At 38.2% G+C, this 72,089-nt stretch overlaps 2 protein-coding genes across 3 annotated transcripts; one reads left to right on the plus strand and one right to left on the minus strand.

The window, feature by feature from the left end:
- Positions 1 to 2,719: 2,719 nt before the first annotated feature.
- On the minus strand, positions 2,720 to 42,498 carry LOC104210246 (uncharacterized). 2 transcript variants are annotated; one of them, XM_070174402.1, is made up of 27 exons: positions 42,321 to 42,498; positions 41,938 to 42,180; positions 40,828 to 40,887; positions 40,650 to 40,742; positions 39,848 to 40,076; positions 38,640 to 38,746; positions 36,361 to 36,423; positions 34,226 to 34,326; positions 33,483 to 33,577; positions 31,947 to 31,967; positions 31,777 to 31,872; positions 31,548 to 31,668; positions 31,267 to 31,446; positions 30,973 to 31,169; positions 28,819 to 29,090; positions 17,354 to 17,455; positions 15,768 to 15,944; positions 15,466 to 15,654; positions 10,533 to 10,774; positions 10,288 to 10,434; positions 8,655 to 8,868; positions 8,092 to 8,220; positions 7,867 to 8,010; positions 5,712 to 5,783; positions 5,457 to 5,636; positions 5,172 to 5,231; positions 2,720 to 3,424 (listed from the first exon to the last, which is right to left on the minus strand). In XM_070174402.1, the coding sequence occupies exons 1-27, from the start codon at positions 42,324 to 42,326 to the stop codon at positions 3,350 to 3,352; spliced, it is 3,615 nt and encodes a 1,204-aa protein (XP_070030503.1). In that variant the 5' UTR covers positions 42,327 to 42,498; the 3' UTR covers positions 2,720 to 3,349. The 2 variants fall into 2 exon arrangements, with proteins under 2 accessions (XP_070030503.1, XP_070030504.1); XM_070174403.1 differs by lacking the exon at positions 42,321 to 42,498 and having other exon boundaries at positions 41,938 to 42,186.
- A 1,477-nt stretch (positions 42,499 to 43,975) lies between these two features.
- LOC138868700 (uncharacterized) lies at positions 43,976 to 47,999 on the plus strand. Its single transcript, XM_070146267.1, has 9 exons — positions 43,976 to 44,893; positions 45,023 to 45,160; positions 45,333 to 45,384; positions 45,839 to 45,926; positions 45,979 to 46,015; positions 46,138 to 46,293; positions 46,531 to 46,814; positions 47,010 to 47,581; positions 47,860 to 47,999. The coding sequence occupies exons 1-9, from the start codon at positions 43,976 to 43,978 to the stop codon at positions 47,997 to 47,999; spliced, it is 2,385 nt and encodes a 794-aa protein (XP_070002368.1).
- The last annotated feature ends 24,090 nt before the right edge of the window (positions 48,000 to 72,089 follow it).

The following is a 72,089-nucleotide window of genomic DNA, read 5'->3' on the forward strand; positions in this document are numbered from 1 at the left end:
GATCGTGCATTTTGAATTTCTTCGGTATGGGCTTTGGAGAGGCATCTGGGACAGAAATGGTTTTTGTACGAACTTCTTTGAATCAACACCTTTCAGAATCGGGGGTGCGCCCGGGATCTGGTCGACCCTCGAGTTGTAAGTCTCTACCTTTTTGTCGTTGGCTTCTATCATCTTTTCGCCCGACTCAATGCTCTTTGTGAGGTCTTCAAGCATCTTCATGATAGCGGGGTCGGCTGCTGACCCGTTGTTCCTCGACCTTTCGGGTACCTGTTCGGTTCGAGGGGCCGTTTTCGGGGCCGCTGTACTTGGGGTTTTTTGGTGGCTTTGCAGTTGAGCAATTGCCAATTGTTGTGCCTGCAACATCTCAAAATAACGTGAAGGATAACCTCTTGTTCTTCTCGAGCTGGGGTTTCTGAGCTTCTTGTTGGTCTCCTTGGCGTACGCTCCTATTAGTGTGGGAGCTTATATCGACGTGTTGGGCATCGTGTGAGACCACATCTGCGGGGATTGACTCTGGTGCGCCCTCAGGGTTTAGTGGTGGCGCACCAATACCTGAAACAGCTACACCATTCTCTCCATGGTCCTCAAGACCGTTGTTTTCATATGCATTCACTGAATTAGACATTTTGACCTGAAATTAAAGATTCTTGGACAAGAAAAAGCGTGAAAGATAACTTGCGTTATGTAGTAAACCAGCAAGAAAATGATCACTATTATTTTTAGCCCCACGGTGGGCGCCAAACTGTTTACCTTGAAAATGATAATTACAATTAAATTTGATTTTGTGATTCTAAAAATATGTGATCTGTTTTTATGCTAGTTGTTAGGCAATAGATGCTAAATGTGAGACTAGAAAATAAGATAAGAACTTGAAAATAATATGTTTAAGCAAATCGAGTGACTGAGAATCGGAGCCTCGAGCCTGACTATACGGGGCCTCGAGGTCGAGCTTGATGCTGAATTATGAATGGCCGATGAAGGGCTAACAATATTAAGAGCTTTGATGAAGGCTCTTTATGGTTAATAAAGAGCAATGGATTAAGAACAATAGATAGTGCACAATGAATATAAGCAATAAATGTAAGTAATGAAACTAAGAGAATATGTTTAAGTTAGAGACAGAGAATGTTCTTGTTTTGAATGTTGTGAGTAGTATGTTCTCTCTACAAAATGACAATGGTCCATTTATATATATGGGGGAATCTCAACATAGTACAAGTATATTTATTACAAGGATATATGGCTGGTACAGCCATTTAATACCACGGTACGGGCTTGAACTAGCCTAATAGACTTGATCAACTTTAATCATGTGCCTTGGGAATCTCCCACTCGTTCATCGTAACCATCAATTTACTCTGCCCCGAGGTCGAGCATATAGGATCCTCGAGTTCGAACCTCGAACCGGACTCGAGCCTTTTGAAAATGGGTCGTGGGATATCATAATAATCCTAAAATCAGGCCCTCCGATTTTAACCGTATACAAAGTATCCATTTTTAAGTGGATAATATGAATCTTATCCTTATTTGACCCATTTTTAAAAAGTTAATTATCCAACCCATTTTTTAGTGGATAATATAGATGAATATTTTTTTTAATCCACTTTGCTGCCACTAGGTAATACAAAGAACTTGTACTTAATTACCTTACAAGTACGCTCATTGCGTAAATAATATAAATTATTCTTTAATGCAAAGCACCCAAAACTCGAAAAGCAAGGACAAGATGTAGGAAGATGGGAGTAAGAAATTGGTTGGCTGGGAACTCTTCCATTTTATCTAACTGACGTGACGTCACCACAATGTATCTAGTGGTAGTACGATACTGAACTCAAACGCTACGATCAAATCCAATCATCTCGTTCTTTTCCAACAGTTACATTTAAAGCTGTCAGTTCCATGATATTTTGGAAATAGAGCTCCCCAAATACGGAGAAGTTTTATTTTGTGTCTCATACAACTTACGCTAGTTATATGAGGCTCCTTTTTATCTCACAAATTTGTGGACTCCACTCTTATATTTCTGGGCACACAGAAATTTGCATCCGCAAAACTGTGAGACAAAAAAGTTGTCTCATACGACTAGTGTCAGTTGTATGAGACACAAAATAAAATTTTCCCCAAATATGTAAGCTATTGAATGCTTCCTACTAAAGTTTGCGTTTATATTATACTAATAATGTCAGGGCGTCATGCTAGGCACTGCACAATTTGAAGATATCAAAACAACTGGGAAGGGCGCCTTGATGTAACTGGTTACTGCCATATGATCAGGAGATTATGAATTCGAGCCGTGAAAATAATATCTTGAAAAAATGTAGCATAAAATTGCATACAATAAATGTGTTTCTTTTCCTTCCTTAGCCGTATACGAGTTAGCATTATGTTATATTTCTACAAGTGATGATTGCTATGTACGAACTTAAAGATCAAATATAATATGTTTCTTTTCCTTCCTTGTGAACCAATTTTTGCTTCAAAAACTTCTCAGTTTATCAACTTGTTTTCACAAACCAAAAGGCTACTCTTTCAACTTATTTTAATAAAGAGAACACTGCCTTAAATGTTGTAACTCATTTTTAACAATCCCTATTACAGCTCACTTCTGAAAGATAACATTAGATGTGCTATGAATTGAAAGAAATTAGGAGAAATATCACAATACATGTTTGCCTGTCAATGGAATCAAAATTTGTAAATACATGTTTGCCTGTCAATGTAGTCAAAATTTGTAATTTGCCAATCAACTCACATAACAGGATCAAATCACATCATAGAATCTGCAAGTCCCGAGCAAAATAACTCCTAAATATCAGCTAAGTATACATGATATGAACTTTCATATCGAGGCTACAGAAATCAAGAACCAGCACCATATACAAGAATGAACTACAAACCATGCTTCCAATCTCCATAACAAGACACCATACACAACCGGGAAAAAATTCAAGATACTTACACTCAAAAAGAGTACTACTACTGTCCCAGAACAGTTCTTGCTAGATGCAAAAGTGGCTCTTAAGCACGAACAAAATACAATGCCAAATATCTTAAGGAATGTGGCACAAACCTAGAATCAGCAGAAGCTGTAGTAATTACCTCCAAATGACTTCCCCTACCAAGCATAAGTTATATCCATTGGACCATCTGCTACGGCAACGTAAGGATCTGATAAATGCATGCAGCATATGTTCCAGAACTCATGCTCCATGGAATTCAGATGATTATAGTGGAACCCATCGAGCAGTGCATAGTGATAGGAAACTTTACACGCCAAAGTTGCTCCAACAATTAGTGAAGAACAAAAATTTACTAACTGGATTTTATGGTAATATATAGCTCTGTGCCTTCAAGATTGACTGACATAGAGTACTGGGACAAGGCCAGCCATTTTCCCATCTCTGCCAGGACGTTTTTTCTTGACCTGAAACAAGTGCGCACCATATGTCACCAAATAATCATCGGATATAACACTTTCTACAAAGTTCCTTCTTCCCTAGAAGGCAAAGAGAACATAGTAAAAGGAATTCTAGGGAAAGAGTGCAGAGTCAACTTTCACAGTAAACCCAGTAAAAACATGGTTGAACTAAGTAATCAGATAATCTTTACCAAAGGAATCTTTCCAAGAACATGCTTATTACACATTCAAGCTGCCATCAGAGTCTCCTTGAATTTACTCGGTGAAATGCTTAAGAAAGAACAAACAACTATGGTTCAGGGGTACCAGTTGGTCAGTGAAATTCTCCACAAAACTTTTTTTTTTAAAATTTATTACTCCCTCCTTCCTACTTGTTTTCATTGATTGACTAGAAAAGGAGGTTAAGAAAGAGATAGACTTTTGACACAAACGAAATATGCATAGATTAGCAAAAGTACTCTTGTACGAAAGAATTTGTTTTTAAGTCCAGTAGTGCTTACAACAAGTCATATCAATGGCATGGTGGAAATGTAAAAATAACCGAGCTTTAAATATAGAAAAGTGCCTAGGGATAGACAAAAAAGGATAGGGTTCCAAACAAATTGAAATGGAGCAAATAATAGAAAATAGTGGGAGGGGAAGAAGGATTACATGATTGGATTCAAACCTTCCACCTGTTAAATTATCTTTCGATTGATAATAGAGGAAGACTGCAAAGGATATGGAGCCTATCTTGTAGTTTAAATTTATAGACCTGATACTATTTGGCAAAATCACCTTAACTTTAACCACTCCCTTTAGTTATCAGACATGTAAAATATAAACATAAGCTCTAAGAGATCAAAGTATTACATATCTTTTTTTTGTTAAAAAGTATCATAGTTTTAGATATCTAGCACAGCATTCTCAACAAATGACGACATAATCAATATGTGAGAGACAAATAATACAACTTCAGTGATCAGGAGAAGATTAATGCAGTGACTTAGTTATCACATTACCAGTTATAAAGCAACAGTTATATACCTTCATACATCTTAGGATTTAAGTATTTAACATACATTGCCAAAAAAGAAAAGAGTATGGGAGATTGGAAATAAAGAAAGACAAAGTGGAAATAACTACCCATTTTATAAAGTGACAATTACACTTCTTACTTCTCTTAAATAAATAAAAAATACTTCTCTTGCTTTTGGGGTATCACACGAAGTAAAATGGGACAGGTGTTACACCAGCCTTGTTCTTCCTTAACCAGTATTACAGATACTCCACACAAAGGTTCTTTGGTTAGAAAGAATAGAGTGATTGGCATTCGGAAAGGGACGATCCGGATCAGTGTCACGCTTGAAGGAAGATATCTGGTCTAAAGTATCTTCCCCATTTAAAGAAATTGGAAAGTGTGCATATGAATAAATACTACTCCCTCGGTTCCAATTTATGTAAACCTGTTTGACTGGGCACGGAGTTTAAGAAAAAGTGAAGACTTTTGAAATTTGTGGTTCTAAACAAGTCAAAAAGGGGCCCAGAGTATTTTTGTGGTTATAAACGCTTCTCATTAAGGATAGAATTGTAAGTTTAAGCTAAATTGTTACCAAATTTAGAAAGGGGTAATTCTTTTTGGAACGGACTAAAAAAGAAATAGGTTCACATAAACTGGAACAGAGGGAGTAAGATACAAGTAAGCTGAGTCAGATTAGATGCATGATTAGCAATGAAGAGTGGCTCCACAAAACATTCCACGGGAATTACTTACATAGAACCAGCCATCTACTTCATACTCAATTTCCACTTCTTCCCCCGCTATCAAATTCAGCTGCAGATTAGAAAATCGAAAACTTAATTAACCTTTGCAACTCCAGTAAGCCACTAAGAACTAAGATACATTTAGGTAGAATTTGGACATAATTCAAAATGTCAAAACCAGAGTGCAACGTGTTAAATGGGACAATTTTGTAGCAAGCAAGAACATTATATATGGTATCTTCATCCCCGCCACACATACTACTACAAGGGATTACTGGATCATTAACCAGCCTACCTCATCATCTCCACCAGCAGTGAAGTCGTAAAGTGCTGTACCAGACTGTGGGTTGCCTGAAGAGACTCGCTCTTCTTCATGGGATCCAAAACTGTGAGAACCAGAGCTAGCCAAGGGATTCTCAAACGACTCGTATCTTTCTCTAGTAGGTGATGAATATGGTGGAGGCTCTTCTCTTATCTGCAAATTCCTTCAATAAAAGACTTGCATCTCACATGACAAAAGATATGAAATTGACTGGCTAGGAGGCCTTACCGGGGATCCCAGACCATCGTATGAGGAGCCACTGTAGGAATTATTCTTATATCGGCTCCCACCAGATTTCCCCTGTCATAGGCAACAATGACCCATTTTACATACTAATACAGGCAGAAAAGAAAGGAACCCAAAATGAAATACAACGATTGAACCGCTGCTCAGCACTAGAAGCAATGCAATTCGAGTATCACGGAATTTTTCTTTCTTTTTTAAGGTATCAAGGAGAAAATATGGCTTGTAACACGGAAGACTATTTCATTAAAAAACATTTTAAGATAGTTTCAACCTCATAGTAGAGTGCATTCCTAGTTATATGTGTTACTTGAGACTACACTCAGATATAAACAAGGGTATTGAAACAATTAATAGAACTTCCATTCTGATCCAGATTTTTCACCACTAACTAGAGTGTATTATCTCATTTCATAACACAGTTTAAGCAAGTTCGCTAATCATGTATACTCGAACGTGTTGACCAGGTCCCCTGATCCTCACAGACTTGTTGTCATTGTAATAAGAGACAAAACATCAGGATTCAGCAATTGCATTTAGTTTGGTAACTAAGACTGAACCAATCTCACTACACAAGTTTACCAGGTTTACCAATATGGTATAGATCAGTTTTTTCCTATGAGGAAGAAGATTGATACACTTGATCAAAAGCAGAATATGGCAATTTAGTTATTTACGTTCTCAAGAAAATTTTAAGGAAGCTGAGCTGCTCTCAGTACAGTGGTTAAGCAAGTGTTCAAACAGTGGTAATAAAGAGATTCGAAGTTCAAGCAACAGAAATGATAGCTAAAAGTAGGTGCAAATTGTACACGAGGAATGAAAGGATGCAGTGACTTCAATTATCGCATGGCATGATGAAACACAAAATTATCCATTATCTTCACCTAATACCACCCTTTTAGAACATTGTTTGGCTGGAAAGAGTAGATCTGTCCCCCCTGATATAAAGCAAAGTCAGTCTTAAATACTAAAATAGCATGCTTTGCAATGTAAACAATCAGGGTTGGTTGGATTTCTAAATGCAGTCTTTTGGAACTAAATAGACTAAAAACTCAAATTTTCTGATCTTTTCCCTCAATTAAAAATGTTTATTATCACCAGAGAATGGGTTCCCAAATGATGTAAACAGTGACAAGTTTGGATATGTCATTCTTAAACCTAGAGGTATTCAAAACTTCCTGCAGCGTTACATAATATCTGGTTCTATTTGTTAAGTCTCCAATCCTAAGTTAAAACATTCTTGCCTTTTAACTCTGATATATCCTCTCTTCCACTTGAAGATTACTTTACAAACAAAATAAGAAAGTGAATCCAGACATATCGCATCCATCACTTGATGCTTTCCTCATTTTAAATCATGAGAGAGAGACCAAAGTTCTGCAGTCTCAGGAAGGTAACTTTCTATAGTGATCCAAAAGCAGGTTGAACATAAGCAACTTTGGTGCTTCTACATAAAACATTTTAGCTACATTTATACAAACAATTTGCACACCTCTGTCATAATTACTGGTTAGCACACAACATTCTATCTATATTTCTTAATAGATGACAATATAAAAGCAGTTGAAAAAGAAATAGAAAAATAGAAGTACAGCAGGATGTCAATAAACGTCAAACTTTTCCAAAATATACCAGTGAGCTCCCATTTTCTTAGGAAGATTTCACCATTTGGCAAGTGAAGCTTAATAGAACATAAGCCAATTGATAAATACTTTATCTTTTGTGTGTTGGGGAAGCGGGATTTTTGGGGGTGGAATAAGGGAATGAATATGACAGGAACTGTGAACATACATATGCTACAAACATGAATGGCAAATCGGTGAGAGCAACATAATCCTGGACAAATACAGATACCTCTATCTATGAGGTTTTGGTTTATGCATAATCATGAAAGCGGTTGTCCGTTGGGTTGTATACCATTACATAACAGAGGTCAAGTACATCATTAAACAATATGGTTCTTCATCAAATGTCAAATTTCCAGGCAAATGTTTCTTCATTTGGGATAAGCTAAATGAGAAAAAAATTAATTGGATATAGTCGTCCACATCAGCAGCTATAATATGAAGCTCCTTCAAGCATACCATAATTATTCTCAATGCATTAAATTTAAAGCAGATTTTAAATGCTAACTACCTACCTTGGATTGTGAAGTCCCATAAGTAGATGGCTTAGAACTGAATAACGATGGATAGTTCATTCCACCAAAGTGCGATGATATGGATGTCTCAACTGACCCTACTGAGTCTGGGGAGGAAGATCCCGATGATCGTCCATCGTCTTCCTGCAGCCGCCAGTTGTATATATTTAATCATTTGCACCATGTTGGAGTAAAAGAAAGCAGCATAGATTCAAAAATTACTACCTCCATCTCCGAAGATTCTAGGAGAGTCTTTGCCCACATATCATCATAACTCATGGAGGGTCTAGAAATAATGTTCTCCTCCTCAACATCAGGAGCATCAGTACCAGCACCAGCAAGAAACTCATTAACCTAGGGATGAAAGAACTCCATAACAAGCATGAAAAAATTGGTACAGCAGCGGTTAATCTATTTAACGGTACATAATGCTACACTATGTTTCTGCACTAAAGAGATAGATAGTGTTACATCAAACAAATTCAGATACAATTCAATACAAACTTGAGACACATACAGAGAACACATTTTCGAAAATAATGTAAATGAAACCGAGACAGTAAAAAGCATTTTCGCTATCCAACATGTTCTCCTGGCTATCCAACGTGTTATATCAGCTCTATGTCCACAGCAACCTTTTATAAGTTGTCCAGGGTACATATGACATAGAATAAAGAAGTTGCATGCAATTTTCTTTTGTTTTATTCACTACGATATACAATTTGACCACCAGAACAGAAAGGTGACGGTGTCAGTTTTCAGGTTTGATACATCACTCAAATACTTACCCTGTTAATTGCAGGTGCATTATTTAAGCTATCATCACCCAGATTTGCAGCCCAGAAGTTCACAAGGTCATCATCAATTGTTTCAGGCTCAGCAGCTTGTGCTTTGGTAGTTTCATACATAAGATCGGAGATACCCGTGGCTACAGCGGGATCGCTGAGTCCAGTTGACGCACTTATATTATGCCGAGTGCGGTAGACATCGATTAGCTTTGCGCTGTTCAATAAATATAACTTTATTCAATACACTACATTATAGAAAACTTAAAAGAGTCTAAGCACACTAACCATCATATTAGCATGTATAAGATGAAAAATACTGGTGAAGATCTGGACAAAGACAACGCAACACCAAAAAATGGGAATAATTGGGTGAAATGCTAGCAAAGCTGGGTTTAAAACCTATTGGGGATCATGATTAAATATCTAGTCTTTTATTACTAAGCCTTCAGTTTCCATGTTACTTTTACTAACTGCTCTAGCCAAGAGTCAGTTGGTATGATGTCAATTTCCCCATTAAGTTAAAAAATCAGAAGTATGTGTAGGGTAGTTTCAGAAAGCCCACTGAAATTAGATGACTATGAACAGTTTCAGAAAGCCCACTGAAATTAGATGACTATGAATTATCAAGTGGTTTTAAGGACTCATGTCTTGCCATTGTGAAGTCATATCCCCAAAGATTTGCAATTTCTAAGAGAAGCTTTACTTTTCCTTGCAAGAATGCTAAGGCTCCAACATTGTTGTCAGGAACAGAAGGCAACTATGGTAGTAAGGTTGCTCCTAAGTTGTATAATGATATATTTCTTTTAGATTATCTTCCCCCACAATGATCTGCTCTTTAACAAGGTAAAATTGGGAATCCCAGGATGTGAATCAGGCTCTAGAGGCCACAAGGTTACCATGGGGGAAAGAGTACCAAGCTTCTGTGGTCACACGTCCCATGCACGCATTACAACCTCGATGTTAGTTCATTACACGCCATGCATTTTCTTAAATCTAATTACTGGTATTTGACTACAACCTATATAATATGTGTTTTCTAGAATTTAGAATTTGGTTCCTTTACTTAATACATGTAAATATTCTATCATGCAAGATATTTAAATACATTTCTGACATTTGAGTTTTAATCAATTTTGATATATCCACAGCTTCTATAATTACATCTATTTTAAATTTTATTTCATTTTTACGCCCCGTGTCATGGAACTAATGTCCCATCCCATGAGAGATAAAATGTGCAGACCTTCGTCTCCACTTCCTAAAACACTGTTAGCAAGTGAATTGATGTTGTCTGAACAGAAGATCAAGATGAACTGTATATTTTTTTGTTTCACATTTGGTGTAAAGAAGCTCTCGTAGAAGATGTAGAGTCCATAGTGGACATCATTGGGGCCTTGTAACTACCACAAGACTAGGTTTTTGTTTCTTTGGGGGGTCTTTGTAACTTTCTGTAATCTCTTTAACACAATCTTTGTGATAAGGGTTAACTTTATCTTATATATAAAATATGTTACCTTCTCAACAAAAAAAGTGAATTGATGTTGTCGCTCTCTCACTTCTACGTGAAACTAACGAAAATTCATTTCTTGTATGCTCAAACAACAATGCCAAGGGGAACTTAAGAATAACGTACCTCGTTGGCCCTAAAGGAAGATACTTTGATCTTGGAACATAACAAAACAGAGAAACGAGATCCAAGAGCCTCTCATGAGTTTCATACAATTTCTTTAGCTCCTCGTCAGTCCATTCTTTTTTTGCATTATCATGGTTACGCATCTCTCTACATATTCAAGCAGAGTGTTAACAAGGGACTACGTGTCACACCTTACAAATGGTTAATTAGTGCTCAGATGAGCCAGAAAATAGTCTTACACTTACTTTATCAATTCATCCTGCGCAGAATACATTTCATCAAGGACCTTCAACATAGGGCTGATTAAAGATCCAAGGCCAGTGCCACTGGCTCCCTGGTCCTCTCCATTGCTTATATGCATGTCTGAGAATTGAGACTGTACACCACCCTGGGCTAAGGCATGTAAAAATTCATAGATCTGTAACCTATAAGGCTCACCAGATCGAATTGCAATAGTTGTAAGAGCCTGGGCAGCAATTATGCGAACCTGAAATTTAAAAGTAGTAAGAAGGAAACCACGGAACACTTAATAATATACATTTTTTAAATATAAAACACTCAATGATGTATATTGACAATAACAAGAAGCATTTTAGTTGGATTACAACTAGAACTTCCCTATACTCATATATTCGTACCATACGTTAGCAAGAAATAAAAGATGAGTAAACGCCTCCACCTACTGCAGGAGAAAGGACTGCCCCAAGAGGTATTTACGGACGCATATACGGGTTTAGAGCACCTTCAAGAGGGAAGACTACACTTTTTCAGGGAGACAAGACCTGAACCGGACCGGACCGGGCCCGCGGTCCTAACGGGCCTAACGGGCCTGTCCTGATGGGCCGGTCTTAACGGTTCTTTAAAGCCCGTGGCGGGCCGGTTCTTCCTAGAAAGCACACGAGCCCGGGACCGGCTGGCAGGCCTGGGCCGGGCCTAACGGCTAGTTTTTATCCAACGGTCAAAATTTAAAAAGTAGCCGTTTGGGCTGCAATTTTGACCGTTTGGATGTTTAGAAAATAGTCATTTGGCCCCCAAACTTTATTTTAACCCCAAACTTTATATAATTACACTTTTTCCCAATTCTCAACTATAAATACCCCCTCATTCTTTCATTTTTACTCACCAATTCATCAATCTCTCTCAATCTCTCTACTATAATTGCTTATTTTATTGTTGAAATTTCGTGAAAAATTGTGAAGTTGGTGAATTGAAGTATTCAAGTCTTCAACGATTTTCAATTTTCAAGAAGTTGTTCGGCAATTCGGTAAACGCGTTCCAACTCTTAAGTTTTAATATTATAGTTTTGTTAGTTTTATTTAGTATAATTATAATTAATATGGCATTTTCTTTGAAAAATATTTTTGGTGGTAAGGGTAAAGCTAAAATTGGTGAAAGTAGTGGCCAACCTACTACCCTTCCCCCGGCTCCCCGACCCAGACCTGGTAGACGTCCTGCTGCTCTTATTATTCTTGATAGTGATAACCCCTGTTTTCAATTTTCCGATAGTCAATTTTGTCATAATGTTGCACCAGGTCAAAATTTAGATGATGAAACTATGAATGCTCTTAATCCTAATGAAACTATCTTTGAAAATGATGAGGAAAATGAGGATGAAGATGAAACCCAACCGGATTTAGATGATACACCTACTAGTCCTGTTAATAACCCAACTGATGTACCGTCTGACCCACCTGTAGAAACCCCTAGTTTTAATAGACAACCTTCTAAATGCCTAGAAACATCATTAGTTTGGAATTTTTTTACTTTAAGTAAGAGAACAAAATAAGGCTAAGTGTAAAACAAGTGGGAAATTACTGGCGCATAAATATACTGGAGACCGTAGCGGCACGGGTAGTTTGACTAGGCACATAAAAACACACCCTAGAGATAAAGCTAGATATTTACAAATGAAAGCGCAGCTAGAGGGAACACATGTAGATTCTGATGTTAACCCTAGTACAGGTTCAAATCTAGTTCAACCAGGAATTAACACTTGTGACCGGAGGTATTTTATATTACGATCCAAATAGAGATCGTGAAGAATTAGCAAAGATGGTTACCGTTATGTGCTTACCCTATTCTTTTCCCTCTAATCCTAATTGGGTGCATTATATTAGAAGAGTTTTTAATCCTACTTATAAAGGTTGGCCTCGCGCAACAGTTAAGAACGATATTTATAAATATAAACATGAATATGAACAATATTTGCGGTATTTATTTACTCATATAAGTAATCGGATTTCTATTACTACTGATATTGGTAGAAGTGGTAATGATTGTGATTATCTAATTGTTACAAGTCATTGGATAGATGAGGAGTAGACAATGCAAAAACGCATTATTGCGTATAGAATAATTAATTCATGTCACACAGGTAAGTTTATAGCTAACACTGTTGCAGATATTTGTAGATATTTTTGCTTTAGAGATAAAATAAAGTCAATTTCTATGGATAATGCTTCTAGTAACACTAGTGCTATAGGCATACTTACAACAACACTAAATCCCGCATTTAGAAATATATTCCATGTTAGATGTATTTGTCATATTTATCATTTAATTGTCGGTGATGGTATGCGAATTTTAAATTTAGAAATTGAAAAGGTTAGAATGGCTCTTAATTGGCTTTTTTATTCAAACCGTAGAAGTAGACTAAGAGAATATTTTAAAAAATGTGATGAATATGGCCTTAGAGAAAGAAAGGTTCCTAAACCTTGCCCGACTAGATGGAAATTATATGTACGAAAGTTTAGTAGTTGCATATGAATATAGAAACCCAATTAATGCAACGTTTAATGCTCGGGTAGGTGGTGAGGATGATGATGAAATGCTTACTACTCAAGATTGGACGAATGTTAAAAGCACTTAAATCTTGGACGGAGTTCAGGGGTTCTCAAGGTGATAATTATGATGAAACTTCACATCTAAATGAGCTTCAAGTTTATTTGTAGCAGGGACTTGAAAAGGAAAATCCAGACGGCACTTTTGATCTTTTGGAATGGTGGAAGGCAAGGGAAAAACATTTTCCGGTTCTTGCAAGGATGGCTCGGGATATTTTATCTATTCAAGCTTCAACTGTTACATCAGAGAGCGCTTTCAGTCAAGCAAGACTTCAAATAGGTGATCATAGAGCGTCAATGAGGGAGAGCTTGGAAAAATATGTACTGTTCAAAGATTGGATCCGCTCGGAAAGAAGAAACTTTGGAATTGCGGAATCACAACCGGCGATAGATGAAGCTTATGAAGAAATGATAGCGGAACTTGCGGAGGATGCTGCTTCGCCCGGAAGTGGTGATGAACAAGCTTCTTTTCCACCACCACCAACGCAACCGCCTCCGAACCTTGAAGGATTTATAAAATTTGTTAGAGATACAATGTAGATTATGGTGTAACTTGTACTTTGGCATATCTTCTTTTAGTTTTTTTCCCTTTTAATGGTGGTATTAGTACCTTGTTGTGCTCATTCCATTGGGGGAGGAAGACTAAGAAAGATATGCCATTTTTGGTAATAAAAATTATAATACATGCCCTTGAATATCTTTTTGCAATATTTTTTTGTCTTTAACTTGCAATTATTTATAAGCTATAATATATATACATAACATACAATATATACTACAAGAAAATATATAAGGGAATATATATACATAACATACAATATATACTACAAGAAAATATATAAGGTAATATATATACATAACATACTATATATAGTATACTATACTAGTATACTATATATATATATATATATATATATATATATATATATATACTATACTAGTATACTATATATACTACAAAACAAGATTTTTCAAAATTCAAAATGAGGGCCCCACCCCCAATGACCACCAACGGCCATATTGCACAAATAACCGGGTTTTTTTTTAATTTACAAAACTAACCTTCTCTAACACTATAAATACCCCCTCCCTCTTCTTCATTTCAATACTCAATACTCATTTCTCAATCTAAATTTCTCTCAATCTCTCAATCTCCAATTTTCAAGACTTCAAGTCTCAATCTTAATTTTCAAGTTACATCATGCCTCGTTCGGAAAGAGTGCGCTTATTTGTTTCGCACTACTATGAAGTGCTTGAAGAAAATGAAGAAGGCCAAATATTAAAATGCAAGAACTGTGGAAGAGTCTTAAATTTTCGTTCAGGGTGTACCACAGGCATTTTAAGGAGGCATATAACGTATTGTGTTGATGGTATTTATCCGCAAATTCGTCTTTAAGATATTTCAACAATTTGTGTTATTTTAAAATTATTAGACGTATTTATGCTTCATGTTGTACTTTCTTATTAATTTATTATGCATGGCAATTTAGTTTTACTATTGTTTTGTTATTTTACTTTTTCGTCAAGCACTTTAATAATTAGATTTCTACATATATATTACATATATATTTTTTATATAGCCATGATATGGTTTACAAGAAATTGCCTTAAACAAAAAAAATTAAAAAAAAAAAACCCCGGAAATAAAAAAGCCCGTTAGGCCCGCTAAGCCCACGAGCCCGACCCGTTTAGCCCAGGACCATATGGGCTTAGGCCCGTCACGGGCTGGTTCCACCCGTTGAGCCCACGAAGCCCGGGACCGTGAGGCCCGGGACCGCCAGAGCCCAGGCCCGTTAAACCCTGCCCGTTTGGCCCATTTAGGCCCGGGCCCGGGCCAGAATACAGCACTATTTTAGGATGGATTTGCTCCAGAACACTGCCAAAAGTGTAAAACAGAAAGGCAGCGTATATTTTCATCGTCGGCAACAGACACACACTCCAGCTACTTGCCATTTGTAATATCATAAATAAAGTAAATCTTAATTTTTGCGAGAGCAGTCTGTTTGATCTGGTTATTATTTAGAAACTCAACAAATTCGTCATTGATCATGATTTGTTCAATTTTTTCTTTTTTCTAGCAACTATTTTCCATGTACTCTCTAAATCCATAATTTTATAGTTTACAAAATAAATCATCAATGTTAGACAAGAAGCGATCGACTCAACCCTTGTAAAAAAAATTGGGAAGGGAGAAATATAGGTTCTCGTACCTTTCATGTTCACAACTAGTAAGCAATTATAACCAATAACCAAATGCATAAATCATGTATGAAATAAATCAAAGCTTGCCAAAAAATTTGTTCGCAAAAGGAACGATTAAAGAGCTTAAAACTTCTACCTCCCAGCTACCATTAAAAGCACACCGTTGAAGTCGAGTCAGAGCACCAGAGAGAGTAGGATTACGAGAACTGGCAGCAGCAACCATTTTATCTGCATCTAACATCATCAATGCTGTGCCTGGAGGGGTAGCTGACTCCCAAGCATACTCAGAGGCAGCATAATTTGCATTTTCTCCAAGGAACCAGACCTTCAAAAGTATGTCATAACCCATTCATAAAAATAAAAGAAGCCATCACAGATACTTGGTAGTTATCTGGTAGCTCAGTTATCAATAAATTAATTTGTAGATGAGATTCTTACTGCTGCTTGGACCATTCTCTGCAATGCCAGGGCTGATTTTGGATCGGAGGCAGATACGCTATCAACTGAGGTAAGTCCAGACAGTGAGCCAGGTTGTGGAGGAGGCAAATCCAGAACTATAGTGACTGCTTCCAATGCAGTGTGTTTTCCATCAGGACCAGCTCCAACTAGACAAGTCTATATATTATATCACTATAGATTAGCATGCATGTCTACTACACGAATGGAAAAACTTAAAATGACAAAGGAAACATAGGGAAATGTATGAAATGGAATTTTACAAGGTAAGGCAAAAATGAGAGGTCAAAATTTCACAGAGCACTATATCTTAGATCTAACAAGAAAATCAAGTTAATGTAGCAAGACAGAAAACAGGATGTGAATTAGCAAACAATGTCAAAGCTCCAACGAAGTTGCTCAACATTCAACTAAGTGGAAGAAAAATTCTGCAAATCATACTGCACTGGCCGATGAAAGTAGCGTCCCTGAGAGTACCTACAGATAGATCAATTAGAATGTCCCACTGTAGTTGAGAGAACGGACTGACATTATAACCTACAACCATTACACAACCATGAGGGACATGTATTTTCTGACACCCTTCTGCACATTTAACCTTGTCTTAGGATTACACGTGGATTGAAAAGAAAAAAGCGATTTTTGATTTAAAACACTGAATCTAACACCCCCCGGCACACCAAGATTTAGACATCTGGAGCATGGACTTAATGACATGAGGACTGAACACTAAGCAAATCAAGAATAGGAAACCTCTGTTTGGCTCTAATACCATGTTAAGAAAAAAATGGACCTGGTGCTTAACTCAATCCCGAAAGCTAGTTCACGAGGTGAGGACTGCCAAAAACCATTTAAGGAGACAACAGCCTATTCCCTAATAAATTAATAAGATGCACTAAAAAATGTATCCATGTGAGATGAATAGACTGTTCGCAATCGCACTATTCTTCATTTAAGAATTATTTGTTAAAGAAAGAAATCTGGGAGGACCCAAGATCGTAATCCACCCTCACTATCTACTTGATCAAGCATATGATGGTGGAAAGAAAAAAGGAAATGAGAGTAGAAAGAACATCAGGTTATGAAGTGCAGCCAGATGATAAAATACTTAATCACACTATGCGTATAAGTATTTACAGATACAGAATTTGCAAAAATTTATCAATTCAATTTTGTCAGACAATGTCCCATTTAAGGGCACCAAGGTTGATAGACACTATGCAGGACTTAGGTTATTAAAAGAATCATCATAATACTCCAGTTTAGTACACAAAAAGTAGATAAAGTATGTATAAACAGACCTTGGTCAGCATTATATGTTATCAACATCTGTCAGTCTATGTGGTAATTAGGGAAACTACAATCTGCTACACATGCAACTTTGTTTTAAACTATTCATTACGAACAGCAAACTCAAATTGGAAACTAATAACTACAGAGAAGTTATAGACATAATCGCCAGCACAAGATTAACTGAAACATAAATGAGATCAACTTTAAAGAAAGAACAGAAGCATTAATTAAGGAAGAAAAATCAACTTTACATTATGTTATGACAGTGAGCTTACTTTCCATAGCAGTTGTAGCACATCTGCATCTATCTTTCCAGGAACTTTGGTGGCAAAAATTCTTGCTATCTCTAGAAGGGTTACTGCCATATCAGGAGTAGCCTAACAATCACACAGCAAAAGAAAGTAGGGCATGTGAGCTCTGGGGATTATGCCAATTATCTAACGATACAGAATTTTCACACGTCTATTAACCGTAGCATGGAAAAATCGTGAGCCTAAGCTTGCATTCACCCATCTCTGTCTCTTTTATTGGTGTCATGGACACAGATCTCAAGATTAAGATTAAAAGATATGAATCTTGATTAGGTGAGCATAAAAATACATCAAGTTTGTAGGTTTGAAAGTGAAAGGCATAATTGTCTGAGAAGATCAAGGGCCATGAGGGGGTTCTCAGATGTCATTCAAGATCTTTGCTTATTAGACTTACCATTGCAGGGAGCTCAATTCACCTGGTCCAGAGGAGAAGAGAATATCCGAGCATCAAAAATAGATAGATTCCTTGTGTCATCAGAACGGAATGATACTTTTCAAAAAATGAGCCAAGTTGCGCTTCCCAAAGTCATCTCAGATCATTCTCGTATCATGTTGGAAAGTGGGGACTGGGATTCAAATCCATCCTACTTTAAATTTGAAAACATGTGGTTAAACACGGAAGGCTTTCAAGATAGGATCAAGTCATGGTGGCAAAGTTATGAAGTCAATGGCACTCCTGACTTTGTACTGGTGAATAAATTGAAGCTACTAAAAAAAGATCTCACAACTTGGAACATAGAGGAATATGGCAGAACTGCAGCTAGGAGGGGAAGAGCCCTAGAGGAGCTTTTCTTTTTGCAACAACAAACTGAAGGCAGAACTCTTTCTCAAGAAGAAAAATCCAGCATGATGAGACTTCAAATGGAAATTCAGCAGCTGGCCAAAGCAGAAGAAGTTTCCTGGAGGCAAAAATCAAGATGTTTGTGGCTCAAAGAAGGGGATAAAAACACCAAGTTCTTTCAGAAAGTTGCCAATTCCAACTGGAGAAATAATTGTATTGACAGACTCAAAATTGAGGATGATTTCATTGAAGACAAGGCTTTAATCAAAGGTGAGATTTTAGACTTCTATCAGAAGTTGTACACAGAAAATGAAAGATAGAGACCTTCAGCAAGGCTAGAAGATGTAGCAACTTTATCTTCAGAAGGGAAAGAGTTGCTGGAAAGACCATTTGAAGAGGCAGAAGTTCTGGACATTATCAAAGCTTGTGCACCTGATAAAGCTCCAGGTCCAGATGGTTACACCATGGCATTTTACCAGAAATCATGGGCAGTAGTAAAGAATGATATCATGGGTGCACTTCATTATTTTCACCAGAATGGCAACTTAGTCAGGTCTTGTAATGCCTCGTTCATAGCTCTAATCACTAAGAAGAAAGGAGCCACTGAATTGAGGGACTACAGACCAATCAGCTTGATTGACAGTGTTTATAAAATAGCCTCCAAGATCATAGCAGAGAGGTTGAAAGGGGTGGTAGGGAAGCTAGTTTTAGGACATCAAAATGCTTTCATCAAATCAAGGCAGATCACTGATGCAGCTCTAATAGCCAATAAAATATTAGATTGGAAGATGAAGTCTGAGCAACCTGGTCTACTTTTCAAACTTGACATTGAAAAGGCATTTGACCAACTCAATTGGGCGTACTTGATTAATATACTCAGGTAGATGGGATTTGGAGAACGCTGGATTAGATGGATTAAATTTTGTATTACCATAGTGAAGTACTCAATTTTAATCAATGGTGGATCTGTTGGGTTTTTCTCTCCCCAAAAAGGCCTCAGACAGGGAGATCCACTGTCACCTTTTTTGTTCATTCTTGCTATGGAAGGCCTAAGCAAAATGTTACACAAAGCTAACCAGCTCCATTGGCTAGAGGGTTTTAAGGTGGGCAATGAAGAGGGCAATTTTGTGATAGTGTCGCATCTGCTATATGCAGACGACACTCTGATTTTTTCCGGAGCTGAAAAATCACAAGTTCTATATCTTAATCTCACGCTGATGATCTTTGAAGCTATTTCAGGCCTACACATGGACATGATGAAAAGTACCATCTATCCGGTTAACACAGTCCCAAATCTGGATGAGCTTGCAAAGGTTATGTGATGTAAAGTGGGATCTTTCCCTACATCATATCTGGGGCTCCCATTGGGAGCTAGATACAAGTCTCAAGGCGTCTGGAATGGAGTGATTGAAAAATTTGAAAGGAAACTGGCTTCCTGGAAAATGCAATACCGATCCTTTGGAGGCAGACTAACACTCATCAATAGTGTGCTAGATAGCATACCAACATATTTCATGTCCTTATTCCCAATCCCAGCTAAGGTACAAAGGAGACTTGATCAATTAAGGTGGAATTTTTACGGGAAGGCAACAGTGACACTCACAAGTTCCATCTAGTTAAATGGCCAAGAGTTATTCTTCCTAAGAACCATGGAGGGCTACGGATAAAGGATCTTGCCTTGCATAACAAAAGTTTATTGATGAAATGGCATTGGAGGTACAACATGGAAAGTTCAGGGCTATGGAAAACAGCAATTCAAGCAAAGTATGGGGTGGCAAACAACTGGTGCACTAAGCAGGGGAGAGCTCCACATGGTTCAGGCCCCTGGAAACACATTTCAAAGCTTTGGGGAGAATTCAAGCTCAAGTCATCACTCAAGCTAGGGAACGGGGGTCATATATCTTTCTGGAAAGATAAATGGCTAGGAACAGAGACCCTGAAAGATGAATTTCCAGCTTTATTTTTACTTGCTAGTAATAAAGATGCAACTATCTCACATGTTTGGCAAAATAGTGCTTGGGCTCCACATTTCAGAAGGGACATCCAAGATTGGGAGTTGGATGATCTGTTGGGTTTGCGGGTTTGCTCAATAAATTATCAGGTGACTTTTGGACCTTTGAGCCAAAATCTCCGGATTCTACAAGCAATTATTTCTGTGATCAGAACATATGAACCATCTAAACTTAGTGCCACTGCCACCCCTGCTGGCCCTGATAGTTCACTTAGCAATAATGTAACTTGCTTTGTTCTTATATTATACTTGAAAAATCTCCCTGTTGTATCTCCACTTTGAAGGATCAAATTTATGTCTCTGTCAAAATGGCTCTCAAATTGCGAGGACTCTTTGGTATGGAAGGGGTCAAGCACCAGTTATTTCTCGGTGAATTCTGCTTACAAAAGCCTAATGGGAAATGCTCATTCTGATAGGAGTTGGCCTTGGAAACAAATTTGGAAGGTAAATGCACCCACAAAGATGCTATGCTTTGTATGGTTGGTGGCCAGAAAAGCTTGTTTGACTAATGAAAAACTTAAGAGAAGGGGATATCAACTGACCTCCAGATGCTATCTCTGTGGAAGGGAAGCAGAAGACAACTCCCACCTGTTTCTTCACTGTGTTGTTACCTCTCAACTGTGGCACATGTTTCTAAGTATTGTCAGAATGAACTGGGTCATGCCAAAAGATACATCCGACCTCTTGAGATGCTGGGCTGGTGTGACAGGTGGAGTCAGACAGAAGAAATGGTGGCAGAAGATCCCAGCCTACATTTGGTGGTCAGTCTGGAACGAGAGGAACTCCAGATGTTTTGAGGATGTTAGCAACTCCATTCAGAAAATCAAAATGAACTTTTTAGTACTTTTTCTTTTTTGGTGTAAAGATTGCCCTGTAAATGATAGTGACTCCATACTTGATATCATAGAGTCCTTGTAAGTTTTTGTAGTGGGGGATTCTTTTACTTTGTGGGGATGTATTCTGTCACTTTTAGTAGCACATACTTTGTGCTGATTTATATTTATAAAATGTTATCATTCTCAAAAAAAATGGCAAAAGTTTCAATCTTTAGTCATGAGGTATATAAGATGTAAGTTCATAATGAAATTTGAGTTTCATGTCTCATAGTTAACAAGTCACTTACCCCTGTTCTAGCGGCGTAGCCAGGAATTTCGTCAAGAGTGTTCAAACTTGAAATAAATCAATAAATTTTTTTGTCCATGAATGTGTACCAAGATTTTTATATCAAACTACGCAATATTTAGCTAAACAATAAAAAACATAGAACTATGATTTTGTAAATCAAAAGATAGGTTGGAATGGGGTGAATCAAAAGAGAGAGCCTATACTGTCAAAAGAGGATATGACAATCTATGCTCCAACAAGGAATTGATCGACAAATGGCCTTGGAAGCTTATATAGAAAACCAAACTACCTACAAAAGTAGCTAGCTTTATGTGGACAACATTGTATGAAGCTTGTCTTACTCAAGACAATCTTAGCAGAAGGAGCATACCGACTGTGAATAGATGTTATATGTGCCAGATGGAATCTGAGAGTGTGAGGCATCTTTTTTTGCATTGTTCAGTAGCAGCTGATATTTGGAGTATGTTTTTATCAGTTTTTGGACTTGCCTGGGTTATGCCAAACAGTATCAAGGAAGCTTATGAGAGTTGGTGTTCCTGGAGAGTTGGAAAATCCATCAAAAAGACTTGGTCAATGGTACCTGGTGCTATTTTTTGGAGTATTTGGAATGAAAGGAACCGTAGATGTTTTGATGGGATTTCAACTCCCAACCACACTCTTAAAGCCACTTGTTTAATTAACTTATTTAGTTGGTTCAATCAGGCCCCTGTAACTAGTGTTGAACTATTTCTGGATTTTGTCTGCTCCTTAGTTGTCCCGTAAGTTATTGTACATGAGCAGACAATACCTTTATGTTGTAATTTTTGCTATGCATCTTCTTGATGACATTTAATGAAATTCCCTTACTTCATCAAAAAAAATACTTCAAGCTAAAATGAAGTGACAATAAGGCATACTTAACTATAGTTGAATAGCTTGAATCAACTAAAGCTCTCTCAACAAATGGCTGGACAAATTAACACCTCTCTACCAACCACAATATCATAGGAAAACATTACAGGAGAAAATGATCTTACAATTCCACAAAAGAACAATGAGCATCTCAATATACAAAACTTCCAATGTAGAACAAACATATGTTCTTAAGCATCTTTTATCTAGTTCTTGCATCAATATTTCTTTTATCATGGGACAAAACGATAAACTCTTTATCTTTTCACATGGTGGTGAAAAAGAAAAACATTATGATGGAAAAGAAAGGGGCAGAAACAGAAAATTCAATGTCCATTGAACAAGTATAAAGTTTTCTCTCTCTACTGTCAAGCTCTCAGGCACACTCCCCGAGGAGCCTGGGAACAAGGAATCTTAGGTTTCCATGAACACCATTAGAAAGCCCCCAAAATTCCGACCACTCCACTGAAATTTTTCCGACGAAGAAGCTGCCACGCGCCACCACGTGCAGCACCTACCGGCGACCTAATCGCCACGCGCCGGGCGCGTGAGCCCTTTTCCGGCAGGGTTTCAAAAAATTTCTTTTGGACAGCTTCCTCTACTGATAATTCCGACCAGATCTGTACAATTTTTTCAGATTTCCGACGACTTTTATTTTTTCCGGGGAGCGGGGAACCTCTGTTTAGTCCAGATTTCAGTATCTTTTACATCAACAGCTCAACTGTGATTACCATCAAACACTCCTTATAATTTACATAACCTGAGCAGCTGGGTGGTACGATATGGGAGACAACCGGATTTATTTCAACGCAGGATTCAAATCTTTTGACATCACCAGATGGAATTCCAACAAAGATGTATGGTTCAAATGGGTGGAGAGAAGTTGCAGCATGATGAGACGTTCATCCATGGGCAGAAAGGCAATGGAATGGATTTGTTTTGTACTTAAAGAAGCATCGACAAATCAAATGAATTTAGTGAAGCGATGGAAGTACAAGGAACATATGACAGAACATTTCTGTACCAGGAAATTCAACGTTCATGGAAGATACATGAGCATTCTGTCACTGAAGGGAGAAGGGAGATCTGTTATTATAATTCCAGAGTTAGCTTTGAATGCAGGTTGGAAAGACATAGCAGCTAAGATAGAAAGATTCATACATCAGACCCCCAAAATGAATCCCACGGCCCCACCTAGAATCACTGTGGACAACTACCCTTATGTCAAAGCAATCAAAGAGAGTAAATGGCAATCCAATACCCTTCGAGAGGCAAAGGTCAGCATAAACAATGGAGATATCTCTGTTGTGGAACCGACAGGTAGCGAGAATTCTGGTCTACTAAAAAGATGCATTGTCGGGTTTTTTGGGAAAGAAATCAACGAGAGACCCACTTTAGCAGACATAAGGCGATGGGCTAGTGCGTCATGGAACAAAGCATATGGAGTAAACATGTATGAAATGACAGGCAACATGTTTCTTTTTGAATTTCCAAACAGATTCATGGCGGAGCAGATTATGCAAGGAGAATGGAGTTGGAAAAAGTTCAAGCTTCATCTGGAATGGTGGAGTCATACTGCTGGATGCATTCCAAACTCACAAATTGAGGAAACATGCTGGATTAGAGCCATGGGGATTCCTTTACATCTATGGTCACAAAAGATCTTCAAAGAAATAGGAGAACTCTGTGGGGATGGATAGCTACTGAAGAAGAAACTGATCTCAAAAATCATCCTAAGTGGGCAAGAATTAAAATTGTTGGTGATGGCAGAAAGACTCCCAATGAGGTTGGGATTGAAAGAGACGGTATCAAATTTTTCATCCCAATCTGGGCTGAAAGACAGACAAGATATGAGCTGAAGATGCAAGAAAACGAACAATGTTTTGAAATAGAGAGATATTTGAACAATCTAGTGGGGTGCACCATATTGCAAAACACTGATAAAGGAAAGGCAAATGTGCAACTTACAGAAGGTTCGAGTTCGATGAATCAGAGCAGTAAAGCGACAAACAACGAGCTGAAATCCTATGACTCCGACTTGGCTGCACAAGTCATTTTTAATGATCTCTCGTGTGAGTTTTCTGATGATATTAGGCTGAAGCCTTGTTTTGAGGAAATGGGAGGACCTTCTTACCTGAGGGCAAAAGAGTCCACTCCAGGGGACTCAATCCCCAATGAAAACCTTGAAAGTATGCCAAAGGCAACACTTAACAGTTGCAGTCAGCCAGAAGGTGGAGCAGAGATAGCAAGATTGGAACAGAAGGCAGGGGAGCAGAGCACAAACACAAAAATGGGGGAAGATCAAGTTAGAAGTGCCTTTGGAACAACTAAAGCACTTTAGCTCTATCCAAGATTGGGAAATCGAGGAGGTGATTCCTATAGCAGTTCAGCAACACAATCCATTAATGGATAAAGACATGGATGCAACACTATAGGTCCATCAAAATATGATCAAATTGGGGAAAATGTTTGGAGTAGATTTTCAAGGCCATGAAGAAGAAGCATTGGAGTTGTTAATGCAAATTGACAGTTTTAGACAGGTTAGAAGGGTGGAGACAGAGTTGGCGGTGAAGAAACAAAGATTCAAAGGATCACTGGAATTAAAAGGTTTAACTTCGTTTGATGTCAAATTCAAGAGTGACGGGAAAAGGAGTAGGGGAAGAGATCTATCAATCATTTCAATATGAAGATCAAAGTAATTTCCTGGAATGTAAGGGGATTAAACGACAAGAAGAAAAGGGAGATCATAAAAAGTCAAGTGCAGAACTGGAGGGCAGACATTATATGCATGCAAGAGACAAAAGTGGAGGGGGATATTAAGGAAATAGTCAGTCAAATATGGGGTGGTAGATGGGTGAGGTATGCAAGTTTAGAAGCTAGCGGCACGAGAGGGGGGAGTTTGTTATTATGGGATTGCAGAGTATGGAAAGGGAGGTGTTACAGACTGGTGCATACACTTTGACTTGCAAGTTCGAGGCTCTTTTACAGAATTTTCAATGTCACATAACATGAGTGTATGCTCCAAATTGTAGAATAGAAAGGAAAATAGTATGGAGAGAAATTGGTGCAGTGAGGGGATTGATGGAAGGTCCTTGGGCGGTTTGTGGCGATTTTAACGTTACAAGGTACCCTTCTGAAAAACGGGAATGTTCAAGGAGGTCCAAAGCGATGGTGGAATTCTCGGATTTTATAGAAGATATGGAGTTGATAGATCTACGACTTGAAGGAGGCTACTATACTTGGTTCAAAGGGGACAATCATACAGCCGCTTCAAGAATCGATAGATTTCTCATTTCAGAAGAATGGGATGAAAGCTTCAGAAACATCAAGCAAACTATCCAACAAAGGTTGATTTCGGACCATTCACCTGTGGCTCTATACTGTGGTGCGTGGGAACAAGCTAAATCATACTTTAAGTTTGAAAATTGGTGGTTGAATGTGGAAGGTTTTGATGACAGAATTAGAGACTGGTGGACATCTTTTGAATTCTCAGGAAGACCAGATTACATTTTAGCTTGCAAGTTAAAAAGCTCTCAAGGGCAAGCTAAAAGAATGGAGCAGAGTTTATGAAGGTAATTTGGGACTGCAAAAATCAAAATTGCTAAGTCAACTAGCAGGTTTTGAGACAACATAACAACTAAGAGCGCTGACAGAGGAGGAATCAGTGAGGAAAGCAGCTACTCTAATGGAGATTGAGGAACAACTCAAGAATGAAGAAATTGTATGGAGACAAAAACCAAGAGCTCTGTGGCTCAAAGAAGGGGACAGGAATACAAAATTTTTCCATCGTACTGCAAATGCACACAAGAGAAACAACAACATTGATCAACTAATGATTCGACAGGAAGTAGTCGAGGATCCAGACAGAATAGAGATTGAGATAACTGAATTCTACAAGGAGTTATACAAAGAACCTGAAGAGTGGAGACCAACGGTCAATTTCGAAAATAGCTCAAGAATTTCTGAATCAGAAAGGGAGTTTTTACAGAGTAACTTTGAGGAACAAGAAGTTTTGACCTGTCTGAAGATGTGTGCAAGTGACAAGGCCCCAGGTCCGGATGGATACACAATGGGTTTTTTCAGAAAGTGTTGGGACATTTTAAAGGAAGACATCATGGCGGCCTTCAACAACTTCTATTCTCAGGAGATGTTTGAGAAAGGCTTCAATGCAACATATATAGCTTTGATTCCAAAGAAGACAGGTGCGAAAGAATTGAGAGATTTCAGACCGATCAGTCTGATAGGGAGCTTCTACAAATTGCTCTCAAAAGTCTTAACCGAAAGACTTGGTAGGGAAAATTGTCGATGCTCAACAAATGGCTTTCATCAAAGGAAGACAAATAATAGATGTTGTGTTGATTGCCAACAAAGCTGTGGATTCAAGAATAAAAAAGAAGGAACCTGGAATCTTATGCAAATTAGATATTGAGAAGGCCTATGATCATGTAAATTGGAGCTTTCTACTCAGAATGTTAGAACTAATGGGTTTTGGGCAGAAATGGAATAGATGGATGAAATTTTGCATATCTACTGTAAAATTCTCCATTCTCATAAATGGATCTCCTAAAGGTTTTTTCCATTCACACAGAGGTCTAAGACAAGGTGATCCTTTATCTCCCTTTCTATTCATTATAGCCATGGAAGGATTGAACAACATGATCAAAAAGGCTAAAGTCAGTGGATGGGTTAAAGGTTTTGAGGTAAACAGGAGTGGGGCAAAACAATCTAGAGATCACACATCTCCAATATGCTGCTGATACTCTAGTCTTCTGTGATGCCGAAAAGGACCAACTTAGATTCCTAAGAATCATTTTGGTCTTATTTGAGGGAGTCTCAGTATTACATATCAACTGGAGAAAGAGCAATATTTTTCCCATTAATTAATGAAGTTAACAACATGAAGCAACTGACACAGATATTGGGAGGAGAAGTTGGGTCCCTACCAATTGTTTACCTTGGGATGCCTCTTGGTGCAAGATCCAAATCAAAAGAAATATGGAATTCAGTCATAAAAAAGTGTGAGAAGAAGTTGTCAAGATGGAAATCACAATACCTATCTTTGGGGGGCAGGCTAGTTCTAATCAACTCAGTATTAGACTCACTCCCTACTTATATGATGTCTTTGTTCACAATTCCAGCAGGCATTTTACAGAGATTAGACAAACTCCGAAGATCATTCCTTTGGCAAGGTAATAAGGAGAAAAAGGTCTTCCATTTAGTTAAATGGAAGACACTCACAATGGATAAAAAACAAGGTGGTTTAGGAATAAGGAATTTGAAGAATCATAGCAAGGCTCTTAGAATGAAATGGTTATGGAAGTACTCTCAAGAACCCCAATCTTTATGGGGCAAAGTGATCAAAGCAAAGTATGGTGAGGAAAATAACTGGGTGTCAAAAAAAGTCAGAACATCATATGGAGTAAGTGTGTGGAAATCCATCAGAGAACTTTGGCCTATAATGAAGAATCACTCCTCCATAAGAGTGAACAACGGAAGGAACACATCATTCTGGAATGATAATTGGTTAGGAAACGGAAGCTTAAAGGAAAGATACCCCGATATGTTTGGTTTAGCACAAAACCAGCATAAGACAGTAGTTGATATGAGGAGTCATCAAGGATGGGAAATCGCTCTAAGAAGACAGTTGAATGACTGGGAGATAACAAGATTAGCTGACCTTTACAAAGAGCTGGAAGCATTTAAAGGATTACAGGAAGGTTTTGATTCACTTTGGTGGAAGAGGCACAACAGAGGGGTTTACCGAGTGAAGGATGCATATAAGATTTTGAATCATAATAATCAACAGGTGGACCCATGGCCTTGGAAACATATATGGAAAACAAAGATTTCATACAAGGTAGCTTGCTTCACTTGGCTACTAGCAAAGGAGGCGGTATTAACCCAGGATAATCTCATAAAAAGGGGAATTTCTCAGTGATCAAGATGTTTTCTGTGCGGGGAAAATGCTGAAACTGTCACACATTTGTTTCTACATTGCAAGATTACAGACCAACTATGGAAAATCTTTATTAGTCTTAGGGGTATTTCATGGTCAATGCCATACAGGCTTAAAGATGTCCTTTATAGCTGGGAAGAAGCTGGAGCTGAAGCAACTAGTAGAGATAGATGGAGGACTGTCCCGGCTTGTATCTGGTAGACAGTTTGGAGGGAAAGGAACAATAGATGTTTTGAAGATAGAAGCAATCCAGTGCAGAAGATAAAACTCAATTGTATTCTTCTTTTTTGTTTTTGGTGCAAACACATTTACATAGAAGATATATTGACAATCATAGACATACTAGGATCTTGCTAGGTCTCGAATTAGAACATCTACTAATCCTCTCCATGTAAATCTGGTTTTCAGTGCAACCTATGTACTGATGTTTTTAATATATACAATAGTTACCAATTCAAAAAACAAAAAAGAAAGGGGCAGAAACTGTAAAAACTTTCAAGGATGTCTACATATATCACAAGAAGAAACTAAAAAGTACAAAGCTCCAAAAGTGAAATAGAGTCACTATGTAAAGACAAGATATGTTGAGGATGATCACTTAATTGTTTACCATACAAAACCTAGACAACAATGCAAAGATAATGCCTTTACCCGGCTCTAAGTACCTTGAAACGAGCATGAAGTGTTAACAATATATCATTCACTAACGGTGCTGGCCAAGCTGGGTCTGACAGTTCTGAAGCGATGATGGATTCCAATTCATCAAAAGACTCGTGAGGGCTTTGCATCCATATCAGTGCTTTTATTACCATTGCACGAACATAAACACATTCACATGCAACAGTTGTCCGCACCACCTCCATTAATGATGCCAATAAACTTGCAATTGTGTCCTTGGCACCAGTGGCATTAGATATCGAGGAAACTCGGCGTATGCCTAACCAAGGACAAGAAAATCAAAAAAAAGAGATGGAAGAATCAGGAGGAGTGACAATTCCGGATCCAACAAAGAGAACACAAAGACCATTGAAGAATTGAGGCCAGACTCCAATTATAATATGAGAGAAAACTGAGTTACTCCAACTAAATAAAGCCAACAAGTAAGCTATTCTTTACAGGACATAAAAGCAGCAGGTAATTCACAAAGAAAAATTACCTTAAGAGATGCAAAATCTATAAGTAAAAACGATGCGGGAAAAGACTGATATAATTAGTAATAGCATAAGAAAAATAATTCAACTTTTTTGAGAAAGGTAACAATATTACATATCTTTAGCACAAAGGCTGTGCTAAGAGCCATACTTACAGGTCATAGCAAGCAAAAGTATGTCCTTGTTCTTCTTGCAAAGACTATGATGTCTAACCACGGATCACATGACCTACAAATTCTTCTTTACACCAAAAGTAAAACAAGAGTAAACAATCCGTCTTGATTTATATATAGGGCTGCTAGATCCATCAAAACACCTTGTATTTCTCTCCCTCCACACAGTCCACCATATGATGGAATGGTTTTCCACCATTTGTTCTGTCTAACCAAACCTTGGAGCTGGTCCAGTATGCTCGTAACACCCTGTTTGTTTTAAGGATGGTCCATTGCAGTCCTTTCATGCTTCAGGAAAAGTTGCCAGAGTAGATCAGTTACTTCACAATGCGCAAAGAAAAAATAAAGATGACTATTGCTCTCTGCTTCCTTTCCACATACAGTGGCGGAGCCACCTTTGTCCAAGGAGTGTCAATTGACACCCTTTCGCCTGAAACTTACAATGTGTAGCTAGGTAAAATCTTTTTTTATGTATATATACTATATGTTAAATCCTCTTGACTTCTTCATGTGTTGTCTTCTTTATATTTTGCACTCCCTTAGTGAAAATCCTAGGTTCCGCCACTGTCCATAGGTAACATCTTGAGCAAAGCTGCAATCCCTCTCTTCAAATTCTCTTGAGTCAAATGAGCATCCTTGACAACTAGCCACACAACGTGATACATTAAATGGTATTTCAGCTTCTGAACAGATTTCCAATGCCAATTGTAAAACTGCTGTCCTGTAATACTACTTCATTTTGCTCATCCTATTTTAGTTACATGTGCTACATATTCATCTATCATGTCATTTCATGAAATTGTGAGCCCTGATATCTAAAATGTCTGTACTTAGGCACTGCAATCCGTCTAATCGCCTTAACTTCATTCTTCGTGTGTCCGCCAGTCGTGTATATACTATATCTTACCTTTACTTATCCTCAACCAGTCGTGTATATACTATATCTTACCTTTACTTATCCTCAACCCTTACTCTCTAGTCTAGACTAATTCTGCATAGTTCAAGCTTTTAGTTGACTCCCTCGCTGGTTTCATCCATTTAACACAATATCTTTTGCAAATAACACACCATGAACTCTATCCTGTATTATATTGGTTAGCTCATCCAGAACTACAGTAAGTAAGTATAAGGCTCAAGGCAAATAGCTAATGTGAACCCACGATTATGGGAAACTTCTTTATATCTCCTCTCACAGTCCACAAATTTTGTGATGGCTCCTATGTATATATCTTAGGTGCTCTCCAAAACTGGAAACTCTCTACATCTCATGCTTATTCTCTCTCTATGACCCAAAACTGCAAATTCCTTATATAGCCCATCTGTTACTCTATTTTAAGACCTTGAGAAAGATCATTTGCACCACATACAAGCAATTAATGAATTCTTCAACCGGTATGGCTTTTACAAACCATTCCATATCACAAAGAGAGAGAGAGAGGGGGGGGAGAGGGAGAGACCACGAATTATGGCTAAAATGCATATTCATTTTCATTACCTTCAGGGTGAGAAGTTTCATTATGATCTTGATCATATGAGTCGTTATTCTCAGGAAAGGTGTTAACATAAGCTCCTTCGTCAATATCTTGTAAGCCCAAAGCAAAAGCTGCAGCACGACTTTTACCCATTTCTTGCACCACCCGTGCTGCTGCATGAAGTACAGGCCGAGAGAAACTGCGAAAAGAACTCTCCAATCTGCCAAAATGAAGGGTGTTATCTTACCAATTCAGAACGAAAAAGTTGAACCTATGGGTTAGGAGGGGGCAGAGAGCAATAGAACAAGCTTGAGAACCTCCTCATCACAAGTTTGATCAAAGGTTGAGGACGCCTTGTCTTTGAAGACTTATCTTTGGAGGACTTTGACGGAGCTGCATCCTTTGATTCAGAATTTGAGTCTTTAGCTGATGGTGCTTCTGGAAGCTTAAGAATTTCTCTGGTCAGTCTATACCACCCAGCGGCTCGTTCCTCAGTCCTACAGAGTCCAGAAGTCCACAGAAGATCAAGTATTCATCAATCTTACAAATTAGGCAGTCTACAACATTAGGAAAAGAAAAGTTCTGTAGAAGGAGCTACCTCTCAGCATTATCAACTTTACCCAGCACACAAAGGATTGCCTCAAAACAAACTCTTTCACTAGGATCAAGAAGTAGCTGATAGAGCACTGAATTGAACTGAGTCTTAATGTCTGGCCTTTCTGCATATGCAATATGGAGTTCGCCAAGCAATCAGCCATTTTATCTACTCCCAGTCTCCAAACAGAAAAGGAACTTGCTTGCTCAGAATACATTTCAAATAGACATACCATCTAATGACCGAGCTCTGGATATACTGTGGCACAACCTAGCAAGTGCAACTCTAGCAAGAACATCATGCATATGGAGTACATCCTGTAGAGCCCCTGATTCAAACAAATTCTGATAGTATTAGTGGCTAATAAATGACTGGGAACTCAGAGAGTTAATATTAACTTACCACCAGGCTGCACAAGTTTCCCTGCAAAAAGACAAAAAAGCTATAGTCAAAAACCAACTCTAGACCATCAATCAAATACATCAACAAAGAAATTCTACACAATGATTTCATGAAAATCACTAAAAGTATTCTTTCTGTAGGTCTTAGCATAAGACACCACAGCATCATGATCTCAGTAACAAACATTAAGACATTGCTACTTGTCAAGTGAAAACCCACAAGAAAACAAATACAGAGTTATTTATCTAAAAGGAATACGAATGCAGATAGGAAATGAAGTCCTCCTTAAAGAGTCCACACCCTGATCGCTATAAACTCATGATAGTTTGAAGAATATCCCAGAAGTCCAGAACTTCGGCACTTGTAGGTCCTTTCCTCAGCTTATTCTTCACTTCTTTACTAATTGAACTGTGCTTCGTTTACAAAACACACTGTTCATTCTACTGTTTAAGGTGTTCCTTCTCTTCCCTCTAACTGTTAAAGTGAGGATTCTCAAGTTTCTATATCTTTCCACGACAGAGCACTTCAACAATTTATCAAGAAATATATTTCTTTTTCATATTTAGGGATGTGCGGACCTCGATAGAATTCAAATTTTTCAAAGGAGAAAAACCGAAACTATGGAACCTTTGCACTGCCCAACTGTTCCTATTTACTTAACACAACTGCACTATTTATTTAGCACCACTTCCCTCCTCGTTGGCTTTTATGTTCTTGATCAACAGATAGCACTATTTCTTCAAACACAATGAACTCCAAAGCGCTCCCTCCATAGCACTATTTCTTCAAACACAATGAACTCCAAAGCGCTCCCTCCAATAAGTCTCGAACAACTGGCTATAATCAGATTTCGCTTGTTTTGTTATTTCTTTAGAATATGGACTATAGAAACCTGAGAAATTAAACAATGAAAGAGCTATAGTGTCTCTATCTTGTGAAGATTCTTGAAGCAAAGCATTAACCCTCAATGATTGGACTTACTAAGCCTCTAGGGGAATTAATGTTCTTCAGGGAATCGATAGAGTAGATATCACAATTAAGTCAATTACATGAGGCAAGGAAAAGAACAGAAACAGGACACGAAATGAAACATCCTTTTCAGTCTTTTGGGAACTGCTAAATAAAGGATCTCTCTTCAATGCATCTATGATACTTCAAGGCTTTTTCCATTCAACAGGTTTTTACCCTTTGCCAGTTATCTCTATCCTCCATATTTTTAGTTCAGACACTTGACTGAAAATAATTCTGCTTTTGGTAAAAATGGTGTGGTAAAGTGCTCTTTAAACCACCTTTTCTTTTGTAACTTTTTTCTTTTGGGAGGACAGCAAATGCTCCTGCACGCGCACCTACAGAGCTACAATTTAGGTGAAAAAATTTGCCAGTGTTCATTAACATAAAACAAGAATCAGCATCGTAATGCACAGTATTGTAAGTTAACACAAAATAGAAATTGGAGTACAGAAACTGAAGTTCTTCAAACTATTAAAGCAAAAGAAACAATTGCCAAAAGCTTAAACACCTTATTGAGAATATTACCTAATCCCATTGCAACTCCATATGGATCACTTGTGGCTAAGTCAGAGAGAATTTCTAAAGAATGCCGCACAGCAACTGGATCAGCAAATGAGACACTGTATCACCATATAAAATGCCTTAAATTTGGCTGTTCGGCAATGCAAATAAAATTTAAACAAACTTAAATGTATTTTTTAACAAAACAGAATACTAAATTATTTTAGTAGACTAGTAATAGTTTGAAACACTGTTGCAGATGCAACACTGTATGACTTTTCTGCTCATTAAATAGAAGAGATCAGGTAATAGCTTATCAAGCCATGCTGAATTTCTGAAAGGCAAGAGCATATTTAATGGCCCAGGCCCCTTAGGCCGAAGACAATGCTCTTGGTAAACTTGAAAACCGGGGGCATGATTTTCACCTCTTGACGTTAAACCACTTTGTAGCAGACATCTCCAGGATTTATTAGGCAATCAATTTACCATATCCTCCATAATATGCCAGAAGAACATGGTTGGACCATACTTCATATGGTAAAAGTTACACTAGTAGTTATACCAGCATTGGTTAATTAAGCAGAGTTTAGACGCATGTAAACCAAGAATAAGACAATTTTTTGTTTCAGCAGATTTAGTGTCTCTGATTACGACAATAGACCACTAATGAAATTGGATATACCACAATTAAATAGCAAAATGAGAAAAAATAATCAAAATCTTTGTCCATTGATTAGAAAAATATCAACACTAGGGAGCAAACAAACCCTTGCACAGCACGATGATGGAAAGCTGGATTTCCTGGATCCAAGGGAAGTCTTCTCAACGCACTCAATGCAGCATATTGCAAATTACCCCGAATAATAGACTGAAAAATGAAGAAGGGGAGAAACAGTAAGTCGACAGCTTCCAAGCAGAACCATGAGATTGGTGAAAACTTGTAGCATCCAGCCGTGTGATATCTATTTGTCCAACAGCCCTTACCCCACCCAACTACAAAAAGAAAGAGAATAATTGCATTCGCACTTCAACTTAAATCAAAACCACTTAAAGCAAGGCTCAGTTACTCAAAAACGCCATGAGTCGACTCATTCAGCAACTACATTTAGATGATAGTGAAACAGTCTAGAACAAGTCTGTAAACAGTAGAAAACCATATTGCAAAAGGTAATTATTATACAACAGATGGATCTCCAAGATAAAACACGGATGTTATTTCAGAATTTCAAGGAACCATTATATACCCGAAATTGGCTCGTGATAACTGTTACGTATCACCACTTCATCAGTGTATAGAACTTCATGCAGTTGAACTATGTGAACCGTCTTGTCTAAACATTAAGATTATTTTTATTCTAATAAGTATTGTCATAGTGGATAGAACTATAAAGAGTAAAAACCTACAAAAGAATATGATTCTCTACAATAATAATCTCATAGGTGCACCCAAAATTAACTAAAAACAAAAGATGGGCACTCATTATAGCAAATCATTTTTCACACCTTCATATATTCTCTTGTTCTTTTTTTTATTTTTATTTTTTTGACGATGGTGTTTGGGCCGCTTGGCGTACTGACTATTTCACCGCGCACCTGCTCCCACCGACACAGGTATTGAGTAACTCTGCCCAACAAGGCGAAGGAAGATGCAATAAATCACTTGGTGCTTTTTGGCTTTGCTGGGATTTGAACCTGAGACCTCATGGTTCTCCTCTCACTTCATTAACCACTAGGGCACACCATTGGGTGCTAAAAAAGTTCTCTTGTTTCCTTCCCTCCAATGTATCTGTGTAATAGCCAAAGGACCTAAATCCCATGCATTACAGCTTCTTTTCCTCCTGCAGAAAACTTAGTGAACGTTACATTCTTAACTGTAGCCGACATCCTAAAGTTTAAAGTGTTAGAGATCGTGCATTTTTATTTAATTTTGTTCGGTCTTAAATAGCCCCTTCACGTGCATTTAAAGCCCCTCAAGATCCTCCTGCCACAGCTCTATCCATTTTTACTCATCAATTCTCATATCAGGATCTCGATGTTCTTTAGAGTTTGCCCTTAATCTGTTGGAAGCCACTTCAAACCACATCAAAAAGTTCTTCAAACTATTGAGTTGGGCCATCTCAGAATCATACAGCATCAAAGTATCATTCGTCCACCAATAGCAAATGAAATAAACTATAAGCTATTGATCTTTCCTCTCCTAGCTGTGAATCCCTTCAAATACACTAATGTCACTGCTCTATCCATTGTATTTGTTGAGTTCCTCGGTAACTATAATGAATTGCATGGTTGATAGAGGATCCTCTTGTCTCAATGTCATCGACTCCAGAAGAAGCTTAAGAGAGTCTAATCATGATTAAGAACATTACCGACTCATTAGTGATAGAGTGGATAGAAAAAAGGAATGTAGATTTGTTCTTCTTTTTCTTTCTTTTTTCTTTTTTTTTTTTTTGGGGTTTAGAATTATTATTTTCTTTACCATTTCATACAAGATACATCCCTTGGTCTAGATACGTAAATATTATTCTATCCTAGCATATGCCATCTAAGTAAAGATGTATTTGCAATTATTAGTATTTTAGAGTTCCAAGTCTAACAAAAAGATTGTAAAAGACATACTACCAACTCTTCTTTGAGATTCTGTAAAAATAATTTATCAACTAAAATTTGCACTCAGTTAACTTAGATCTAAGAGAGAGAGGACACATCTTCAAACTACAAAAATCCATTCACATGTACATTGGCCCAAAGATTTCAGGTCATAGAGAAGAAATTTTGTGTTCCTGTTTGTTGGAAAAATCTCCTTTCCTCGCTAGTTTGTAATATAAGAAATTATACCCAAGGAAAGAATAAAATAATTTGCAAACAAAATTTTTGATTTATTACTGTGATTTGATGAATGTACCTCCTTATCACCTCCTTTCGTCCCAAGGATGCCCTTCTTGCGTTTTTGTGGTGTATCAGCAACCTAACAATTGGAAGTCATCAATAAACAACTTGAGCCAAACTTTTTCAATGATTGAAGTAGATAAAGTCATTAAAGAACCTTATCCAAAAAGAAAGCTACTCAAGAAAAACGTTTACAGTTGTTTATCTAACAAAATTTATGTGACACTATTTCCTTAATAGTCCGTTCCAAAAAAGAACGACGTATTTCTATATTTGGTAACAATTGACTTTACCCTTCTCATCTAGAAGAAGCTTTTATAGCCACACAAATGTTATGCATGTTCAAGGGTACAAGTTTCAAATGTTTTATAGCCCCACTAATGTTATGGGCATATTTAAAATCACAAATTTCAAAAGTTTTCATTTTTTACTTAAACCCCGTCAGATTCAAACTATTTCACATAAACTAGAATGGAGGGAGTAGTAGTTGTGTTTATTTGAGGCAAAAACTCTTAGTTACTAGAAAGCATATTTATGATTTTTCTAGCATACTAGAATCAACAAACATAGTACCTGTGGTATAGATGTACTATTTGTTCTCATAAACCAAAAACAGAAATGTTCTTTTTTGACAAAGGTAACAAATTCAAAAAATAGAAATATTTTAATAAGCCACAACCACAAAATGCTATAAAGCACACTTTACATCTTGGAAAGAAAGACAATCTGGCAAAAGATTAATTTTATGTGTTAGTGATAGTGGTGCAGAAACAACATACAAGTAACTGGCAGGGACCTAAGTAGTTGACAATGGCGTCGTTCCTTTTCAAACTACCTTCCAAAGCCTCTTAGCTTTTTATTACCTCTCTGTAAGGACTTTCATTCGCTTTGGCCACAAGTATCATTATCAACTTTTCTTAATTTTTTTGGGATAAACCACATGAGTTCATACTTCACCAACAAGTAAATCATACTCATACAGTCAAAAGCATTAGGAATTTAGGAATTAAACAGCGTAAGGATTCCCAAGCACTTCAGTTGACAGATGGCGAATTAGTGTCACCAAAGAAGATAAGAATATTGAGGGCAGGAAATTTAAAAATTTCAGGTCAAGAAAATTTGCCAAAAGAGGAAGCAAAATTTTTAAAAGCAGGAAATTTATGCAAAAAAAATAGGATTAGCTTCACCATGAGGAATCTGAATTTTCCTGGCAAAACTAGGACCAAAAATTGGGTAAGACCTGCTCTTAACATGTCCAATTTCACCGGTTCCCCGAATACTACAATAAGAATTCACATGTGAACTTCAAAACATAATAGAAGCTCCAACAACTACTCCACTCATCCCGATTTATAAGACATTTTTTCATTTTGGATGTCTCAAAATTTGACACCATCGCATTTTCACATGACTTTTACCACTTTCAAGAATTTAAAATTCATAGAACTTTAAATATTTTGATCATTGAGGTGATGTTATCCCTAGTAAAAGAGTTTTTCAGAACTTATTTTAAAATATTATTATGTTGCCACTAATATAATATATGAGTCAAATTAACATCTTAAACTCTATATCCAATTAAATGCCATCATATAAAATAGGTTGGAGAAAGTAATAATATGCCCATTTAAAGAATTATAATCAGTGATTTATACGAATTTTACATTTGATGAATCAAAACACCGATGTGTAAAGATTATTCTTTTTTTATATTTTTGATAAGGTACTGTGTAATGATTAACCTCTCTTGATAAAAATTGAACGTTCTCAATAATTTCTTTGGACCGACTCTGTCCTTTGCTTTCTTTTAAGTAATACGGAGTAGTATTTTTTTTGATAAATCAATTTTTAAGGTTAGTAATTAGTATGTAGACACCTCCTGCATAAAATGTTTATTACTTTAAATTGCATTTTGCAGCATGCCTTTATCCCTTAGGGTAAATACAGCTAAATACCTTATAATCTGATTTTGATGCGTTTAATTAAAAATGAAAAACATCTTTACTTCCAGCAGGAAAGTGACCCATCCCTCCTACTACTCCTTTATAGGAAGGAAAGAGATAACATCATAACAGGGAAAATAAATTGGCTTTACTTATCAGGAAAAGAGGACCAGAACAAAGTGGAGAGAGAAAGCATATGCTTCATATGTACCACAACAACTCAACCACATTAATAATGAAAATGCAAAGTCATATGATATAGTATGTAAAGAGAAGCTATCTGTACAAAGGGATGGATTTTTTAACGCAAGTGTAAGAATATGTGGACGGTAAGATATATGTGTGGACAAACCTTATCTAGAATGCCAAAAACAATTTCGTATAACTTCTGCGAAATCTCAGAGCTGCTAGAAGGTGCATATGTAAGAGCCTTTAAAGCTTGAAGACGCCGTGCATGAACTTCAAAAACAAAAAGAAGCATCAGCAACTTCATCAACCGTATGAAACAAATTTTCTATTTAATAAAGAAGCTCTGCTTGTACTGACGCTAAGTATGATATGTAGAAGTTAACAAACATCATGTGTAAGAAATTTCTGTCGACCCACTGAATCTTAGAGAATGAATCGATTCATAATTTCCCTCTAGTCTGCTCTAATAGCAGCAAAATTCAAACAAAATAATGCCATGGACAAATTGAAGTGCATGGACAAAAACTTTGAGATTAAGATGACAGCAGAGCAACTATTTTTCTGGTGGGTAGGAATTCAGGTTACAAGAATTCACCCACAGCCTATACATTAATCTTGAGGAGGATTCAAAAGGTTGCATTCAAGCAATGCTCAAGAGGTCAAACATCAACAACAATAACATACCCAGTATAATCCCACAAGTGCGGTCTGGAGGTCGAACATCAAGAAGGAAAAAAGGTTACTTCTTACATCCCCATTGTGGCATCATAATTATCCCACAAAAAAAGGAAAAAAATAGGTTGGCTTCACAATTCAAACTTTGGATGGGTCATGGTTTTCCTGATGCAAGAAAACTTTGATATTCACTGATCTTTTGTCAAAAGACATGCAAGAGCCATGACTTTTACGGGCATAAACCAACTCTGTAGGTCAATCCAAAAAGCATTTGACAATTTGACTAGAGAGGATTTTAACAACAACAACGACCTAGTGAAATCCCAGTACTGGGGTCTAGGGAGGGTAGTGTGTACGCAGACCTTACCCCTACCCCGAGGGATAGAGAGGCTGTTTCCGAAAGAAACTCGGCTCAAGAAGACGAAAAGAAGACGAAAAGAGGCAATATATCAGTACCATCAATAAAAATCATAGAAAACTAGAGAGGATTTTAAGTGTTTTCTTAAAAGCTGCTTCCATGTGCTTCTATACAGTCATTTCGTTACCTTTTCTAATAGGTGACAATCGTACAGTTATTTGGTTACTTCTAAGTTATATCTCGTTCTCTGGCATGATTTTTTTTTTTTTTAAAAAAAAAAAGAATGATAATACATGGATATTGCAGCTAAAAGGGTGAATAATAGTAGTAGACTTTACATTCAACATCTTCATTTAAGGCCTCTGATGTTAACCGATCTACTATTCTAGGTACCACATCAGCTCTTGTCACTCCTCCAACTGCATCAATATCAGCTAAAGCATCCCAGTTTGGTGTAGGAATCCCACCACCTGAACTTACACCTTGCGAACCACTATCTGAGAGAATCCGGGCCAGGTAATAATAGACATAACGTAGAACAGTCCGGTCTTCACACTGTTGATCAAGCTGTAATGTAACAAAAGAAAGAAGAGTTGGCCAAGAAAATCACAGTTTATCATAAAGCTTAAACGAAATTGAAAAGTTCATTGCGTCCAGCATAAGAGTAATATAAGGAAAAACCAAAAGGTCGCTCCTGGCATATAAGCATAAAACAATTTTCACTAATTCAGAGTTTCCTTAAGGAAGCTATAAGATATTTTAACAAAATCACTTCTTTTGCTAAGTAGAATAATTCACAATCTCCTCCAAATAAAAGGAAAAGAACACTAGCAATAGCAAACTCCAGCAACTACCAAATCCTTCACCATACTTCTTGTATCAAAGGAAATGCTAAAGAAACAAGAAAAATACGATTACTTGTCAAAATGCACGCATTCAAGCTATAAACACTTACCATCAGCTGGGCTGTAATTGAACACCATTTCATGCAAATAAAGGTCACAAACGCTCAATGTATGCTTTTTTGGTATTATTCTCTACTCTTGCAAGCTAAAAGTTCTTTCTAGAGCTTCTTTTTATCTCTGGGAAGAAATAGCCAATGAAATGCAGAAACAAGATTATAGAAGTTGTAAGCCATACCATAAGAAGAGATGGCGCTAAAGAAGGGTCAACAGAATTGTATACGGCCAGTTTGGGGAACACATGATGAACCAATTGCCTCTGAGAACTTTTCTGCAAGTAATCACAAACAAAAAGTGAACATTTTAAAGAAAGAAATTTATCCAGTGGAAAGTACAATGTAAGAACACCAATGTACCTGATCAGACGTTGCTGCTAGCTCGTGGATACTCCTTGCAAGTTGCGCATAAGAAACTGGCTGTACAAAAACGTCAAGCAAACTGAGACAGGTACACTAGAAAGGCACACTAGAGACGAGATCAGAAAGATTCAACCAATGTTTAGTCAAAGACGAAAAGTCCCATTGCCTTAAAAACATACACCATTTAGGTTAGCTAGGTATAGTCCTATAATATGAATCCCTAAAGCTGGCAGAGACATATTTCCTTCTATAACACCTACAAAAGGGTGGAAGAGTTATATGAGTATACTCGCAATAAACTTGTGCATTGTGCACAGCGAGGCTTAGAAGAACATTTATGCACGAGAATGAAGTACGCAAAATTAGAGATGATTGGGTGTATTCAGTAAGCAACCATATTTGTATGGGTTCTCTGCTTTCTAATATATTATGTACTGGAGCTTTTCCCAAATCAACTAAACACAAGCATACACTGGGGCTTCCAAGCAACCCCGCATTGTTATGTGTCAAAACGCACATTCAACATAGTGTTCAAACTCATGTGCCTTCCAAAACAACGGGTGTCCGAGCCTACTGCATAGAATTAGCCAGCCTTGTGGCGGCAAAAGGATTAGACCTTCCCCCATGATTGAAGCATGGAAATGAGACAAACTCAAGGCCCTTCTTGCTCTAATACTATGTTGTATGACCACCTCATTTAAAAATTTAAACTATTAGAGATGTGACATTTTAATTTATTTCTTTTAGATCTGCAACAGCAGACATTGTTAGTGCATAGGCTCCGGAATTAGGATTAGATGACGAAAAACAAAATTAATTATGAGACCCTACTTTGAAGAAAAACAAAATGATATCAAATAAGTCATAAAACAATTACGAATCAACACCTAAAAATTGCAAACTAATTATGAGCTCCAGATCACTTCAATAAGAGTGATACATAATAACAACCACTACTATGCCTCAATTCAACAGCAGTCGGGTCAACTATATTCTTTTATGACCAGAAATCCATTGTTTTTAACTTCGATACTCAGGGATACAATGGGCCTGCTACTCTAATCTTCTATTGGACCTGTAAAAGAATAGTATTATTTAAAAAGTTACCTTTTTCTTTTGTTTCTGAGGCATAATGTTGGCACGAACAGCCTTAGCAGCAGAAATGGTATCACTTTGGATCTGCATCAGTGTGCCCTTCTTCTTCCGATCCGTCGATGCAGAAGCCGCCACAGTCGCCGTCTGTGAAGGTAGTGAGGGTGGTGGTGCAGCAGGTGTCGACTGTGATGAAGTGGAGGAGGTGGATGATGGGTCTGATGTTATCAGATCCATTAACGTCGTACCAGTCGAATCCTGCATCATAACAAAACCACAAAATTAATTTAGAAAAACACAAATCAATATGAAATTTAGGTAAATTTGTTATCATCTTTTTGAGTATTTGATGGGAGATGAAATGCAGAATGGGAGAGTGAGCTTGGTAGGAAATTTACTGCCATGATTGGGTTTGATTGGTTGGTATTGTTGAAGTGAATGGAGCAGAGAGACCAAAATTATGAAATGCACATTGATGGAGAGAAAACTGTGTAAATTCTTTGTTTGTTTGTTTGAAGAAGACGAGTTTCTGCTGGGCGGTTAAACGGGTCGGACTCTTTCCATTTGCTTTCGGTTCTATTAGGGAAGTTACACCTACATCCCTCCTTTATGATTATACAGCACTCAAAGTTGGCACTAAATACCAATTAGACCCTTTAAATATTTTTGTGACAGGATAGATACAGTTACTTAGCACAACTGCACCCCCGAATCCAGCAGATCTCATGTGTGAGTTTCAATCTTCATAACATGCAGAACTAACAAATTAATAAATGACACGTATAATTAAAAAAAGTTAAAAATACCTTTTTACGAGGTAAAATAATTTTGTTAAAGCAGCAAGCTGCATGAGCAAAATACAAAGAAAATGATTGTGTCTGCTTATTTACAAAATGCTAAGCCAATACAAAAATACAAAAGAGTGACTAGAAGTTGAGATTTCATCAACATATATGCAATTCTTTTATATCTAAATGTACAAAAAATACAAGCATACACCATTTTTTAGATCTTCTTGACGGATTTTATCAACTTTCCAAGGGCACCAGTGCTCATATGCTTTCTTAGTGTTGATAGGCATGACCTAAGCTAGTCCAAACTTTAAAAATAACTTACTCCAGAGATCGATTATTGCTAAATAGTGATGAAGCTGGTGATTCACACTCTCATATTCCTTTTGTTAACTAGAGCTAATGAACCAAGATGATAAGTTAATTGTAGTTAACTATGTAACTATAGTTAGAAGTTAGTTAGTACAGTAATTAGGAGTTAGTTATACTGTAGAAGTATAAATACATTATACACTCTGTAAAAACACATGCTTGTATCATTTCCTTCTTCTTCTAAATACAGAAAGTTGTTTCTTTTGAGTGTGTCCTTCATCTGCACGTCTTCTTCCTCAAGCTCGATCTCCAGATTTATGGCAGCTAACATGGTACCAGAGCCACCGGAGTGAATCGAAGACATCTCTCAAGCTAGTCCTTCCTCTCTTTACTTCAATTCACAATTATGTGGTAAACTATCCAATTGTAGCGTGTAGCTGAAAGCCTAGGGTTTACTCTTGAAGAAGCAGCTAAAAATGGCGATTGGAGAAGAAACTTCACTTCCAGCAACTACAATTCCCGGTATTGTCAATAATGCAGCCGACACAAACTGTGTTTCCTTAAATTGACCACAATCATCCACTCTTCCTTCAACCAACAGACACTCCAGGTAGTACTCTGATTTCTCTTCAACTTACCGGTTCAGATAACTACGCAATATGGAGTAGGTCTATAAGGATTTGTCTGTTAGGGAAGAGTAAGTTAGGCTTTGTAGATGATCGATTTCTTAAGTTTAAATTTGAACCTGAACTTCATGATCAATGGGAGAAAGTAAATGATGTAGTTCTCTCATGGATAATGAATGTTGAAAAGTCAGGTTTACTTAGTAGTGAGTATATGCTTCTAATGCTCAAAAGGTTTGGGAAGACTTAAAGGAGAGATTTAACAAGGTAAATGGATCTAGGATTTTGTATCTTCATAGAGAAATTCATAACCTCAGTCAAGGTAACATGTCTGTTACTGACTACTTCTTCAAGCTGAGAGACTTTTGGGATGAGTTTGATGCATTAATGCCCTGTCATGGTTGTCTTTGTTCTGAATCAAAGAAATATGCCCAACACTTTGAGTATCACAGGCTACTACAGTTTCTGATAGGATTGAATGAGTCCTACTCAAAGTCAAGGAGTCAGATCATGATGATATATCCAATTCCTAGCATCAACAAAGCCTACTCACTACTGATTGATCAAGAGAGCCAAAGGAGTCTGGCTAATTTCACTCAGACTAATCACACTACTGAAGGCATAGAAGGAGTTGTGTTCTATCGTAGTAAAAACTCAACAAGTACAGGTGGATACTTCAAGTTTATAAAGAATCAAGTGCAATGTGAATTTTGTCATTACAAGGGGCACATAAAGGAGAATCGCTACAAACTTCATGGCTATCCATCAGACTCCAAGGGAAAGAAGAAAGGGCAGAACTCTGGAGTGTATACAAATAATGTGAGTGGTTTAGTGTTTCCAAATGCTGATGAAACTGGCAATCAACAAGGTTCTTATGGAACTCAATCAGGAATACAGCAGGTTCAGCATGCCTACATGCCTCAGTTTGCTCAGACCACTCCTAACAATAGTCCTGCTGCTCCTTTCTTCACCAAAGAGCAGTATCAACAAATACTTCAGATGCTAGCCAAAGAGAATGAAGAGGGTCCAGAATCATCCAGCAAGTTAGCTGCTGCAGGTACTCTAATTACTCTAATATCCAACTTTCTCAAGCAAAACTGGATTATAGACACAGGAGCCTCAAATCATATGACTTCTCAACTTGATGCTCTTACTTCTTGTCAGTCCATTCCTAGTTCAAAGAAGTGCAAGGTCCAATTACCTACTGGCAATGTAGTATATGTATCACATAAAGGAACCTCCTCAGTACTTAGAAATAACAACATTTCTAATGTGCTGCGCATTCCAGATTTTAAATACAACCTACTCTCAGTATCTCAACTCACCAAAGAACTTCAATGCATGGCTGCCTTCCCTGACTTCTGTATTTTCTAGGATCTCTACAGTGGTCAGGTGAATGGGATTGGTAAGGAGGAGCATGGCTTATACATACTTCAAGGAGGACTATCACAGAATTCTACAGCAACACCAATCAATAAGTATGTTCACACAACCATCTTAACTGATTCTAAAGTAGTATGACATAGGAGGCTAGGACATACTCCTATTGATATAATAAGGAAGTTATATGCTCTTAGTTCCCTAAAGAAAGGAACTCAATATTGTCCTGTATGTCTAGTTGCTAAACAGTCTAAACTATCTTTCCCTTTAAGTATCTTAGTGTCTAAATCTGCATTTGACTTAGTGCATTGTGATATCTGGAGGCCATATAGGGTTCCCTCACATAGTGGTAAGAGGTACTTTGTTACGGTAGTTGATGACTATACCAAATACACTTGTATTTTTTTGCTCAACTTCAAGTCAGAAGTTATAGTTGTACTAAGAGACTTTCCAACTCAAATAAAGAAAATTTTTCAGCTCCTATAAAAGTCTTAAGGACTGATAATGGTAATGAGTTTAAACAATTTCTTTCCAATCTCGATATATTTCATCAGAGTTCATGTGTCTACACATCTCAACAAAATAGAATTGTTGAGAGAAAACACAGAACAATTCTAGACATGGCCAGGTCTCTCAGATTTCAAGGAGCTATACCTCTAAGGTTTTGGGGTGAATATGTTATCACAACAGTCTACCTCATCAACAGACTACCCTCTAGAACACTTGGATACAAATCACTATTTGAGTTGCTTTACTTACATCCTCCTTCTCTACAACACTTGAAGGTTTTTGGTTGTTTGTGTTATGCAGCATGCCCTAGCATTGTTGACAAGTTCTCATCAAGAGCTATTTCTGCTGCCTTCCTTGGCTACTCTTCTTCTCAAAAGGGATATGTTTTGTATGACTTGAATGTTAAGTCTTTCTTTGTTAACAAAAATGTTATTTTTCAGGAAGGCATTTTTCTTTTCAAGCATGTGTCATCTTCAGGTAGCACTATTTTTCCTATATTGTATCTACTATCACCAACTAGTGCATATCCTAGGATCTCTGCTGCATATTTCTCACCTGAAGTTGGTGTTCCTTCACATGAGTCTAGTTCTACATCTTAGAAGAAGCCTTCTCATGTGTCCACTCCTTACTACCATCCAAATCCTGAAGGTGATATCACAGATAATGCAGTTCCTGGTGATACTCCCCTTAAGGCTGATCTTGATGCTGCAACACCTAGTGCAGTGGCTACCTTACCTGATGTTGTTCCTATTCAGGTCAGAAAACCATCCAGGACCAGCAAACCTCCCATCTGGATGCAAGATTATGTGGTGCAATCCCAAGCTGCTCAGTGTTCCTTTCCATCTCTACTTATGTTAGCTATTCCCACATCACTCCCTCATATAGTAGAGTTTTGGTAGCTCATTCAGCTGGTTCTGAACCTCAGTCCTTTAATAAGGCAGTCACTAATCCTCAATGGGTAGAGGCTATGATGTTGGAGATTGCAACCCTAGAGGAAAACAAAACCTGGAGCACATCCTAGCAAAACTCCTATAGGTTGCAGGTGGATATTCAAAATTAAGTACAAGGCTTCAGAAGTAGTTGAAAGATACAAGGCCAGACTGGTTGCCAAAGGCTACAGTCAAAAGGAAGGTTTAGACTATAGTGAAACCTTCTCCCCTGTGGCTAAAATGGTTACAGTTAGGTCCATTGTGGCTCTTGCTGCATCTCAGCATTGGATGATTTACCAGATGGATGTTCATAATGCATTCCTAAATGGTGATTTGGTTGAAGAAGTGTATATGCACATTCCATAAGGTTTGCAAGCCAGGGGAGACTAAGAAGGTTTTCAAATTTCACAAGTCATTATAGGGTCTTAAACAAGCACCAAGACAGTGGAACATGAAGTTGATAAAGGTGCTTCTGCAGATGGGGTTCAAACAAAGTCATTATGACTATTCATTGTTCATTGGAAAAGCCAATGGTGACACAGTTATCATTTTGTGTATGTGGATGACTTGATAATCACATGGAACAATGATAAGTCACTTTATGACACCAGCGCAAAGTTTCAGAAGAAGTTCAAGATGAAGGACTTATGGGAGTTGAAATTCTTCCTTGGAATTGAGTTTGCCAGATCAAAGGAAAGAATTCTTATGTGTCAAAGAAAGTATGCACTTGAGTTGATATCTGAAACAGGTTTAGGTGGAGCAAAGCCTTCTGGTACACCATTGGAGTTGAATCAAAAATTCACATCTGTAAAGTATGACAAGTGCATTCAGAACTTCAAACAAGAAGGTGATCAGGAGCTCAAAAATCCTAGTTGTTACCAAAGGCTTGTTGGAAGGTTGTTATATCTTACCATGACCAGACCAGACATTGCTTTTGCAGTGCAGGTTCTAAGTCAGTATATGCATTGTCCCAAGGTGTCACACATGGAAGCTGCTCTCAAAGTAGTCAGATACATCGCACCAGGCCTGGGGCTACTTATGCCTGCAGAAAGTATAGACAAGCTGATTGCTTACTGTGACTCTAATTGGGGGTCTTTTAGAGTCAAGGAGATCAGTAACTGGGTACTTGGTCAAATTTGGAAATGCATTGGTGTCTTGAAAGTCAAAGAAACAAATGATTGTGTCCGGAAGTTCAGCTGAGGCTGAGTTTAGGAGTATGGATTCATGTGCAACAAAAGTCACCTGGATGATAGGGATATTCAAGGAACTTGGAGTGAAGATTCAATAGCCTATAAGTTTGATATGTGACAGCAAGGCTGCTATACAAATAGCATCCAACCCTATCTTCCATGAAAGTACTAAACATATTGACATTGATTGTCATTTTGTTAGAGAAAAAGTATGTAAAGGCAGAGTACGTGCATACTAAAGACCAACTACCAGATCTACTTACAAATAGTTTGGAGAAGTTTCAACATGATCAACTGCTGAACAAATTAGGAGTGAAGAATGTGTATAAACCATCAGCTTGAGGGGGAGTGTTAACTAGAGCTAATGAACCAAGCAGATAAGTTAATTGTAGTTAACTATGTAAGTATAGTTAGAAGTTAGTTAGTACAGTAATTAGGAGTTAGTTATACTGTAGAAGTATAAATACACTCTACACTTTGTAAAAACACATGCTTGTATCATTTTGTGATGACCCAAAAGGTCATCACTTGTTTTAGAAATAAATTCTGTGTTTCAAGGTCTTAAAATCCTCTTTTTGTCTCACCTCGATTTGCGTCCGTAGTCCGGCCGCGTATCTGGAAAGCCATTATGTGAAAATCTATGAAAAATGATAAATTTTGCTTTTAAAATGAAATTAAGTTGACTTCGGTCAATATTTTGGGTAAACGGACTCGGGCCCATGATTTGACGGTCCCGGAGGGTCCGTAGGAAAATATAGGACTTGGGCATATGCCCAAAATCGAATTCTGAGGTCCCAAGCACGAGAAATGAATTTTTAAAGAAAATTATTTTCTGGAAGATATATGAGTTTTTGGAAATAAAATATGTTTGAATTTGATGGTATCGGGCTCATATTTTGGTTCCAGAGCCCGGTACAAGTCTTATATGTGATTTAAGTTAAGCCTGTGAAATTTGGTAAGAAACGGAGGTCATATGACGTGATTCAGAACCTTAGTTGTAAAATTTGAAAGTTCTTGAGTTTTTTTTTTATTTTGATGATAAATTCATAGTTGTTAATGTTATTTTGATGATTTGATTGCACAAGCAAGTCTGTATGATATATTTAGGTTAGTGTGCATATTTGCTTTGGAGCCCCGAGGGCTCGGGTGAGTTTTGGATAGGCAACGGAGTGTAATTTGGACTTAGGAAATTGTTGGTATGTTGCAGGTCTACAGGTTTTTCATTTGCTAAGCCTGACTCACAAATGCGAGAAATTATCGCAAATGTGAAAGCTGACTTGGGCTGCCTTGGTCGCAAATGCGACTTTTTCATCGCAAATGCGATATCGCATTTGCGAAGGGTCCCTCGCAAATGCGAAGGTGACTGGAATTGCACTGGGTCGTAAATGTGACAAAATCTTCACATTTGCGAAGTTAGCAGGTTTTGAAGGGATTCGCAATTGCGAACCCTGGTCGCAATTGTGACATCTGCGACCTGCAAATTCATAACTTAGCCGAAAATCTTTCATTTTCAAACCTTTTCAAAACCTAAACACCTTTGGGCAATTTTTCAAAGACAAATACTCTTCCAAATCAATTGTAAGTCATTTCTAACTCGTTTTTATTAATCTCTAACATCTTTTCACATGATTTCAACTCAAAATCAAGGGTTTTCATGGGGAAATTGGGTGTTTTGGGTAGAACCTAGATTTTTTCAGATTTGGGGATTTGGACATCGATTTGAGGTCCGATTTCAAAATAAATTATATATTTGGGTTCGTGGGTGAATGAGTAATTGGGTTTTGGTTTGAACCTTAGGTTTTGACCATGTGGGCCCGGGGTCAATTTTTGACTTTTTGAGAAAAACTTTAGAAAACCTATTTTCATGCATTAGAATTGATTTATTTAGCATTTATTGATATAGTTAAGTAACTTGTGGCTAGATACAAGCGAATTGGTGGTGAAATCAAGAGGTAAAGCGATAGTTGAGGTTTGAATTGTGTTCGTGGCATCGAGGTAAGTGTTTGATCTAACTTAGCTTGAGGGATTAGGAGTTGTGTCCTATTTGCTATATGTTAGTTGTGAGTACGATGTATAGGCATGGTGACGATTATATATACGTTGGTGTCAAGCGTGCCCGTGAGTCTTATACTATGATTAATGTGACTCCGTTTGTATTGTTCATACCTTATGTGATGATTTATATTGTTGAGCAAGGCTTGTGGAAGTAATATTGGTATTTGAACATTGATGAGCATTGGGTCAAGTTGTAAAACGATTTGTTGAAGTATAAATTAGCAATTGAACCTTATAGAGCATTGGATCAAATTGTGAATTGAGTTGTGAAGTAAATGTGAAAAAGAAAAGAGGATTATGATATTGTCTCCCTTGCCGGGATATTGTTATTTTAATGTTAACTCCCTTGCCGGGATGTTATTGTTTTGATATTTTTTCTTTGCCGGGATATGATTGTTGTACTATTGTTCCCTTGCCGGTATTTTATTGTGAATTTGTTGATTCCCTTGCCCTTGTTGCTTTGTGATTGTTGTTTGGGTGAGTAAGAGTGTTAAAGCACGAAGGGTAATGCCGTGTATGATTTTTGTGAGGAAGAGTGTAAAGCACGAAGGGTGATGTCGTGTATGATATTTGTGAGAGAGTGTTAAAGTATGAAGGGTGATGTCGTGCCGCACGATGTACAATTCTGTGCCATGATATGAGTGTTAATGCACGAAGGATCATTCCGTGCCATGATTATGTGAGGTAAAAGCATGAAGGGTGATGCTGTGCCGATTTTATTGATTTTATGGTGAGGACGAGAGTAAAAGCACGAAGGGTGATGTCGTGCACTTGTATTTGATTTTCCTGATTTCTATTGATAATTGAGTTACGGTGTTCTTTACATTTAACTGTTGGTTTCTATTGCTATTTGTTATCCCCCACAGCATGATTCCCCATTCCTATCTTTAATTATCAAGTTTTGCTTTTATTTTCCACTGTATATGATTTAATTGCATAGGTTTATTTGGTAGTCCGGTCCTAGCATCGTCACTACTTCACCGAGGTTCGGCTAGGCACTTACCAACACATGGGGTCGGTTGTGCTGATACTATACTCTGCACTGTGTGCAGATCTCAGTACCAGAGCATACAGACCTTAGCTTTGGGTTGCTGCCTTCAGTCCATTTGGAGATCTGAGGTAGTCCTGCAGGCGTCAGCAGACCTTGGTGTCTCTTTCTATCCTTTCATCCTGTTTCATTTATGTATTTCCGAGACAGTATTGTATTTATTTTTCGGACCTTTATTTGTAGTATTCTTAGACCGTCTGTGAAATTGTGACACTAGTTTTGGGTAGTTTATGTATGGATTGGTATTGGCATCTTTATTAAAATATTACATTTTAGTCTTCCGCTTATTAAATTCCGATGTTTATCTAATGTTGGTTATTAATTGTTAAAGGATTAAAATGGGAAAAAGGTAAATTATTCAAATGGCCGGCTTGCCTAGCTTTCACTAGTAGGCGCCATCACGACTCCCGAGGGTGGGAAATTCGGGTTGTGACAAGTTGGTATCAGAGCTCTTGGTTACATAGGTCTCACAATTCACGGACAAGCTTAGTAATGTTTGAGGAATCGGTACAGAGACGTCTGTATTTATCCCCTAGAGGCTACAGAGTTAGGAAAAACTTCACATCTATTCTTTCATGTCGTGCGGTTTGGTTTCTCAATGCTAATTGAATTTCTACTCTGTTCTTTTGCAGATGGCGAGAACACGCGCTTCCTCATCCAGTGATCAGCAGCCTGAGCCCCCAGTAGCAGCTCCCACGAGGGGCAGAGGGAGAGGCCGAGGTAAGGAAAGAGCTCAGCCCAAAGCAGCAGCACCAGTGGCATAGCCTCAAGTTGAGTTTGATGATGAGGTTCCGTCCCAGGCAGTTCCGGTGGGCCCAACTCAGGTCCCAAAGGGGTTCATTGCTGCCCTAGTACTCCAGGATGCTCTGGTCCGTCTAGTAGGCCTTATGGATAGTGTCACCTGGCCAGGCTTACTTCCTATAGCACCAGCCGTCTCTTAGGTTGGATGATGAGCCCAAACTCCTGCTACCCGCACTCATGAGCAGATGGCTCCCAGTTTCAGACTCCAGCAGCTCAACTAGTTAGAGCAGTTTAGCCGAGTGTGGTAGCTCAAACCGGTGATGGAGCATATATGTCTGTTGATGCCTTGTGGAGATTGGACAGGTTCACCATGCTCTTTACTACCACTTCCAACGGTGCATCTTCTGAGGATTCCCAGGATTATTTAGATAACTGTCATGAGGTTCTCAGGAACATTGAGATAGTGGAGACCAATGAGGTCAATTTTGTTGTTTTTTGCTTATCTGGATCCGCCAAGACTTGGTGGAGAGATTATTGTTTGGCTAGACCAGCCGGGTCACCTGCTTTGACTTGGGAGCAATTTTCTCAGCTATTTTTGGAGAAGTTTCTCCCTATCATTCAGAGGGAGACCTATCGGAGGCAGTTTAAGCGTCTCCAGCAGGGTTCTATGACTGTTACTCAGTACGAGACCAGGTTTATTGATTTGGCCAGTCATGCTCTTCTTATACTTCCCACTGAGAGAGATAGAGAGAGGAGGTTCATTGAGGGACTTATTTAGCCTATTCGACTTTAGATGGCTAAGGAGATGGGGAGCAAGATTTCCTTTTAGGATGCGGCCAATGTGGCCAGGAGGGTTGAGATGGTTCTATCATAGAGGGGTAGTCAGGGGTATGACAAGAGGCCTCGTCATTCAGGAAGATTTAGTGGCGCCTCGTCTGGAGGCAGGGATTCGTATGGTAGAGGCCATCCTTCTAGGCCTTTTCAGTCAGCACTTCAGGTTTCTCACGGTGCTTCAGGTGGCCGTGGTTCTCATATGCAGTATTCTGATCAGCAGTCCTACAGTGCACCACCAGCTCCTATCAATGCACCGCTGCTCCAGAGTGTTCGGGGTGGTTATTCAGGTCATCAGGGTCAGCAGTCTCAACAGCCGATGGCTTGTTATACTTGTGGTGATATGGGCCATATTACTAGATTTTGCCCTTGAGCATCGAGCAGCTCTCAGCATTAGGGTTTCCATGCCATGGTCAGGCACCGAGTGTTCCACAACCCACTCAGCCAGCTAGAGGTGGAGGTAGAGGTGCTAGAGGTGGAGGTAGAGGTATTAGAGGTAGAGGTCAGGCCGCTAGAGGTGGAGGCCAACCAGCAGCAGGCCATCCTAGAGATGTAGTTCAGAGTGGTGGGCCCCAACCCCGATGTTATGCTCTTCCAGCCAGGCCTGAGGCTGAGGCTTCCGATGCAGTTATCACAGGTACTATTCTGGTTTATAGTAGAGATGCTTCAGTTCTATTTGATCCAGGATTTACGTACTCCTATGTATCATCTTTTTTTGCATCGTATCTGGTCATGCCTAGTGATTCTTTGAGTGCTCTTGTATATATGTCTACATCGGTGGGTGATTCTACTATGGTAGATCATGTCCATCGTTCATGTATAGTTGTGATTGGGGGTCTTGAGACTCGAGTAGATTTGTTACCTCTTGGCATGGTTGATTTTGATGTCATATTGGGGATGAACTAGTTATCACCTTACCACACTATCTTGGATTGTCATGCAAAGACTGTGACCTTAGCCTTGCTGGGGTTGCCTCGTTTAGAGTAGAGAGGGACTCCTAGTCATTCTACCCGTAGTGTTATCTCATATATGAAGGCTTGGCGTATGGTCGAGAAGGGGTGTTTGGCCTATTTGGCATATTTTCGTAATTCTAGCGCTGAGGCTCCTTCTATGAATTCTGTGCCTGTTGTTTGTGAGTTTCCTGAGGTATTTTCTTCAGACCTGCTGAGGATGCCACCCGACAGGGATATTGACTTCTGCATTGATTTGGCCCCGGGCACCCAGCCCATTTCTATCTTGCTGTATCGTATGGCCCCGCCTGAGTTGAAAGAGTTGATGTAGCAGTTGCAAGACTTGCTTGATAAGTGCTTCATTAGGCCTAGTGTCTCGCCTTTGGGTGCGCCGGTGTTGTTTGTCAAGAAGAAGGATGGATCGATGAGGATGTGTATAGATTACCGGCAGTTGAACAAGATTACAATCAAAAATAAGTATCCATTGCCGACGATTGATGATTTGTTGATCAACTTCAGGGTGCCAAGGTATTTTCGAAGATTGACTTGAGATCTGGCTACCATCAATTGAGGATTAGGGCATCCGATGTCCCTAAGACAGCTTTTCGCACTCGGTACGGGCATTATGAGTTCTTGGTGATGTCATTCGGGTTGACAAATGCCCAAACAGCTTTTTTGGATTTTATGAACCAAGTGTTCAAGCCTTACTTGGATTCATTTGTGATAGTCTTCATTGATGATATTTTGATCTATTCCCGCAGCCGGGAGGAGCATGAGCAGTATCTGAGAGTGGTTATCCAGACTTTGAGAGATAGTCAGTTGTATGTTAAGTTTTCGAAGTGTTAGTTCTGGTTGGGTTCAATTGCTTTCTTAGGTCATGTTGTTCAGTAGAGGGTATTCAGGTAGATCCAAAGAAGATAGAGGCAGTCAAGGACTGGCCTAGACCCGTATCGGCTACAGAGATCCGGAGTTTCTTGGGTTTGGCAGGCTGTTATCATCGGTTTGTGGATGGGTTTTCATCTATTGCAGCCCCGATGACCTGGTTGACCCAGAAGGGTGCCCAGTTCAAGTGGTCGAACGAGTATGAGGTGAGCTTTCAGAAGCTCAAGACAGCTTTGACTACAGCGCCAGTGTTTGTTTTGCCTACAGGTTCAGGGCCACATACAGTTTATTGTGATGCATCTCGTATTGTACTTGGTACGGTGTTGATGCAGGATGGCAAGGTCATTTCTTATGCTTCACGGCAGTTGAAGATTCATGAGAAGAATTATCCAGTTCATGATTTGGAGTTAGTAGCCATTGTTCACGCGTTGAAGATTTGGAGGAATTATCTATATGGCATGTCATGTGAGGTGTTCACAGATCACAAAAGTCTGCAGTACTTGTTCAAGCAGAAGGAGCTAAATTTGAGGCAGAGAAGGTGGTTGGAGCTGTTGAAAGACTATGATATCACCATCTTATATCATCCGGGAAAGGCCAATGTGGTGGCCAATGCTTTGAGTAGGAAGTCAGCTAGTATGGGCAGTCTTGCTTATATTCCGGTTGGTGAGAGACCGCTTGATTTAGATGTTCAGGCTTTGGCCAATCAGTTCGTGAGGTTGGATATTTCTGAGCCCAGCCGTGTATTAGCTTGCATAGTCGCTCGTTCTTCTTTATTGGAGCGTATCCGAGATCGACAGTATGATGACCCTCATTTGTGTCCTTAGGTACACGGTGCAGCAGGGAGGTGCCAAGCAGGTTACATTAGGAGATGATGGAGTTTTGAGGTTGCAGGGTCGAATTTGTGTGCCTAATGTGGATGGACTTCGAGAGTTGATTCTAGAGGAGGTCCATAGTTCCCGGTACTCTATTCATCCGGGCGCCGCTAAGATGTATCAGGATTTGCGGCAACATTATTGGTGGAGGAGGATGAAGAAGGACATTATTGCATATGTGGCTTTGTGTTTGAATTGTCAGTAGGTTAAGTACGAGCATCAGAGACCTTGTGGTTTGTTCCAGAAGATTGAGATTCCTGAGTGGAAGTGGGAGCATATCACTATGGACTTCATTGTTGGACTCCCGCAGACTCAGAGGAAGTTCGATGCAGTGTGGGTTATTGTTGATAGGCTGACCAAGTTAGCACATTTCATTCCGGTGGCAGTCTCCTATTCTTCCGAGAGGTTAGCTGAGATCTATATCCAGGAGATTGTTCGTCTTCATGGTATGCTCGTGTTTATAATTTTAGACCGAGGTACGTAGTTTACCTCACATTTCTGGAGAGCAGTTCAGCGTGAGTTGGGCACATGAATCGAGTTGAGCACAACATTTCATCCTCAGACGGACAGGCAGTCCGAGCGTACTATTCAGATTTTGGAGGATATGCTTCGAGCTTATGTCATTGACTTTGGAGGCTCATGGGATCAGTTTTTGCCTTTAGCAGAGTTTGCCTACAACAACAGCTACCAGTCGAGCATCTAGATGACTCCTTATGAGGCTTTATATGGTAGGCGGTGTCGGTCGCCGGTTGGATGGTTTGATCCGGAAGAGGCTCGGTTGTTGGGTACGGATCTAGAACAGGATGCCTGGGACAAGGTCAGGACTATTCAGGATAGTCTTCTTACAGCTCAGTCCAGGCAAAAGAGTTATGCCGACCGTAAGGTTCGTGATTTGGCATTCATGGTTGGTGAGCGGGTGTTGCTTCGGGTGTCTCCTATGAAGAGCATGATGAGATTTGGGAAGAGGGGCAAGCTTAGCCCTAGGTTCATTGGCCCGTTTGAGATTCTTGATCGAGTGGGAGAGGTGGCTTACAGACTTGCCTTGCCACCGAGCTTATCAGCCGTACATCCAGTGTTTCATGTGTCCATGCTCCGGAAGTATCACAACGATCCATCTTACGTGTTAGATTTCAGCACTGTCCAGTTGCACAAGGACTTGTCCTATGAGGAGGAGCCGGTAGCTATTCTAGACCGACAGGTTCGTCAGTTGAGATCGAAGAGTTTCCCTTCTGTTCGTGTTCAGTGGAGAGGTCATCCTGTTGAGACGTCGATCTAGGAGTCCGAGTCTGATATGCGGAGCCGTTATCCCCATCTTTTCTCTGACTCAAATACTTCCTTCTTATGTCCGTTCGAGGACGAAGATTGTTTTAGAGGTGGAGAATGTGATGACCCAAAAGGTCATCACTTGTTTTAGAAATAAATTCTATGTTCTGAGGTCTTAAAAACCTCTTTCCGTCTTACCTTGATTTGCCTGTACAGTCCAGGCGCGTATTCGGAATACCATTATGTGAAAATATGTGAAAAATGATAAATTTTGCTTTTAAAATGAATTTAAGTTGACTTCGGTCAACATTTTGGGTAAACGGACCCGGATCCATGATTTGACGGTCCCGGAGGGTCCGTAGGAAAATATGGGACTTGGGCGTATGCCCGGAATCGAATTTTGAGGTCCCAAGCCCGAGAAATGAATTTTTAAAGAAAATTATTTTTTGGAAGATATATGAGTTTTTGGAAATAAAATATGTTTGAATTTAATAGTATCGGGCCCGTATTGGTTCTGGAGCCCGGTACAGGTCTCATATGTGATTTGAGTTGAGCATGTGAAATTTGGTAAGAAACGGAGGTCATATGACGTGATTCGGAACCTTAGTTGTAAAATTTGAAACTTTGAAAGTTCTTGAGATTTTCTTTGATTTTGATGCTAAATTCATAGTTGTTGATGTTATTTTGATGATTTGATTGCACAAGCAAGTCCGTATGATATTTTTAGGTTAGTGTGCATGTTTGGTTTGGAGCTCCGAGGGCTCGGGTGAGATTTGGATAGGCCACAGAGTGAAATTTGGACTTAGGAAATTGCTGGTATGTTGCAGGTCTGCAGGCTTCGAGCTCGCAAATGCGAGAAAGTATCGCAAATGCGAAAATTGACTCGGGCTGCCTTGGTAGCAAATGCGACTTTTGTATCGCAAATGCGATATCGCATTTGCGAAGGGTCCCTCGCAAATGCGACAAAATTTTCGCATTTGTGAAGTTAGCAGGTTTTGAAGGGGTTCGCAATTGCGAACCCTGGTTGCAATTGCTACATATGCGACCTGCAAATTCATAACTTAGCCGAAAATCTTTCATTTTTCAAACCTTTTCAAAACCTAAATACCTTTGGGCAATTTTTCAAAGATAAGTACTCTTCCAAATCGATTGTAAGTCATTTCTAACTCGTTTTCATTAATCTTTAACATCTTTTCACATGATTTCAACTCAAAATCAAGGGTTTTCTTGGGGGAAATTTGGTGTTTTGGGTAGAACCTAGGTTTTTCAAATTTTGGGGATTTGGACCTCGATTTGAGGTCCGATTTCAAAATAAATTATATATTTGGGTTCGTGGGTGAATGAGTAATCGGGTTTTGGTTCGAACCTCGGGTTTTAACCATGTGGGCCCGGGGTCGATTTATGACCTTTTGGGAATAACTTTAGAAAAACTATTTTTATGCATTAGAATTGATTCATTTAGCATTTATTGATATAGTTAAGTAACTTGTGGCTAAATACAAGCGAATTGGTAGTGGAATCAAGAGGTAAAGCGATAGTTGAAGCTTGAATTGTGTTCGTGGCATCGAGGTAAGTTTTTGGTCTAACCTTAGCTTGAGGGATTAGGAGTTGTATCCTATTTGCTATGTGTTAGTTATGAGTACGACGTATAGGCATGGTGACGAGTATCTATACGTTGGTGTAAAGGATGCCCGTGAGTCTTATACTATGATTAATGTGACTCAGTTTGTATTATTCATGCCTTATGTGATAATTTATGTTGTTGAGCAAGACTTGTGGAAGTAATATTGGTATTTGAACATTGAAGAGCATTGACTCAAGTTGTAAAATGATTTGTGGAAGTATGAATTAACAATTGAACCTTATAGAGCATTAGCTCAAATTGTGAATTGAGTAGTGGAGTAAATGTGAAAAAGAAAAGAGGATTATGATATTGTCTCCCTTATCAGGATATTATTGTTTTAATATTATCTCCCTTGCCGGGATGTTATTGTTTTGATATTGTTTTCCTTGCCGGGATATGATTGTTGTACTATTGTTCCCTTGCCGGGATTTTATTGTGAATTTGTTAATTCCATTTCCCTTATTGATTTGTGATTGTTGTTTGGGTGAGGAAGAGTGTTAAAGCACGAATGGTGATGCCATGTATAATTTTTGTGAGGAAGAGTGTAAAGCACGAAGGGTAATACCGTGTATGATTTTTATGAGGAAGAGTGTAAAGCACGAAGGGTGATGCCGTGTATGATATTTGTGAGAGAGTGTTAAAGCACGAAGGGTGATGCCGTGCCGCACGATGTACAATTTCATGCCATGATATGAGTGTTAATGCACGAATGATCATTCCGTGCCATGATTATGTGAGGTAAAAGCACGAAGGGTGATGCCGTGCCGATTTTATTGATTTTATGGTGAGGACGAGAGTAAAAGTACGAAGGGTGATGCCGTGCACTTATCTTTGATTTTTCTGATTTCTATTGATAATTGAGTTACAGTGTTCTTTACATTTAACTATTGGTTTCTGTTACTATTTATTGTCCCCCGCAACATGATTCCCCCTTTCTGTTGATACTATACTCTACACTATGTGCAAATCCCGGTACTGGAGCATACGGACCTTAGCTTTGAGTTGCTGCCTTCAGTCCATTCGGAGATCTGAGGTAGTCCTGCAGGCGTCCACAGGCCTTGGCGTTTCCTTCTATCCTTTCATCCTATTTCATTTATGTATTTCCGAGACAGTATTGTATTTATTTTTGGACCTTTATTTGTAGTATTCTTAGACCGTCTGTGAAATTGTGACACCAGTTCTGGGTAGTTTATGTATGGATTGGTATTGGCATCTTTATTAAAATATTACATTTCAATCTTCCGCTTATTAAATTCCGCTGTTTATCTAATGTTGGTTATTAATTGTTAAAGGATTAAAATGGGACAAAGGTAAATAATTCAAATGGTCGACTTACCGAGCTTTCACTAGTAGGCGCTATCACGACTCCCGAGGGTGTAAAATCTGGGTTGTGACACATTTCCTTCTTCTTCTAAATACAGAAAGTTGTTTCTCTTGAGTGTGGCCTTCATCTTCTTGTCTTCTTCCTCAAGCTTGATCTTCAGATCTATGGCAGCTAACAGACACATATAACATATGCTCATTATCTGAAGTTTCTTCTACTCGGATTATCTTGTATTAGACAAGCTTAATATAAGGTACTAAGGGAAGCATATATTTATAGGTGGTTTAGTCCTCCATATGAGACCACCTAACTTATTTGAACCGCAACTTGTATACCCTTCTTTGGTAGAATTAGTCCCCACCCTTAAGTTGCCCCATATCATCTTGTCACTTTCAAATGGACTAATTGAGCAACTATCCAGTTTAGCTAGTAGTTCTACTTGAGAGTCTAAATCCAAATCTTGAATTTTTCTCCTCAATTACATAATCCATATGTTGTCATCTTTGTTTTGAGCTATAGTGGAGTCTAGGTTACTAGCTAATAGAAAATGTTCGGAAATTCCTCCTTTAGTATTAAGTTACCCAGCCATTTCCCTTCTAACATGATATGTGTGCTATATTTCCTACTTTGAAAGAGCAATTTTGCTGCAATTCTCCCTGGAATTTTGAGATGCACCTCCAAGGACCAGTTTCATGAGGTAATCTAATTTTGTTTTGTACACCGACTCTATTTTTTGTACTTTACTTGTATAAGTGACTTCCACAAACTAGGATTCTCCTGAATCTCCATGACTATTTCATTAATATACATATGTTATGTCCAACCAAATTCTTAATGCTCAATCCACCATATTCTTTAGAAAGTATTACTCTAGGCTTTAATCAGATGAAAGTTTGTGATTGTGTCTATTTTCTTCCCATGAGAATTTCCACGACCCAAAATTCCTATCTTCGGGATCGTAATGGTGCCTAACATTTTACTTGCTAGGCAAACCAACATTAGAATTTATTTCTAGCCATTTTTAACAAAATCCAATTAAATGATACCAAGAGACTAAATAAACTGAAATAGAGTGAATAAGCCAAAATATCAGCAATATCTAGATACAATCCCAGAACTAGTGTAACAAGTGCACGAGCGACTGGAATAATACAAATAATGGTCTGAATCAAAGTAAAATAGTCTGAAATAAATAAACAACTAGGATAAGGTAGAAGGAGACTTAAGGGCTACGAACGCTGAGCAGTTGTACCTCAAAGTCTCCGTCAGGCAATCAATTCGAGCAATCCATTGTCCCCCACTAAGACCAACTCTAAAATCTGCACAATAAGTGAAGAGTGTAGTATGAGTACAACCGATCCCATGTACTCTATAAGTGCCGACTCTAACCTCGACGAAGTAGTGACGAGGCTAAGGCAGACCGCTTATAATAACTTGTACACAGTATAATAATGATAATAAGAAAGGATCACAGTAAAAGTAAAGTAGTCAACTTACGAAAATAAACCCAATCTTCGAAATCAGTAAAACCAGAAACATTAGTCCTTGGAATCTCATATGAAAACACTGAAAGCTAACATAATACAACAAAAATGCAAAACACATAATTCATTGCGGTGCACAACCCGATCCCACCCTACAAACACAATCCTTACTTATTTCACCATATCAATATAAAAAATAACATGTAAAATCCGTTGCGGCACACAACCTGATCCCACCATATAATCTAAATCAATATCATAATTCTCCTTTATTTTACCATATCAAAATCAGATATAAAATCCGTTGCAACATGCAACCCGATCCCACCATATCAATATCAATCCTCCATTATTTCACTCGTTATGGCATGCAACCTGATACATAAATAAATTAATAAAAATAATCAATTCAATAACTCAATTCACAAGAATCTCGACGATTACACAATCATGAAAGCAAAGCCAATAAGTAACCTCGAACCAAATCAAGGAATGCTACAACTAATACAAAGCAATGAGACAAGCCAAATATATGACAGTTAAAGTGTGCAAGTAAGACAACTAAGGCAAGTAGCAATTAATCGTGGAAGCATTGAAGAAACGAATATTTCAGTACGAGAATAATAAGTGACAAGTAACAAGTTAAGGCACCTGAAGCAATTTAAGGCATGCAACAGTTAAGGCATGGAATAAAATAATTAATGAAATGCGGGAAATTGTGAAAATAATTATTTTGGTAGAGTATTGTAATAGCCTAGCCCGCTAGTGATATTGTTCGCTCTGGGCCTAGGCCCTCATAGGTTTAAAACGTGTCACTAGGGTCTAAAGGCTTGTTAACTTATATACCCAGCATCCCTCTTGTGTTTTGCTGATGTAGGACTCTATCTAAAGTTTAGGGTGTTACATACACCCCCTCTTATGGACTCAACGTCCTCACTGAGGTTTGCCCCACCGCATGGGATTCGCCTAGACGCAGCACTGAGGTTTGCCCCGCCTAACCGGGATTTGCCTAAACTCAGTTGAACTCTGACCTACTATCGGCAAGGTTGACACAAGAGTGGCTCTAATACTATTTGTAACAACCCAGCCCGCTAGTGATATTGTCCGCTATGGGCCTAGGCCCTCACAGGTTTGAAACGCGTCAGTAGGGTCTAAGGCTTGTTAACTTATATACCCAGCATCCCTCTTGTGTTTTGCCGATGTGGGACTCTGTCTAAAGCTTGAGGTGTTACACGTATATACGCTCGTCACCTTGCATATACGCCACTACACATGTAATTCACATAACACATAGTTCAGGGGTTCCTAATTCCCTCAAATCAAGGATAGACCCAACACTACCTCGTTTCGCAAGTAATTCAAAGCTCAACCAGTGTCTTCCTCTAAAATTCACTTCAAAACCAATCGAATCTGACCAAAATCAACTTAATATCAACAAACAATACTAGGTAATCAATTACAATACATAACGTTAAGATCTTCACACTTTTCTCAAAAAGTCAACGAAAGTCAATCCCGAGCTCGCTTAGTCAAAACCCGAGATTCGGACCAACTGATTACCCATTCTCCCCCAAGCTCAATTTTATAATTTATTTTGAAATCTGACCTCAATTCGAGGTATAAATCCCAAAGTTATAAAAATCCCTTATTCTACCCAAATCCCTAATTTTTACCATGAAAATCTTATATTTAATGTTGAAAACACTTTGAAAGTAAAAGGGTAATTGAAAATAAATAGATTAAAGTTGCTCACCAATGTTTTTGGAAAGAAAATCCTCTTAGAAAATCACCTCTAGGGTGTTTATGGTTGAGAGTTTGTGAAAAATGAACTAAATCTTGCATTCTCAGTTTTTTGTCTAGGCGCAGATGTCACAATTGCGACCTGGGATTCGCAATTACGAACCCACAAATGCGGGAAAACTATCACAATTGCAAAGAACTCCCATCTCTGCTTTCGTCGCATTTGCGATGAATTGTTCGCAAATGCAAACTTGGACATGCAAAAAGCGATCAAATGATCGCAAATGCGATCCCTGCTGCCCCAACCATCTTCAAAACTGCGAACAGGATGTTCGCAGATGCGAGCATCATAGACTTGGCCATATGTCGCAATTGCGAGCCCTGGTCTCGCAATTGCAAGATCCGTACACCAGGTTACACCAACGACTTTCTTAGTTCAAAAATCATTTTGTATCTTATCTGTAACTCAACCAAGCCTTTGGGCTCCGAACCAAAAATGCACACAAGTATAATAATATCATCCAAGCTCGCTAGCGTGATCAAAACCCCAAATTAACACATAGAACTATGAATCAGACATCCAAACAAATGAAAATTTCAAAGAAACTTACGAACTTTCAATTTTACAACCGGACGTCCAAATCTCGTCAAATCAACTCCATTTTATACCAATTTTTGCAGACAAGTCATAAATACTAAAATAAACGTATACTAAGTTCTAAACCGAAATCTAAACCCGGTAGCAACAAAGTCAACCTACGCTCAAACTTAGGAATTCTTTAAACCTTTAAATTGCTAGTTTTCAACAAATTACGTTAAATCAAGTTAGGGAATTCCAAATTCGATTCCGGGCATATGCCCAAATCCCAAATCATGATACAGACCTACTAGAATCGTCAAAACACTGATCCGGGTTCATTTACATAAAATGTTGATCGTAGTAAACACAAATGAGTTTTAAAGCAAAATTTTATATTTTCTTTAGTTTTTCCATAACAAAAATTTCGAAAAAAGATACGGACTGCTCACACACATCTAGAAAGGCTAAACAGAGCTATTCGATGTCTCAAAACACAGGAATGAAGTCTAAAACTGAAATTGATCTATCGGGTCATCATATTCTCCACCTTTAAAACAAACGTTCGTCCTCGAACGGACATAGAAAGGTACTTGGACTGGTGAAAAGGTGTGGATATCTACTCCGTATGTCCGACTCTGACTCCCACGTGGCCACCTCGATCGGCTGATCTCTCCACTACTCGAACTGAAGGATAACTCTTAGACCTCAACCATCGGACCTTCCGTGCTAAAATATCTACTAACTCCTCCTAATAAGTCAAATCCTTGTCCAATTGGAGTGAGCTGAAATCTAACACATGGGACGGATCAGTGTGATACTTCCGGATCATGGACACATGGAATACTGGATGGACTACTGATAAACTAGGTGACAATTTCAACTTGTAGGCCACCTTACCCACTATCTCAAGAATCTCAAAGGGTACGATATACCTAGGGCTCAACTTGCCCTTCTTTCTGAACTTTATCACACCCTTCATGGGTGAACCCTAAACAATACCCTCTCTCCAACCATGAATGCAACATCGTGAACTCTACAATCGGCATAACTCTTCTGCCTAGACTGAGCTGTGCGAAGTCGATCCTAAATAATCTTGACTTGATCCAAGGCATCTTGAACTAAATCGGTACCCGACAACCGAGCCTCTCCCGGCTCAAACCATCCAGCTGGCAAACGGAACCGCCTCCCTTATAGTGCCTCATAGCGAGCCATTTAAATGCTCGACTGGTAGTTGTTGTAGACAAACTCCGCAAGCGGCAAGAATTGATCCCAAGAACTGCCGAAATACATAACCCAAGCACAAAGCATATCCTCCAATATATGTATAGTGCACTAGGATTGCCCGTTCGTTTGGGGTGAAATGATGTGCTCAACTCAACCTATGTGCCTAACTCACATTGTACGACCCTCCAAAAGCGCAAGGTGAACTGTGTACCTCGATCAGAAATGATAGACACGGGCACACCGTGAAGATGGATAATTTTGCGGATGTAGAACTTAGCTAACCACTCTGAAGAATAGGTAGCTGCCACTAGAATGAAATGTGTCGACTTGGTCAACCTGTCCATAATGACCCATACCACGTCGAACTACTTCTAAGTCCGTGGGAGTCCAACAACAAAATTCATATTGATATAAAAACTGTGGATTAACATAAAAACATCGAGATAAGATATAATAAGTCTAAATTAACATAAATAGTTGAAACCTCAACAAAGCCAAAACATAGGTACATAAGTCAAACTTCCCCAAATCAGGAAATACAAAATGATGAGCTCTAACTGGGTACACATGAATATTAATAAGTATAATATTGTTTGAAAGTAAATACAACAATATGAAAATAAGAGAAAGGGACTCCAAGGGTTTGCGGCAACCATGAAGTACTACCTTGAATCCTCTCGAACAAACACAAGCTCACTTATGAGGTCCACTACCTCCAACATCATGATCGGTACAAAAAATTTGCAAAATATAGTATGAGTACGGAAAAACATGAACTCAGTAAGTGTAAAGGTTAACCTCGGTGAAGTAATAACGAGGTTCAATGTATGTAATGCGATATACACCCGTATACACATTACAATTAGACAAATAAGGTCAAAGACTAAAGGTTATTCCCTCATATAAGATTGGACAAGATACTGACCTGAATAAGCTCAAACAATCCTTTAAAATAGTCTTTCCTCTAAATATATCACCTTCTTCCAGCTCAAATCTAGCAAAAAAAATAACTCAATAACATCAAATAATGCTATAGGAATGAATTCCAAACTATAAAGTCTCAATCTTTACCCAATTCTCAAAAATCAATAAAAGTCAACTCCGGACCCACACAGTCAAAACCAGAGTCAAGGGGATCCCGACTACCTATAATCTCATAAGTCCAAATATGATTAGATTCCAAAATCGAGTCCAAATCAACTCTCAAATCCCCAATTTTTATTTTTCAAAATATAGTTTAAAAAAAAAACAAAAATTATCTTCCAAATTCCATAATCTAGGTATAATAATCCATGGGTAAACGAGATATGATATCAAAATCAATTAGAAATCACTCACCGTCTTGCTTTGTGTTAAAATCCCCCCTAACAACCGCCCATCTCTAAGTCTAGAGTTCAAAATATGAGATAATAGGTCAATCTCGAAATTCCCTCAATATAGTCAACTGCAGAAATCGCAATTACGAACAAAAGTTCACAATTGGGAGCCTTGCAAAAACGAACAGGCTCCCTCAACTTCAAACATCGCAATTGCAACCAGGAAGCTAGCAAATGCGCCCAAGTATTTCAAATGCAGACTCTCGTCCACAATTGCGACACCAACTTTTCAAATACGAAGTTAGCCTCCTCAGTTACCCAGTGCAAATGCAATTAAGGCACCGCAAGTTAGACCTTCGCAATTGTGAGATCTTCAGCACCAACAAAATCTGAACTTTTCTAAAAACCAATGTGAAACGAATCCGAGCACCAGCAAAATTTAACCAAGATTTTGACTTATGTGTAAACTACCTCGGAATGGTGATTCAATGGTTCCAATAGGTTTTGTATGGTAATTTTTGATTTAGGCATATGTTCGGATTTAGATTGGAGGTTCCTAGAGGATTGAGCTTATTTGTTGAAAGTTGACAATTTAAATTACTAGAGAGTTCTTAAATTTGACGGATAGTTGACTTTGATGATATTATCTCTGAATGTTGTTGTGAAACTTGGAATAGGTTCCTTTTGTTGTATGGATCTTGTGTGCAAAGTACTATTGTGATCCGGATTATTTAGGCTTGAATCAGATGCTTGGTTGGAAGCTTGGAAGTTCTTGAACTTAAGAGAAGTGCAGCTTGTGGTTTGATTCTTGATTCATAGATGTCATGATCTCGTATGTGTTTGAGAGCTTTGGATATGTCTGGTTAGTATTTATGGACTTATTGGTATGATTGTACGGGGTCCTGGAGGGATCGCATGAGTTTCAAACCACGCGGAGCATGTTTGTAGCATTGCTGAGTTATTGCTTGTTCTGGGGTATTGCAATAGAAGGGTTGCAATTGCAACCATTTCATTTGCTAAGTGGTCATCGTTTTTGCGACCTGGTAATGCTAGGAGGACCTTGCATTTGCGAGGTATTGTGTCGCATTTGCGATTGGGTAATTTTGAGGGGACCTTTGCAATTTGCGAGATGGCAAGCCAGGTGAAGTTTCGCATTTGCAAGCCCAACGTCGCATTTGCGATGCAAGCCCCAGATCACAAATACTGCATCTACAGCTGACTTAGAAGTTGAAATTTTGGGATTTAAGCCCATTCTCGTATTTTAAACCCTAGACTTGGAGAGGGACGATTTTGCTAGGAAATTTTCATACAAGACTTTAGGGTAAGTAATTTTTACTCATTTATAGTTAGTTTAAAAATGTACATTGATTATTAACACCTAAAACATGGAATTCTGAGATGAAATATGGGGTTTGTACCTTCATTTTAAGAGAATGAAATTTGAGGTTTTGAGCCATGATTTGGACTTGGATTTGAAAATCAAACATATATTTGGACTCATGGGGTTATGAGCATTCGGTATCTACCCCTTGACTCAGATTTTGACCATGTAGGCCCGGAGTTAATTTTTGTTGGTTTTTGAGAATTGATTAAAAATTAAAACTTTATTGTTTGAAATTGATTCCTATGATATTGTTTAACATTATTAAGTGATATTTGGCTAGATTTTAGCAAGTTAAAAGTGATTTCTAAAGGGAAGGTGGTTTTGGAAGATTGATTTGCAATTGTTAAGGAAAGTATCTTGCCTAATCTTGTTGTAAGGAAATAACCCTTAGGATTTGACCTTACTTGTCTATTTGGAATGTGTGAGAAATGAAATATATGCGAGGTGACGAGTGTATATGCGGGTGTTATATATGATTCATGACCGGATTAGACTTTAGCCTTCTGTTATGCCTTATTTAAGATACGTGCTTTATATGATTCAAGTTTAATCATTTGTATGACTACATGAACTTGTCTTTTCATGCTAGTGACCATGTTTAGGATTATTAGCTATAAATTGGCCAAGACGGGCTGTTTGTGAAATTATTACTATAATTGATTTATCCATAGTCATCCTTTACATATTGAGCACATATCTGAACTATATTATTATTATGTTCTTGTACACCTTTTTTGATTAATGCGAGCATATCTCTTGAGATGAAACGCTATTTCAAATTGTTATGATTATAACACCATTGGACATATTAAGAGGATATGATTTGAAAATGGAATGAGGTCTCTTCTGTGCAGATATTACATATGGTATTAAATGCTATAACACAAGGTCTTTACCGTGCAGATAAAATGATACTGTTATTGTTTTGCACGAGTATATTGTGCAGTGTGTGGATTTGGATCCATCCCACTAGGGTCGCCCTCTCATGTTTCTCTCTTGATGTCATACACGCGTATTGTGATAAATTAACAGATATTGGTTGATTCTAATATAGGATCCGATGATAATGATTTTTGAGCATGAAGGTAGAAGTTTGGCAATGCGAATGAATCCTTTATTGTCATGCCCCAAACTTAAAGAGTTGTGGCCGGCACCCGGTGACATACTCGGCCCGAGCATACCACTCTGTAACTGTTAACTCTGGAGGGGTAACCCTTAACTTTGGCTGATGAGTCCATATTATGAATTATATGAAAATAACATCTACAACCAACAATACAAAACTAAACATTTACATAGGGCTGGTAAAGCCATAATACTGATATAAAAAATGTACAGGACTTGTCTACAAGCCTCTAGGAATAACTAGACTATATTATGGTTGGGACAGGGCCTCGACCTACCCATCAAACCTATATATATACAAAATAAACTCCAAGGTATAGACCTGGTAACTTCGAGAAAGTGGAACTAACCAACCAAGCTGATGTTTGAATTTTTCTACTGGGAAGGTCTATCCAGCTGTCTATCAGGACCTGCAGGCATGAAATCCAGAGTCCCCAGCAAAAGAGACGTCAATACGAAATAATTTACCGAGTATATAAGGCAATAGAATAACGGAAAGCTGAAACTGAACTGATAATATAATAACTAAAAGTACCTGGGAGTCATTTATAATTTGATAATATGCTTACCTACTGATGCTGACTCATCTCTCTCAATATAGTAAGTAAAATAATTCTCCGGCCCTATAAGGCTCGATATGTGTAACAACTCTATCGTAGTAGGCTCGCTCATAGGCGCTCGGCCATACTAGGCTCTGTATCTCGACCATTCTAGGCTCGCTCATAGGTGCTCGGCCACTGTAGGCTCGGTATATAACTTACCATCTTATTAGAGGTAAAACCAATAGGGGCCTGTCCATCAATTGTAGCTCGATGGTTGTGAAAATACTGTAATATGCTACATATATATATATATATATATATATATATATATATATATATATATATATATACGCACACTGTTTGTTCTCTTTGATGAAAAAGACAAAACTAAACTGAATATAAAGTCCCGATAAGGGAGAATACTGTAGCTTATGAGACTAAGATAATGTACATAAATTCAGAAATAAGAATTATTTTATACCTCGTTATCAAACACATGTAGTTACGGGATCATGCCAAAATGAAGGAAAGGTTTCGCCTTAACATACCTTATGTCCGTTGAGTCCTTAATACCTTCCAAGCAATTCTTCAAATAACTTAACTCAATCAACCAGAACTTAAGGAGATTCAAAATCAGTGCTGAGTAAAGGCTAAGTCCGTAATTTAAACTAGTAGCTCGTTTACGTAAATTTGGGCAGCATCTCCCCGATAACAAGGACCTCCTCCAATATCATATACCAACAACAACAAGAAAACAACAGTAAAAACATGTATGAATCATTTTTCTAACCTTATCTCCATCATAATACACAACAAAATAGCCCACACACCCTAATCATTTCATACATAAAACAACAACCAAAGTAGTGCCAAACAACTTAAAAAAATATGACCACGAATGACCAGCCCACCATCCCGTCATTATGTGGTGTTTTTCCACACCTTTTCTCCTCCAAAACTCCATAAAACATCAGCATAAGAGGCTAACATGAGTGAAATACAAAATAGTCCACTAAAAGTGAAATAAATCGAACTCACGGTTTTCGATCACCGTAGGGTGAGTTCTAACTATTAGGAAACGAATTTATCAACCTTTCTTGACATTTAAAAGCTTAAATACAGAAAGTAGGCATTTTCGTAACTATGAAGTACCTTCCAAAACTCAAACTACAAAGAAAAAGACAGGTGATATAGCTTACTTACATCGTAGGGATTGTTCTAATATTGTCACTTCTTGATATCGTACCTGTGATGTTAAACTTCTTGGAAACCCTTGTAGAGAGCTGAAGGGTAAGTTTTTGAGGGTTATATGGTCGTGTTCTATGAAAAATGAAGAGAAAGACGATTTAAAACCTATATATATCAGCTTTTGAAAAGTCAAAGAGGTGCTAGCTTGGCACCCTAGCATTGCCCTTTTTCCGACGCTTATATCTTTTTATCCGAATGTCGTATGAATGAACGATTAAGAGAATTAGAAACTAAATTCCAAGACCTTAAATTTGGTATATACTATGTCCCAAAAAGATCTAATATAACATACGAAATGTATTGCTCAAAAAGCTTTAGTGACACACCTATTTGTCACCGATGCAGTCTACGCAGTCTCGCAAAACTTCAAATATATCTCTACTCCTATGTCGTTCGACGAACGGTTTAATAAGTTATAAACAAGACTCGTAGATTATCAATTTGGTAGGTATATCATCCCTTAATTCCAAGTATATTGGGAGAAAATCTCAGCTACATTTGACCTAAGTTTCAACACATTTATGAATGTAACTTGTGATGACTTTTTCCAACTTTTGTTCCACAACTCTCTTGACTTCAAAAAATGACACACGTCTATCATAAAGCTAATATAAACCATACCATTAGCTCCTAATAATGTTAAGCACCTTAGTCTTACCCGAAAGTGCATGTTATAACATTGCCAACTTGTCGACTTTTGACGAAACTTATTTTCTTTAATTCGTTTAGCTTCTAACGATTCCAACCCTCATGGTACGTGGAATTCGTGATCTTATAGATTTGTAACCTCCACGGTAACATGATTAACTTACTTTATAAACTTTTCAAAGATGATCTCATTTATGAGCTTACATCAATTGACTTACGACGTACTCTTACGTACGAAAACATGGGGTGTAACATCATTCCCCTCTTTGGAACATTCGTCCTCGAATGTTGATTAATGCACTTATCAGTCTCATAACCTATAGCTCTTACAAATACTTTACTTTTGTCCTTTCCATTTAGGCAACTGTTATGTGAATAAATCTATAGACCAATGCATTGCCCCATTTAGGCCTCTTTCTCACACCACGACCTGTGGTCAGAATTCTTCCAATCTCGCAACTGTTGAGACCTTTTGTCATGCAGCCTGTACGACTTTTTCCTTGTATGTGCGCCTATGATACTCCTCTGTCCTTTTTCCTCTAGCTTTTATCCAATCTCCAAGTCTCACTTTGGGAACATATATATAGAACTATGACAAGTTGTTCCTCCCGGTATATATAGGTGTACTAAAGTTCTTCGCTCGGTACGTATTTGAACTTACGACTATTGCTATATCTTGTTTCATAGCCTTGCATGTCTATCATTATGTCTTTACTACATCTAGATAGGTTATATTATACCATAACACTTACTTCGATTTATTATTACCGAGGTTTGCTACCTAACTTCAGGTTACTCTCTCGCTGCTTATCCTATATGTATAAATCGAAGTCCTTTAGTTTTTCCTCATTATTGTTCATCTTATAATGACGGCCTAATCTCATCTCATACTTTGTAACTTTTATCCATCTATTGTTGATTCACCATAATGTTGATCTATAATCTACCACTAATAACTTGAAACCTCTTATGTAACACATTTTCACTAGGGCTCATGTCTTATCGGGAATATCTGCAGTTATTTGCCTGATCCATCTAGGGATGATACTAAACATCAATAATCGTATTTCATCGCATCCCAATGTGATTCATCTTATTTGGGGGGGGGGTACTCTAATCCTGTGCAATTCATGAAATCCATTCTCTTTAAATCATTACTCAATCAAAGTCCTAAATGTTATTATCTTATCATTTATCATAATTTCACGCTCATTCTACTACCAAGGCAACATTCCATCTTTTCTAAATGCTCCTAGTCTTGGACTCCTCTGAGTTCATTCAGGCAATACTGAGCATTTTATAACTTACGAAAACTATCAGCTCTCTTGTTGTGATGGTTTTAATCCCGAGGCCTTACCTATTCTCGTCACCTTCTCCCTCACCTTTTCTTATCCTTACTCCTCTCTACATAAAACCTTATCGCTCTACCATACTTTAGCTTGCGACCTTTACATATCTATTTATACTACTCGCAGTCTTCCTTTAACTTGCTAGCACCATAGATTTTCTTATATTATTCTGGAACCTCAAGCGAGACATCACGTCGTCTCT

The sequence above is a fragment of the Nicotiana sylvestris genome, chromosome 5 (assembly GCF_000393655.2).
Source record: "Nicotiana sylvestris chromosome 5, ASM39365v2, whole genome shotgun sequence".
In the NCBI taxonomy this organism is placed as follows: Eukaryota; Viridiplantae; Streptophyta; class Magnoliopsida; order Solanales; family Solanaceae; genus Nicotiana; species Nicotiana sylvestris.

Excerpts from the sequence above, each read along its gene's own strand:
- LOC104210246 (XM_070174402.1), bottom strand. Across the intron at positions 31,170-31,266 it reads ATCAAACTTGTGATGAGGAG|ATTGGAGAGTTCTTTTCGCA; the intron begins GTTCTCAAGCTT and ends TCATTTTGGCAG. Across the intron at positions 8,221-8,654 it reads ATGCACCTGCAATTAACAGG|GTTAATGAGTTTCTTGCTGG; the intron begins GTAAGTATTTGA and ends TTTCATCCCTAG.
- LOC138868700 (XM_070146267.1), top strand. The coding sequence starts at position 43,976 with ATGTCTGTTACTGACTACTTCTTCAAGCTGAGAGACTTTTGGGATGAG. Across the intron at positions 44,894-45,022 it reads CACATAAAGGAACCTCCTCA|GATCTCTACAGTGGTCAGGT; the intron begins GTACTTAGAAAT and ends TGTATTTTCTAG. Across the intron at positions 46,016-46,137 it reads CAAGCATGTGTCATCTTCAG|AAGAAGCCTTCTCATGTGTC; the intron begins GTAGCACTATTT and ends TCTACATCTTAG.